The sequence below is a fragment of the Lissotriton vulgaris genome, chromosome 1_2, assembly GCF_964263255.1.
Source record: "Lissotriton vulgaris chromosome 1_2, aLisVul1.2, whole genome shotgun sequence".
Lineage (NCBI taxonomy): Eukaryota > Metazoa > Chordata > Amphibia > Caudata > Salamandridae > Lissotriton > Lissotriton vulgaris.
In genome coordinates, this window is record NC_141686.1 from 208,053,945 (window position 1) to 208,126,033 (window position 72,089).

Below are 72,089 nucleotides of genomic sequence, written 5' to 3' on the forward strand. Positions count from 1 at the left end.
TGTGCCTCATGGGAACAGTCCAGCCCGAAGGGCGGAACGTACCACACGCCCCCAGCATTTGTCACGCCCCCCACAGCACAAGCCCACAGCACAATGCAGACACGCCCACAAGGAACTACTTTGCTGGCACAGTTCTTTTACTTTTTAAATGTATATGGTGGGCGTCTGCATAGCCTATGTCCTTCTGCTGCAACTGCCCTTTCCAACGCTGTATTGGGTGTTGTGATTGGTGCTGTGGTTCCTGAGATTACCCGCCTCAAAGGTTTTTGGCTCTCTCTTTATTATATTAGTATGGATTATGTATTAAATATGTATACAATGTTTTTTGCTTTAAGATTAATTTTTTAATGGTATAGATTTTATTTTTATTGTATATAATTCATTTTTATATTTTAGTGTTTTTAGTTTTCGTGATTGTTTTTGAAAATGTACATTTTTTATTTATTTTCAAAGAATATGTATTAGGGTTATTCAGGATTTAATTTCCATTTTAATACATTTACAATTATTTTTTTAAATTATATTGTTTGGCTAAATTACAAAATAATAATGGATCATATAACTATGTTGTTTAGCTTGTTACATTTATTTTTACATTTTTATTTCTATTGTCTTGTGTTAGTTATTTTTGTACTAAATTTGTTATATCTTTTAATATTATTTTTGAAAAGAAGATTCCCCCGGGATAGTCCAGGCAGGAACCTCCATTTAGTCTTGGCCAATTAAGTGACAGTTTTTAAATTCCAGCATATGTCCTGGGGAGGTTGGAACTTTGTGATCAGAACATCAAAAGCTACCTTATCAGGAAAAAGCAATGCCAATCCTACTAGCCCACAGAAAGGATCTGAAAACGTGGCTGTTCGCAATATAATCTATGTTAGCAATGATGGAAAAAAACATGCAGTGAGTTTGCATCTCAGATCACAAATATGGAATAAGCATGTATCTGCTTTCATCTAGCATCAAGACGCCCTATAGGTAATCGAGCACTTTATAAAAAAAATAACAGGACAATAACATCATCATAGTTTTACTAAAATATATTCATGTTTAATTGTTTTACATTGTGCAGTAATTATCAATTTAATGTATTGAATATTTGTTTTTATACTTTTTTTATAATGACATGCATATTGTATTAATTATTTAATTACATATTAATGTTATATTTGTGTTTACACTTGTACAGTGTTTGTTAAATGTTTTTATTGTGCAATCTGCATATCTGCCAAGTTTCTAGTTTGCTTATGAGTAACATTTCAATTGTTGGAGTGTGCTTATATGTGAATTTCTTTTGCCTTATATCTGACACTTTGAGTGATGCTTTATCCCAAGTCAAAGTAGCTGTGTCTGTGTAACAATGTTACCTTCAAGAATCCCTGACCAACCCAGAAAGGGTGGAGTGAAAGTGATAGTAGTTAGGTTCATGCATGTTTCTAACAACAGAGACATAACATGGTGGGTGATGCATGTGTGCCAGGGTACCTTATAAAAATATATCAAAATAATTAGAACCAGACTGGCTACACTTTTATTTTGCCAGGGTACAGCTGTTTGTAGCAAGCACTGGGGACACCAGGTGCTGAGTTGTGCCATATGTTGCTGCAGTACAGAAAACATCAAAAGTCTGAGATAAAAGGAGTTAATATATAGTGTGACTAGGACAATACTGCCATCAGAGCTCAAAGTACCCGTTTCAACTTTTTGACTGGCTGCTCCGACGTGCCTGACATGCTGCGGGTTAGTGGCAGCACGGCAATAAGTGCATGTTGTTATCTCGGTGTGTGCTCACCATCACCAAAAACACACTTATCCCAGAATCTGTTTGCGGCAGGAAGCTTCACTCGTGAAGGGCATTATCATACAAGTCAGTGCATTCTTGTTTTTTGTCAATATCCACTTAAGAGTGTCTCTCATTTGCAAACAAACTGTTTGCATTAATAAGAAGACTTCGTTCTCACCACATACTGGAAAACATCCACTGCCATCCATACCTCAACCCCTCCCTGAGCTACTCATCCCCTCCATCACCTTACACCGCCAGCAAGTCTGTATCCTAGGTCCTGTGTGCTCGCAGTACAGATCCAACACCTTGGTGTGGGAGTCAAAAAATGTTTTCTATGAGTAAATCAACTGTGACCTTTGGAGTAGAGTGGTCCCATCACAAGCTTTTGCCCCATTGCCGCAGCATCTCCTGCACTTACAATAGATATGCCCTGTCCCTCCTGCTGAACTCAAGCATACTAGCCTGCGTCCTGGTTGCCGATGATACACAAGCTAATTGCCCATAGCCTGAGAACACTCAACCCCTGTTCTTGAAAGCCTTAACCCTTTCATGCCCAGATATTGCTGGTTCCTGTCCTTATCATGGATGCTCTCTTTAACTCACAATGACATGCAATAAATACATTGAAACTTACTATCCAGCAAGCTCAGGCTGGTCTCTACGTGAGGCAATGTCCTCCCCGATAGGGTCTGTGGTGGCCTCCTCGGTGCCCCATCCACATGTACTGTGGGAGTTATAGGGGGTTGGTTTACAATGTCTCTTCTCTTTCTTGGCAGCTTCCTGAGACATTTCACCAGGCTTACTTGACTTTCCTTCCCTCACAGATATTACTTGAATATCCTTCCTCCCTCGCTCCAGTCTGTCTGCAGGCACAAAAGGCTAGTGTTAAGTTCTTTGTGTGGGAGCAGGGCATGGACGAATTAAGTGCTAGTGGGGATGTTCACAGCTCCGCCGCATCATTTCTGTGATGGCTCATCCAGGCACACCTAGTCCCTCTATTTTGTGGCTGTGTGGGAGGAATACACAATGGCCATCTGCCACCTACATCCAGATGTGTGACCCAGAAACAGGCTGCAGGCACCAAATGAATAGGACAAGAAATTGGCAACATTCTAAAACATTGCATTTTCAGAATAGTGACTTAAAATCCGACTTTGCCACTAAAGATGGCTTTAAATTACTATCCCTCAGACACCAAATATGATATTTCTACCTGCTTTCAATCATGGTTAGCACTTATTAAATGCAATATATTATCCCACTCTTATCCTGAGGGGGAGGTAGGCCTTGCAGTAGTGAAAAACATATTTGTGAGGTTTTCACCACCAGGACATGTAAAACTTAAAAGTACATGTCCAACTTTTTTATTGGAATGCACCCTGCTCTAAAGGCTGTCTAAGGCCTACTATAGGGATGACATGCATGTATTAAGGAGGGTGTTTTAAACCTGGCAAAGGGGTTATTTTGCCAAGTCGAACTGGAAGTTTAAAAATGCATACAGGCTGCAATGGCAGATCAGGGACATGTTTTAAGTTACTACTTAAGATGGTAGTACAATAAGTACTGGAGGTCTACTTGTATTTACAACAAGGGGTGGTGAGGGACAGAGTCTCTGAATTAAGCAGAAAACTCTCACCCAGTCAAGAGATCAGGGCTAGATCCAACTCCGTTTTTTAGCTCACTGCACCATCCCAGTTTCAGAACCTGGCTGTATGCAAATTAGTCTGTTCCTGTCCCAGTGCATGATGGGAACAGGGCAAACCAAACTACAAAAGCCAATTCTTACACTGGGAAGGAAACAAGCTCCCGGGGACCGGTTTCTGGCATTACAGCCGTCTTCGGCCCGGTTTGCTTGAATCCTGATGGTGCAATGAGCAAGGGACTCATGTCTGAGTATACCCTTCCACGCTTAGGGTGGACAAAAATATTTACAACAAGGGGTGGTGAGGGACAGAGTCTCTGAATTAAGCAGAAAACTCTCACCAAGTCAAGAGATCAGGGCTAGATCCAACACCGTTTTTTAGCTCACTGCACCATCCCAGTTTCAGAACCTGGCTGTATGCAAATTAGTCTGTTACTGTCCCAGTGCATGATGGGAACAGGGCAAACCAAACTACAAAAGCCAATTCTTACACTGGGAAGGAAACAAGCTCCCGGGGACCGGTTTCTGGCATTACAGCCGTCTTCGGCCCGGTTTGCTTGAATCCTGATGGTGCAATGAGCAAGGGACTCATGTCTGAGTATACCCTTCCACGCTTAGGGTGGACAAAAATATTTACAACAAGGGGTGGTGAGGGACAGAGTCTCTGAATTAAGCAGAAAACTCTCACCCAGTCAAGAGATCAGGGCTAGATCCAACACCGTTTTTTAGCTCACTGCACCATCCCAGTTTCAGAACCTGGCTGTATGCAAATTAGTCTGTTCCTGTCCCAGTGCATGATGGGAACAGGGCAGACCAAACTACAAAAGCCAATTCTTACACTGGGAAGGAAACAAGCTCCCGGGGACCGGTTTCTGGCATTACAGCTGTCTTCGGCCCGGTTTGCTTGAATCCTGATGGTGCAATGAGCAAGGCACTCATGTCTGAGTATACCCTTCCACGCTTAGGGTGGACAAAAATATTTACAACAAGGGGTGGTGAGGGACAGAGTCTCTGAATTAAGCAGAAAACTCTCACCCAGTCAAGAGATCAGGGCTAGATCCAACACCGTTTTTTAGCTCACTACAGCCGTCTTCGGCCCGGTTTGCTTGAATCCTGATGGTGCAATGAGCAAGGGACTCATGTCTGAGTATACCCTTCCACGCTTAGGGTGTGACATTCACTTCACCAGCTCTGGGTATATCATATATAAAGGGCTTGCAGGTAAATTAAATATGCAAATCAGGTGTAAACCACTTTTACCATGTTTTAGGAATATGAGCACAATCACTTTAGCACTAGTTAGCAATGGTAAAGTTCATGGAGTCTTAGGGCCAACAAAAACAAATTCAGAAAAATAGGAGGAGTGAAGGCAAAAAGTTGAAAGGAAGACCACCCCAAGGCTGACAGGTATAACATTCATGGAATATCAAATTGGATTTGAAAGCAGCTTATCAACAGCTTGTTTCAGAACCCAAATCTTTTGGTTTGGCATCAGCAGCATTCACTTTTTAAAATAGCGAGGTCATAAATACTGAGGGGTCTTTCCTGTCACATTCCAGGAAGACATTCTTATATTTGCAAAATATGTGTGTCTTCAGAGTGAGGTACATGGAGCATCTTGGTCATGTTCTATTTGGTATCAGACCCAAATCTGGGTTAGTAGACCGTATCATCTAAGCTCCCCCCTCTGAGGATAAGGATCAGTTGTGATCTTTCGTGTATCTGTGACTATTATTCAAAATTTGTAAAAGAATTTGCTGATTTGACCAAATGTTTCAGACCATTAACAGACACATGATGTAATCAATTTAGATTAAAGGTATGGGGATTGGTAAGTGGGTCTTTGGGTTTCTGTTTCGGGTTCGGGATTCTGTAATTCTATGCCGGTGATTTGGTTGAAATTACAGAAACATTCTTACAAGAGAAGAGGTTTCCAAAATTATGTGAACCAGTCCGTGTGTTGCATGTTAGAGGGAATTCTGTTCTGGGTTAGGGGCAGCATGTTAGTATTTTGACCATTTTGCTCAATTAAATGTGAATTTATCACAAGGGATACTCCATTGCACCCCTTTGCTTCACAGGTATACCTTTCTCACAGCATTGATCAGGTCATTGTTTGGGGTTAATTCTTGCTTTTGTTACATTGCTATTTTATCTTATGCACCCTGAATCATAAATTATTTTATTTTTATCCAATTTTGCAATGCTTTCCCCTTGTTACACTTTCATTGTTAAAAGAACACTGTTTTATGTAGGGCAGTGTGCCCTTTGAGCAGAACACTGTTAGGTCACTTTGATGTCATCTTAGACCATTCTGAGCTGTACCAGGTTCACTGGTGGTTGAGTACTACCATGGACAGCTGCATGACTGCTTGATCATTACATAAGGCTGTCTCTGTATATAAACAGTGTTAGTTAATGAAGAATCTTCAGAATATAGATTGTATTTGGTACAGATGGAGCAATCCTTGGAAATCAGTAAAATCTGTGGCGGCTCGCTGTGTGAGTGCTGCGGGGCAGTGAGGCGGGAGAGGGGCGGAGTGAGGTGGTAGTGGAGTTGGACATACAATGGACAGAAGTAAGGTAATAATTAAATAATGTAGCTGCCGCGCACCGCATCGTCAACTCAGTGATGCAGTGCGCATAAGGTTAATTGTTTTATTTATTTATTGCTTACTATACTCCTGCCCGTCGTATGTTGGACTCCACTACATCCCCACCCTGCCCCTCCCCCGCCCTGTTTCACCACCCCACAATGAACCATCACTGTGTAAAATGTATAGTGACTAGTCAGGGAAATGTAAAATATTGTAGTGATGCACAGACCACTTTCTCTTGGTTTCTCCTGGATAAAAACTAAGAAATGGGCCACATTCAGCCAGGCGCAGAGAGGGAGACTCCAATGACCTGACCTGTGGCTAGGGATCGGCTAGAGAAACAAGACAGATGGGCAATAGCATAATTTAAAGGGCCTCAAAGAGCACTAGGCGCAAACTCACTGCAAAGAACATTAATTTAGTTAAATAGCACTAACAGCCCTTTACACCAGCAGAAAAGAATAATGAGAGAGGACCTGGATTGAAATTGCAAAACAGAGGTTTGCAAGATTATATTTTAAATTGAATCACTGATGCTCACAGTGGAGAAACTTAAACGGAAAACCAGTGAGCAACATCTCGCCTGTGTCCCTGGGAAGGAAACCCACGGATGACTTGAGAAATATGGTCTCTGCATGGTTTTTAACCAGCTTAGGCCATGGTAGGGTAGATCATCATACCTTAAGTTAGTGCCCAAGATATAGGCTTTATCATTGTTGGTTCCGAGAAGAGTGACATTTTACCGTTTCTATAGATGTCCAAGAACCTAACAAAGAATTCCAACTTGAATCTTTCCTACATTAAATAATACTGCACAAAAGCAAACATGGACCTAATTCATTATGAGGAATGATCTGAGTGTATGAAAATCTGAGTAAGATCTACAACAGGAAAGGCCACTAAAACCTCAAATTTACTGATTACGACTCACTTTTACCAGCACGATCTCCTGAAAGCATTGGAAACAAAGACATCTGTCCTATAATTTTGCTACCTCAACAGTTCAAGAGAATGGTTATTTTTTTACCTGATTTCTGTTTAAATGAAGCTGTCATGTCGATGAACTCTGTTGTAAGCAGATCTCCTCCGTTTCCTTCCACATATCTCTTTGGTTTCTTTACTGTTACTTATACTATAATACCTATATCATAGTGCTGTAATCCATACAATATTCTTTCAGCTCATTTTCCCCCTCAGGATTCCCCAATATTTATCTGTAAGACTTTTAAAGAGTATGCTTGTTGTTTTATTTACAAAAATGTTAGCATCCAAGTAACATAGCTCAGTGTTACTCTTGATACAACGGTAATTTTACTGTAATTTCTCAATGCCAAACCTTATCTACCTCTAATTTACCGCGTTGGGCCCTTGACACCATGTATTACCTTCAGGAGACTAGATAAACATGAACAGTCAAAAATGCATTTTTTATTTAGGCCAATGAAGAGAGTTGTTGAGTATTTTAAAGAGTTTTATTTTCTAGTCAAAAGTTAATTTTTTCTCTGACCTTTTATTCATTTGTAAAATATCAATCAGGTTACAGAATTTGGAAAACAGGAAAAATAGCATTAATAGCGAACATATCAAAGTCTGCATACAAGCATCACATTTAGCAAAGAAAATGTGGTGCAAAATATCAGTTAAAACTCTTAAAGAATTTCTAAGAAAATGAGTGAGTTTTGCAACGTTAATCAATAATTAATAGTTGGCAAAAATCTCCCATAAAGAGAAATAAATGCATAAGACAAATACATCTTTTCAGACCTAGTTAATTAGTCAAAGCATAAACTTAAAGTTTTAGCATCTAATTATACGTTCTGCCTGTCTGTGTTTAGGAGCAAGACAGACCACACTTCACATACCACAGAGGAATGTACGCTGCCTTGCCAAAAATATGGCATGCAAGTACTCTCTGAAAAAAATATGAGCAAGAAACCAACCCTCTCCTATGGAGCAATCTCCACCCGGGCTGCAGCAATCTCCTCCCGCAACGTTTCTCGTACCTAACCCATATGATGTCTGGTCTAATCTGCTCCCTCGCTCAAGAGCTTGCACGCCCCCCTAAAGCCTAAGAGCCAACTACGCCTCCTAAGAGGTCAATTATTTATACTGTAATTCTTGGCAGACTATAAAAAAAGTTTCATATTCAGAAAAGCTTGTACCTGATTGGTTATCCATGATGGCAAGAGGGTCTCACCATCCTGATCTCATTGGAAATTCCAAGCCATGCCGGTTTTAACAAAAGAAGCGTTAATGATTAATACATGTATATGGTTTAGCAACATTTACTAGGAAAAATGTTTCATTATATTTTCCTCCTTCCTGTCACATCGCAGACAGGAAGGATACTTTAACTAAAACAGGTACATTGGCACAATAACAAGAATGTACAGTTCACAGTGACCTTGACTCCGTGTGAGACAAGCTGGCACAATCTGCGCATGCTCTCTTCTCGTTAATGTAAGTCACAGCCTTGCTGGATTCACAGGAAGCCATTTTATCTTAGGCCTAAAACCAAAGCAAACACAACAAAGTATTAACTTTATGTAAATAAACCATTTATGTTTTTCCACTCCCATACTAACACCCTTCATACATGATTTCCTAACAAAGCTATTAGTTTAAAGCAGCTTTTCTTAACCCTTTTGATGCTGATGACGAGCTCAGCTCGTCATCACCCACGGGTGTCGTGTGCTGATGACGAGCTGAGCTCGTCATAGTGCCACTAAAATGGCATTTTCCAGCACTGGGGGGGAAAACGCCCAGCAGCCATGTGGTTAATATTTGTGCTCAACATGCAAAAATAAATATGTGCATCATGGCATAAACATGCACTAGTGTACATTTTCCAAGCGCACCCAGTTAATACATACTCATAGCAACATGTTTTAATGTTTTAGATAGCTTTTCATGCAAAAAAGCGTTTTGCCCCATATGTAGTGTTTGGTGCATTATTAATTAACACACATTATAAAAAGAGGTGTTATAAACTGAACATGTTAATCCAAATATGCAATAAAGTGAAAGTCTTTTAAGGACAGGGACAGGGGTGTAGATTACAGTCAAAAGAGCTAGGAAGAGAGGACACATTCTATGGTTATCCTCAAAGCTAAAAAGGGTACTTAAATCACAAGTTTTTCTCTACACTGCAAAAACACATATTAATATAGCAAAAGCATTTCAGACTGACCAGGACTCAATTCATGTCTTACATGCCATGTGTTTCAACTTGCACCAAAATGTGTGTGTAAATTTTAAATGCAGTCTGTTTGAAACACAAAAATAAAGCAATGCCTGACTCCAGATGAAATCTCCTCCATCACTCTCCCTCCTCACGAATTTCCACAAGATCTTTAGTTTCTCTTGGGTTGCGATTACTCATTTAGTATGTATGTCATTTTGCAGTTTGCCTATCGCATACTGTATATGTAATGCTATTTTGCATTTGACTATTTTCTTTGATATTTAATTGTTTTCAGTCTTTATTTTTGTATCAGAATTTGTTGTTTGCGAAAGGTCAGATAGCTAAACTTATAAATACACATAATTGAATAAAAACCAGATATAGAACTTAACACATTGTTTTGTACTCCTTGTTGCTGATGAAGCAGTGAGTTAGGAAGAGCACATGAGAGAGAACTCATTGCATTAGTCTAGCCTAGTAGTTGTGATGCCACCTAATGAGAATGTCAGAGTAAAAAAAATTGAGAATGGTTTTCAGCTTCTTCAGAAGGTTTTTAAGACAGCTGATTTGTAGGTGAGGACATAACTTGTGTAATTCTGTGTAGTGTAATCATAGAATATTGCTAAAGAATTCCTCAAGATTATGTTTGAAATATACAAGCGGAGTAATTCTGCATGTATCACTATTTCTAAATGGAGCAGAGGATGCCTGTTGTGGTAAGAAATAGCACTAAACAACACTTTACAAAGCAACTTTTAAAACGCACAACCTTTACAATGAAACTTTTACAACGCAACATGCATTACAACGCAACCATTACAACGCATGTCAATACAACGCATACCACTACAACGCATGTCATTACAACGCAGTCATTACAATGCATACCATTACAACGCATACCTACACTATCCAACACTTACCCTACTGTTGCACCCCCTGGAATTAGAATAGTAATTTTTTTACCCCTACACTATTCAATACTTACCCTACTGTTGCACCCACCGGAGTTAGAATAGTAATTTTTACCCTTACACTATCCAACACTTACCCTACTGTTGCACACCCCTGGAGTTAGTATAGTATTTTTACCCCTACACTATCCAATACTTACCATACATACAATGTAATGGTATGCGTTGTAATGGTATGCGTTGTAAATGTAGTATATGTTGTAGTGGAATGCGTTGTAAAGGTAGTTTCAAAGAATTTGTTGTAATGACATGCGTTGTAATGGAATGCGTTGTAATGGATGTTGCGGTGTAAAAAATGCGTTGTAAAGGTATGCGTTGTAAAAGTATGTGTTGTAACGACATACATCCGCACTAAATGTAACAGAACACGAAGAGGGGGAGAGAGTAGCTGCTTACCTTATTTGTTCCTGGGGTACAATGCTTCCTCAATTATTTACTAACATTTAGCACCATTTCTTAGCGTATAATGCACCCTCAAGTTCAAAAGAAATAGAGGATTAATTTTGCACTGAGATAGCATGAGGGAACAGCCCCCATAGGAATTATTTGGGACGCGTTCAAAAGTACTTTAAGAGGCCTTATTAAAAATAAAGTAGTTTATCGTGCCAGACAATATGCAGACGAAGTAACCTCTATTGAAAGAAATATTTTGAATGTACAAAGGGAATTAGACAATATTACCCCTACGGATAATTCAGCCATTGATACTAAACAAGCGGAATTGAATGAGTTGAAGCTTCTATTGTCTACAGTTCTGGAGAAGAGGGTCATTCAGAGATGGGAGGCAAGCAAACTCTCACATTTCCAATATGGGGAGGGGGCAGGAAAATTACTCGCCTGGAAAACAAAATCTGACCGGGTCCGTAACAATATCTGTTCTGTCACTACTCCTCAGGGCACTGTTTCTAGGGATGATGAAATTAGAGCAGTCTTCAGGGATTTTTTTGAGTCTATATACCAAGATGATCTTAAGCCCAAACAGAGTGACATAATTAATTGGCTTGAAGGTATATCTCTTCTGTCCCTAACTATTGAGCAGTCCCGCTCATTAGATAAAGAAATAACCATAATAGAGGTTGAGGAGGCCATTAAGAAATCCAAGAGCGGAAAGGCGGTAGGTACTGATGGTATGCCTTGCGAGATATATAAAAAACTTGTCTCGGAGGTCGCAGTGCTGGCCAATTTGTTTAACCAAATTCTTAGGGAAGGCGAATTACCACCAGAATCATGGAATAATGCCTCTATTACCCTCATCCTGAAACCTGGCAAATCCGCTTCTGAATGTGGCTCATACAGACCCATCTCTATATTAAATGCCGATTACAAAATTTTCACTTCTATATTAGCAAATCGGCTAGGTCAGGTGACCCCAGATATTATAGATCCAACACAAAAGGGGTTTATTAAAGGGAGACAGCTTGGCGATCTTACGTATGAATTGATTGGTACAATAGACATTGCTATAAAGGAGCAAGTCCCACTGGTCGTGCTTACCCTTGACGCTACCAAGGCCTTCGATAGAGTGAACTGGTTATACCTATCTGAGGCTTTGAAGAGGTTTAACGTGGGGGACAGATTTCGGAGGACCATAGAGCTCTTGTACCGTAACCCATCCGCCTCATTGTTAATTAATGGCGGTTTGACAGAACCCTTCAAGGTCATGAGAGGAACCAGACAGGGTTGCCCCCTGTCCCCTCTTCTTTTTGACGTTTACATAGAACCCTTTGCTCAAATGCTTAGGAATAACAGTCTTATTAACTCTTTTAGCTTTGGTGGTTGGGATAAGAAGGTGGCACTCTATGCTGATGACATCATGATTTTCTCCACAAGCTATGAAGAGGCATACCCTGAGGTAGTTGAACAGGCCCTTACATTTGGGAAAGTGTCCGGGTACGAAATCAATGCCCTCAAAACAGAATCAATGTCCTGGAATTGCAATAGAACGAATAATAATGGGACATCCAAAAGTTTAATTCGGTATCTGGGGATAAATATAGTTAATGATATCAACGCTATTGCCTCTTTAAACTTTAATAAAGTAGCTGCAGAGTGCCGGAAACTTATGAGAGGCTGGTCTCATCTCCCACTTTCCATTCTTGGTAAACTTAATTTGGTGAAGATGAGTATTTTACCGAAAGTTTCTTTTTTATTTAACACTATACCACTTTATTTCGATCCTAAGTTAATTTCTAAATTGCAGAGCTCGATCACTAGCTTCATTTGGAATAATAAAAGTGCCAGAATCTCGTGGAAAAAAATTAGGCGCCGTAGGGAGAAAGGGGGCTTGGTTGGCCCTGACCTTCAAATATACGCATGGGCATTCCAATTATCGCATATGCGTATGCTGTTTAAAATCCCCACATCTACAGGGAAGGGCCCGCTTTTTTCTACTTTACTGGATTGTGAAGGAGTTGATCATGCCAGTTTTTTGTTTAAGTTTGGAGATCCCAAATTCTTTAAAAAGATAAAACTGAAAGTACTAGAAGGGTCTATATCCACGTGGTATAAAATTAGGCAAGCGATAAAGATTGGCTATTATTCTGCAAAGGCTCCAATATGGAACTTACCTAACCCACCCATATGGACAACAGATGCTCTTAACAAATCACTATTAGAAGCTGATATCCAGTGTTGGGAAGACCTGTTTATGGACGGGTCTTTACTTCCATGGGATTATCTTAGTAATAAAGTTGGTCCTGGGTTGTCAAGATTTAAATATATTCAGATTTCCAGCTGGGCTCAGTCATATAAAGATCTGCCAACAAGACGTAACAAGCAACAGATAGGTGGTCTTAGCGATCTGGTTAATTGTTTGGTAGATAGTCCGGTGGCAAAAAAAGAAATCTCAAACTGGTATATTAAAATAATAGATGAAATGGATGTTAGTTTCCAGTTACCAACCACGCTCTGGGCAGAATTAATGCCAGGTTTTGATGTAGAAGAGCTCTGGACCGCCTCATGCTCATTGTTATGGAAGTTAGTTAAACCTTCGTGGCTTCGTAGAAACCACCTTTTTACCATACATAGGGCATATTATTCTCCATACAGGTTAACTAAATTTTCATTAACAGGCCCAGTTAAATGTCCGAGATGTGGGTTAATTGAAGCTACGGACACTCATATGTTTCTAGAATGCCCTGATCTAACAGAATTTTGGGAAGCCATTAAAAATAAGTTGTCAGTATCCTTGGGTGAACAGGTCAATATAGAATTGGTTCTTGTTATTTTTGGTGTGAGAAATAAAATCTGCAACTCAGCATCCAAATTGATATTTTACTCCATACTTGCTGCACGCAGGGAGATATGCAGGCATTGGAAAGACCCTCAACCTCCTACAGTGCATGAATGGCGAACATCACTCTTTCAAATTTCCAAACTTGACCTAGCTAGGGCAGGGAATCCAAATAGTAGAGCGTTTTGGGCAATGCTGGTTTAGTCGTGACTAATCCTGGGTTTTTTTTTTTTTTTTTGGTTTTTTTTCCCAGGTCCTATGATTAATGTGCGCACTGCCCATCCTGGTTAACAAGATTTATAATCTTGGCACCAATGGGGTCTCGATAAATCGGGCACTATCAACTGAGATACCATGCTAAGTTGGTCTAAGATTGGTCACTGTATATAGTGCTGAGTGGAATCGGCCTCACTTCGCTCTCTATAATTTCCCTTACCAGCTACAAGCTGAGTGGCACAATATACGACAGGTCGGCCTATTGCTCTGTGGTGGTTTTCTCTTATGTTTTGGTAGATTGGAGCTATGCACACAAATGAGGATAAAAAAAATAAATAAATAAATAAATAAAGGAGATAGCATTTAATGCAGCAGAATCTAACAGTGAGCGCAAGGGTAGAATTTCCCCCCAAATGACTCTTAATTATGCATAGTGAAGTAATCGGGTAATTATCTGTAATTCCATGTGAAAAAATAATATGGAATTACAAACAATACTCTGATTACTCTAGCATAATCGAAATTCTGCCCAGGGCTACTGCTTTATGAGGCAGAGAACATCAAAGCAAACACAAGGAGATGATGGACGAAGCGCTGAAACATTTCAGACCCTCATCCCCAGTCACAGATCTGGGGTGAATCCATCAACTTTCTTTAGCTCAATTCACCACCACAGTTCACACCCAGCCATATGCAAATCAGTCTTGACCCTGTGCCATATGGGAACAGTCCAGCCTGAATTGCCAAGCCATGTCCTCACTGGACCAAAAACAAGCATCCTGGGACCAGTTTTTGGGGTAACACCCCTCATCAGCCAGGTTAGCTTGAATCCCATGGCAAAGTATGCAAAGGACCTACGTCTGGGCATACCCTGCCAACTTAGGACGAGCAAAGCAAACACAAGGACATGACGGACGGAGTGCTGAAACTGTTCAGACATCACCCCTAGTCACAGAAGTGGTGTGAATCCATCTTCGCTCTTTAGCTCATTTCGACACCCCAGTGCAGACCCCGCCATTTGCAAATCAATCTTTACCCTGTGCCCAACCTGACAAGCCAAGTCCTCATTAAACTGAAAACAAGCATCCTGGAACTGGTTTTGGGGTAACACCCCACATCTGCCAGGCTAACTTGAATCCAGTGGCAAAGTGAGCATGGGACTCACTCCTGGGCATACCCTGCCAACCTAGGGTGAACAAAGAAAACACAAGATGATGGACGGTGTGCTGAAACTTTTCAGACTATCACCCCCAGTCAGAGACCAGGGTTGAATCCATCATCGTTGTTAAGCTCACTTTGCCACTCCATTTTAGGTCCAGCCATATGCAAATCAGGTTTGACCCTATGCTCACTAAGGTTATCAATTTTTTCACTTCTTCAGTCAAGACCTAAATCGTTAGATGGTTTATGAGTTCTCATTACAGATATGCCTTTTGGTCTATATGTATCTGGTTCATCTCTGTTTTAGACGGTTTTCTATCATCCATGATAGAACATCAACCAAAATCTGCTGAACGCCCCTGTAAACCTGGGCAGAGAACTATGCTCTGCCAACAAAGTTTTTGAAGTGTTCAGGTAAAACTCCGACTGCACAGCAGAGTGCAGTTAGCCGGCCCTTCCGGCCTCCCTGTTATAATTAAATTGGGGAGTGTGGAGGGCAGCGAAATTCCACTGAGTTTTTTCTGACTCTGTGGTCCACCAGGGCTTACATCCCTGATGGTGATGGGGTAGGCAAATATTGATGTATACATTAGTGTCATCTGCTTGGCATTGCACAAACAATCGACAACCAAAAGGAAAGAAAATACCCCAAGAACTATCAAAACAATTGCTGCTAAAATCCCAGGCTAAATGGTTTGGTAAACAATCTTGCAGGGTTTGGTTAGTAAAGACTTTGAAGGAATGTTTCTTTCATAAGTAGCTAAGAACTTTAAACATCTTTGATGCACTTTTGCAATCAAAAATTGCAGCACCATTCTAACTAACCACTTTTATTGTATTTTCATATATATGACTGAACAGGCCCAAGATACATCAATAAAAAATTCCTATCTATTTAACTGAAGATATGCAAAACTCACATCTCCCCTCCATCAATTGAGAGGTCAGAACTCTCTCTATAGACCCAGGAGCAATTGACTGAAATAGGCTTACACTTCAAGGTATATAAAAAAAAGACTTTATTCTCAGAAACACATTTAATAAGAGACAAAAAATCAAGACAGGATATTGTCTTCAATATTAAAAGACAACAAGGAAATTAAGGTATGTGGGCAAGTAGTGGAAGTAGAGAAAATTGAAGAAATGGATGTGAAAAGAAGTCAATGTGTCCTCCCTCCGTCATTGGTAAATGTCCATTTCTTACATAACGATAATCAGGTAGGTGTAAAATAGTGACATTTTCTGGATTTGTGTTTTAATCTGACCAATGTATTCATGGCATCCAAGGTTTATGAGTTTCAGAAAGGTAGGTCAGCCCCAAAAAAAGATTTTGAGACAGCGGAGTGGGATTTGAATGTTTTTGTTCCTTAGCTTCTTGGACCTTAGGCCACTAAAGTAGGTGTTGAAAAGAATGAAGTTGAGTTGGTCTGAGGACTTTATAGTTAAGCAAGCTGCATATGGTTTCCATCTCCATGTGCAGCCAGTGAAGATCCCTCAGTATTGGAGCTATGTGGTCAAGCCTTCTGGATCCATTAGTCTAGCAGCAGAGAGTAACAGAGTTTTAATATCATCAAGTGAGTTCTATAGAGCTAGAAAAAGTGTTCCAATACACTACAATACACTACTTTTGTAATTATAATGACATACACAGATGAGAGCAAACTGTTCTCCTCTGGCTGATTTCCCCCTGTGCTGCATGTGTGTATTTATGGAGACATTCTAATCAATACAAAAGGCAAGATGTCAGTTCCCAGGCATGCTATTTATTTACTCAATCCTATAACAGTTTCATTTTCTTTGGTTTTCTCAGGTAATAAAAAAGTATTTGGTGCACTTCACTTTCAATTTGAGGACGTTTTAGGCAGTTGTATTGAAAGATGATGCAAATTAAAATTGTGATTTTCATATATATATTTCAGTTGCGTAAACACAATATCAGATCAGATTGTGGGGTGGGAAACCAGGACCTCTTTACAGTGTCCTCCACTTTGTGCCCCCATTTTGACTATTAAATGCTGGTTTTCTGACTCTAACAGGGCCCTGGGCTCTGCTAACCAGACCCAGGGCCTGTGCTCTGATTAAAATGATATGGTATGTAAGTATCATTACAATTGGTAATGACTGCCTAGCTGTAAGTCCCTAGTATATAATAGGTCAAGTAGGTTTAGAGGCTCATTAGACTTAATGTACTTATGTGTACACTGTACACTACTGTGTTACATTAACAGTTCTGAGAAGGGAATGCACACCTTTTTACACTGTGTTTTGTTCCCCTTTATCCTAACATCCTCTTATGTGCGTGCAGCTTGGTGAAGGTGCCTTGCCCAATTGACACCTGGAGATTGACATCAATGAAGAATGGGGCGTGTCTGCACCGCAAAACTAAACACACTGCGAAGTGTGCCTCATTGGCGAAAAAATAATTTCATTTTAAACCGCTTTTAACTATTTCCTTGATCCTTGTACTCCTCTTCTTTAATTTACTCTTAGTTTAGTGTCCCCACTCGACATTGTACGCCTTTTTTCCAAGTTTCTACTGTTCATATTGTGCCCATTCGGACCTCTCATAAGAACATGACAGATGCGCTGTTCGTGAAAAGGCAGTGTTTAATAAATAAAACCAAATGCATTTCATGCTAAGAAATGCCCTTCATCAGGGTGCACTGTAAACAACAATGAAAACAACAACCAATCAGTATTGATCATAATATCACAACATGTTACATTACTCTTATTGCAGTATAATCTTTAATTTTACCCAAACTTCTGTTTTGTTACAGGCCCAACTTCGTAAGGCCCTAGAAAACTCCCCTTCTTGTTTCACTGTCCACCTCCCATCATTATCAACAAAATACCTATCAAAATTGTTTCTCTCCCGCTCTAAGTCTGACAACCGTTAATCTAGCATAGCAGTAGAGCTACATATGCTGCTGCCAGTCATCCTCCAAATCTTAATCTCTCCCCGTGTTTCACAAGTTTGCATTCAATTTCTATGGTAGAGTTTTCTAGGATCAAGGAAATAGTTAAAAGCGGTTTAAATGAAATGATTTTCTCGCCAATGAGGCACACTTCGCAGTGTGTTTGGTTTTGGGGCGCAGACACGCCCCATTCTTCAGTAATGCACTACTGTGTTGCCAGCTGTCATTTTAAAGGCATACCTGCTTTTCAGGTTTCCTTTGCAAAGTCAACTTTGTAATAAGGGTACTTCTGAAGTCTCAAACTAATGTTTACATATAAGTCACCCCGAAGGTCTCCCCTAGGTGTCCCAGGGGTAGGATGACTTTAAACAGGGATGTTTTATATGCCCTGGTGTATGCCCTGGTGAAGGTTTCCTTTGCCTTTTCCATAGGCTAACATGGGAATACATTGGAATACTTTAATGAAGTATAACTATTAGGAGGGGTGAGTCAAAAAGATACTTCAAGGTATCGACATGTAGCAACATGCAAGGCTCATCCAATCTGTCTTGATGAGGTGAGGGGTGGCATGCTCTGAGACAAAGGATTTCCTGTGGGAGGAGATCTGCAGCTGCAGAAGCAAAAGGCAGAATGTGGTGGTGTGGCCAAACTGCTTTTCAAAGGGAGAATGAGAGTTTAGGACAGTACAGGCTCACCCCCTCATCCGGCACCCTTAGCCCAACAGGAGACTCAGTAATTGTATCAGCGGGCGGGCTGGAAAAGAAGTGTTAGAGAAACCTAGCTACACCAGTGGGTTGGCTTATCCAGAAGTAACCCTCCAGGAAAGAATTTCTCCATGTTGTGCTTTCTGGAACAGTTGGGTGCACTCTGTATCCTATTAGTCAGGGGTGCCCTCTTTCTTGATGCCCAGGTATAGTGAATAATTAGGGTAGAGAAGCTTGACAACTCAGATTTACTGGCTAAATCAATAAGGAGAAGATGGACTGCCCTGCTGGAACATTACATTATACCCCACCCCACAGATTGCACTGTGAAGGACTGCACCTGCTGCACAATCCAAAACTACAGCTCTAAGGACTTTGCCTCTCAAGTATTAATGAATGAACTCCCTGCAAGCTACAGGTTAACAGAGCCCACCTACATCATCTACACCAAGAAGTCCCTAGCGTGGAGTGTGTCCAGTGGACTTTTAAGGATTTAGCCAGGTGCATTCGAGGAATTGTAGCCCCTAAATATTGAGGACCATCTCGCTTCTAGACCCTTAGACAGGTGTTTTGGACTTTAGGAAAAAGTACCAAAAGGTGACCGCCCCAAAGTCGAGAGTCAAGTCGGGGGCATCGAACCGCAACCAGGCCTGGATTTCAGGTTCATCCCACTGAAAGCCCTGGAGCTCAAGACTTCCAGGAGCTGACCGAGCGCTCGCACTGGAACAAGGCAACAAACCTATGTGAATCCAACCTGCTGAAGAGGCCCTGTCAATGTCGAGAGAAAATCCTGCGAAAAAGTTTCAAAGCGTCAAGGTAAAGTTTTGACCGAGGCTTCCGGCTTAGTTTATTTGACAAGGGCTCCTTATCAGACAGCCTAAAACTTTGACATTGTCCAGGTCAAGAATGATTAGATGTCCCAAATTGGCTCTATTTTTTTTATACACTTGAAAGTAAATATTCTTTAAAATTTCATATAATCATGTCCTACATTGGATTTTTGTTGTTTTGTTGCCCATGTGTTAATAAGAATATGACCTATTCTTATAAATTGAAGTTGGATTTTTATATGTATTACTTATTTAATGTATAGGTATTTTTACATGTTTCACACACTTGTCTCTTAAGTTAAGCCTGCCTGCTCTTTGCAAACAACCAAGGGTTAAGCAAGAGAATCATTTATTGAGAACTTCACTGAAACTTTTATTGTGTCTGTGGCTTTATTACTAGTGGTACGACCCTACTTATCACTACTAATAAACCACTTTCCAAAACAGGTAGATCAGAGAGATCCTGTACGTTTTTCTCTGAACTACCTGTACAGGGGTTGTGTATATTGAATTCACTGGGAGACACAAAACACTGCCATTTGGATCAGGCATCTGTGTGAGCCGTTGATATTTGATATTTGAGTGACATCTGTTTATTGATTAATCTGCCAAAAAATTACTGAGGTGCAGCTGGAATAAGGGCTCTGAGCTGGTTTGACATGAACATGTGCGCACACACATTTGTGCACATGTGCAGGTTGTGCATGTGAGACTCCTGTAAAATGCAGCCTGATACTTTCACAAAGGTACCATGTCCATGGAAGTTTTAAGTTGTAAATATTATCTGTCAAAATAACCCTTTTTGACAGACCCAACCCTTCATTAGGAATAATAATAGGTGAATCCTAAGTAGGCCTACATAAAGGCAGGGTAAGGGTATAGGACAATTAAAAGTAGGGCATATAAATGGTAATGTTCTCCTTGTCCTTATAGAGAATAAAGCTAAACGCTATTTTGTAGCTAGGCTAGCCATTGACCTAGAGAAACACTAGGCTACATTGTTACATGTTATAAATGCAAATAAATGTTGGTTTGGTAGCAGCTAGAGAATTAATTTGAGGTCTCATTTATAATAGTTAATCAAAATGCAATGTAATAGTAAAATACAATTTTGGCTCATCATTAAGCTAAATGTGTTACTCTAATCATCACCTTGAAGGCTGTTCTGTAAATATTCAACTGTCACCTAACAGCTGGATTGCTCTTCCTTGAAGCTAGGTGTGAATTGGCTCCTAGGACAGAGACAAAGGGCCAAGGGTGTAGAGAGGTGTTGTCCTTCCCTTGGTAGGATGACCTGGGGCAGAGCTCAGTAACTTAACTGACTTCAAAGGGCCAACCCAGTCACAGGCAGGTGTAGCTAACATCTGGGCCTGCCCCCTGTTTAGTCCCTCCAGTCCTGCTGACTGAAACTCCAGTGGGAGAAGAGCTGCTTCCAGAACTGGTTTAGAGTGACCACAGAGGCTGGGCTGCTCATTTCCAATGGCACACATGAAGGTTCTGCCATGCGCGATTTAGGAATTGGGGGCATTGTGAGATTACTTGCAGTAGTTCACACTAGAAATGCTGCAAATGTGGGAAGATAACCCTATTGTTTAGGGAGTGAACAGGAGTCTCCCCCAACCACAAGATTAAGCCATACAAAAATGTGGTATCCAAAGTACCCGCAGGCAACAAGACCCTAGACCTGAAAGTCAAAAGCAGCAGAGTAATGCACAGCTGGAAAAATAAACCTACCTGATGCACTGCAAAGGTTAACTATGGACTGTGTTGCCATTTGACCCCAGGACTAGATGGGTCTCTCCAGTGTTGGGGCCCCTTATGTCCCCTAGGGACATGCTGAGGGAAGATCTGGACTCTGGACTACTGCACCCAATGCTCTGTAAGACAGCCAAGAGGCTGAGAGAGTGGCCTGGAGGGTTCTCTGCTGATTGGTGAGGGGCTCCACAGGATGCTCCCACCACCAGGAAAGGAGCATCACGAGCCAGGAGGAGGAGAATGCTGGGACAGGGAGACAGATAAATCCAGATCCCTGCAGAGTGCATTCTTTTCGAGGCCTGTATGTCTTTTGGAAATTACTCTGGTGGGAAGCCTTTGCCATAAGGAGCAAATCAAGTCAAAGATCATGAAAGTAAGGCCAACAGAACCCAAATAATGCCTCTTTAAAGTGTTTAACTCTGACCTCAGAACAGAGAACCAAGCATGTGGGGCTCCAGCATATTTTTAAGAATTAGCCCTAGGGTGGTCCAGGGCAGGGTTGGTGTGACCTGAATTTTATTTTTAATCTTTCCTTTTGAGGTGAGGACATGCATGGGGCATCCTTCCAAATTGTATGATGCCCCCAGGAGACCCCATTGTTCAAGGGGCTGATGCATTCATGGTGAGCCCCATGATGCCTCAGGGCTGAGAGCAATAAATAACGCAGTAGCCAAGTGGTTGCCGACCCTCCATTATCAGTGTCTGTGCGAGGCGGTCCTGTCAGCCTGCTTCCTCCTGCCCCAAGCTCCTTGAGGGCAGGGGAATCAAGATTGTGCCTACTGTGTGTGGGTGCCAGAAATATGGGTTGCTCGCCTCTGCCAGGAGCAAGAAAATGCTGCAATGCTGCCAGGTCCCAGGCCTGGTGTGAAAGGTGCTTGGATAGCTGATAGGTGTTACTGAGGCTTTAGGGATCCCTGTGTTCCCCTCAACAATTTGGGAAGCTGTAGATGCTCAAGGAGGAAGCCGTAAAGAAAAGAGGCAAGGGGCGGTGGCCTTACCTTAAGAATCCCCCTTAGGAAACATTTGTGACTCTGAGAAGGAGTACCCCATATTGCTCCGCCTGGGCTCAGTCTCCTGTCATCTTTCCTCTATGGTGCCCGAAGTAGCAGAAGAGGCACCACCGATGATGTGTGGGACTGCAAGATGGCGGTGACCCATAAGATGTTTTTAAGTGAAGTTGCCCTAAATTCCAGAGAGCAGTGCATTCAGGAATCCCAGCCAAATTGCTCTCACATTCAAGAACTCTGTGAGCTGGGCTTATGCTCTCTTGCTACGAAGTGCAGAGATCCCTTTTGGTTGGTCCTAGGGCTGCATTATATCACATATCATTATTGAATGCAAATTAACTAAAGCAAATGAACTAAACAACCTCAGATATATATGTGGCGACCACCAGTAACTGAGGGGCATATTAACAAGGGCTTTAAAAGCCAAAGAAGCTGAGATAAAAATATCGCCCAATCAACAACAGTGTGCTATAATGCAAAATCGCATATTAGCACCCTTTTTCACTATGCTTCCCTTTGCATCTCTAATGAGATGCAAAGTGGGCGTTCCAGTGCAAAATAATAGGAGAAATGTCGCTAAGCGACATTTCTCCTATTATCAAGCTTCATGCTAACCCTGTTAGACACAAAAAAAGCAGCGCTAACCTCGGTTAACACTGCTTTTTTACGTCTGCTAATTTTCAGACTTAGCCATGTAATCCAATGGGAGGTGGATTACATGGCTAAGTCCACCATGGGCTATTAACAAGGATATCCCTATCCTTGTAGTTTTATCGTGCGTTACCAGCGATAACCTCCCAAAATGCCGCCATCGCTGGATTTCTTTATCATCTAGGCGGTTAGTGTCGTTAATAACACGATAACCAGGCGGTATTATCCAGCGATAGCAGGCGTTAAAAAAATTAATGCTAAGCGCCCTTAGCGTTATTTTTCCCTGTTCCTTGTTAATATGCCTGTGGTTCCTTGGAGGGGATAAGGAGCTGCAGGTTCACTCTACCTAGATTTAAGAATGGGACCTTTGGAAAAAAAATCAGCATCCATTACCTCACGCACACATTCACATTTTTCATCCGGGTTTAATGCACAACAAGATTGTCCTATTAAATATGTCAGACACAAGCATGTATAATGAATAATTTTCATATCAGCGTTTTTGTCTATGTCGCCTTAAATTATTAGCACAATTCGTCCCTTGGCATTTTTGAATGCCTCCTTCACCTCGGTGTTCCTCAGGCTGTAGATCATGGGATTTAACATTGGAATGATTATTGTGTAAAACACTGAGGTCACTCGGTCCTGGTGCATTGCATAACTGGAGGTGGGTCGTAGGTACATGGAGAGAAGAGTTCCAAAGAATAGAGTAACGCTGACAAAGTGAGCAGAGCACGTTGAAAAGGCTTTCTTTCTTCCCTCTGAGGAACGAATTTTTAAAATGGCACATATTATATGTGTATATGAAGTCAATATAATAGGAAGTGTTGCTAGACATAGGCCTCCTGAAACAAAAACCAGTACAGCTTCATTTAGCGAAGTGTCTGAGCAAGAAAGCTTGAGTAGAGGGGGTACATCACAGTAGTAGTGCATAATTCTATTTGATCTACAGAAAGAAAGTCTGAATGTGAAACAAGCATTTAAGATAGCATTGAGGACTGCAATTGTGTGTGCTCCCAAGACAAGACAAGTGCATGTTTGGTTGGTCATAATGGCTGTGTAAAGCAATGGATTACATATAGCAGCATATCGGTCATACGCCATAATCGCCAGGAGAAAAACCTGCGAGCTCCCCATCCAAAAGTATAGCAAGAGCTGTGTGATGCAGCCTGGAACAGAAATGGTCTTCTTTTCTGATAGGAAGTTTGCCAACATATTGGGTGTTATATTTGTGGAATAACAAATGTCGACAAAGGACAAATTACTGAGGAAAAAATACATAGGGATGTGAAGACGAGGTGAGGTCCTTATTAGTGCAGAGATGCCTGTATTTCCGACCATAGTGATGATATAGGTTAGAAGAAAGAAAATGAAGAGTGGAATCTGTAGCTGTTGGTTTTCAGTGAGACCAAGAAGAATAAACTCTGTTATAGATGTGTTGTTTTCCTCCATTTGTGCACACAATTAAGGTTTTTGGTTGTAATGCCAAATATATTTCTAAATGATGTCTCAAAGAAGACTGATCAATCAAAGCTTTCAATTTCCTTCATGTCATAGGAACAATCTGTCTTCCATACACATCAGTGCAACTGTTCTCTACTTCATTTGACTGGAACTCAAGTCAATCATCAGCTTCACATTCATGTTACTATACCTATGCTGTACATATGATTACAAAAAGATGTTTTGTAAAATTATGTTAACAAATGTTAAAATAAAGAGATACATATATCTAACCAATATCAGAAAAGTGCATATATCCTAACACTACAATATATTAAATTCTTTGTGTCATATATATATGAAACAATATGTTTTGTATGTACAACCATTTTAATACAATTCTACATTTCAAAGATTAGAGTGTATAACTATTAAACCAATAACGTAAATACATTTATCAAATTATATGAACATTTACAAATGTTCAAGAAGAAAGGAAAGCAAGATAAATATTAATCAAAGAGAAACATAATTTAGAAATTTTCAAAATGGCAGTAGAGGAACTTATATGTACGAATTGACATTCTAAAAAAAGTCAGGAAAGTAAATTCAAAGAAACATTATGAGATAAATGAAACATGATGCAATATGGTAGAATCCACATTTAACATGAAGATGATGTATATAACAACAAAAGGAGATTAAGAGATACATGCAGATTCAGTGGGATCCATACAATCACTGACATTAATTTTGTTGAAAACCTATACTGCTCCATGTATATATATTTGGGTTCCAGAAATTACAGGCTTAGAAGATGGCACAATGTATCTTAATACCTCTGGCTGAGTGTCTAATTCCTTTCCCTGACCGAATATTAGATATAGATTTTCTTTATTTACCTAAAAAGTGAATTATAAAATTATAAATGATACCATGTTAGTAAAACATACAACTGATATTCCGAGCACTCATACAGTAAAAATACATCAATGTCCAAACAAGGTAAATAGCAGTAGGTCTAATCCATGTATGAGGCCAAATGTATACAATTCCAAAAGCTCTTCACATCCAGTGAAATTTCTATACAATTCATAACAATGTTTTTTTAATATCAATGGTTTCATGAAAGTTTCCAACATCAATGGTCTTATATATTCATCATAAGGAAATCACCCTAGGCTCTTCCTATTTGAGTGCTCAGACTATCCTTTGTATATTGAGTTCCCTTTTATTGTGGGGCCTAATTGGGTTGTATGGTAACCAACCCTAGTCCGTTGAAACCGTTGGTAATATGTTTGCTATCTACTTTCCCTAGATTCATTACGGGCAGAAGAGTTCAATCAGAAGGGTCATATCTGTCCAAACGCCGATATTCCGAACAATTGAAAATTACTTTTCTTGGGAAACTTTTGGATTTGGATTATCATGTCCTATACTTTGGAATTTTTTGAAAGACTGACTTTGAGGATGCTATAAATTACTCAAGTCTGCCCGAATTGTGTGGGTACAATTGATACCTAGTCACTTTGAATAAGAATGTACTTACGTCTCGTCTCGTCTAACATTTGGAAGAAATGTCTAGTTATATGACAACAGGATACCGACATAACTTGAAGGAAATAAGAACGACCTGAAGAAATTCTGTTGTACAGAACGAAACGCGTCAGCTGGCTGTGGTACATAAACTTAAGGAAAATAAAAGCAGTTCAATATACACCAAGATTCAACACTTCAATAAGGACTCTAAGTGATATGATTTGATTGGACCTATTGTGCAAGTGGTGCTGTGCCAAACTTTGGAATATTCTCCACTACTCTCTACTACTTACTCTCTACTACTCCACTACTCTCTAATACTCACTCTCTATTACTCATTCTCTACTACTCTACTACTCTCTACTACTCTCTCTCTACTACTCACACTTTACTCCTCACTCTCTACGACTCTCCACTACTCACTCTCTACCACTCTCTCTACTACTCTCTACTACTCACTCTCTACTACTCTCTACTACTCACTCTCTACTACTCTCTCTCTACTACTCACTCTACTACTCACTCTCTACTACTATCTACTATTCTCTCTCTCTGCTACTCACTCTCTACTACTCTCTACTACTCACTCTCTACTACTCACTCTCTAGTAATCTCTACTACTCACTCTGTACTACTCTCTACTACTCACTCTCTACTGCTCTCTAATACTCACTCTACTACTTACTCTCTACTACTCTCTACTACTCACTCTCCACTCTCTATTACTCACTCTCTACTCTCCAACTCTTACCTCTCCCTACTTCTCTCTCTACTAGTCTCTATCTCTCTTACTCTACCTCTCTACCTCTACCTCTCTACCTCTACACCTCTACCTCTCTTCTCTCTCTACATGCAAACATATACACATATATATATATGCATATATATATGCATATGCATTTATATATATGTATCTGTATATATATACATACATATATACACATATATAATCTGCATATCAACATAAATACAAATATAAATGCATGCATACATATACATATATGCATACATCCGTTCCAACTCCTACTCTCGGCAAAAGTGCAGAGTCCTCGACGTAGGTACAGACCACAAACACTGCGATAAGTTTTAGTTCAAGGGTGGTTTATTGCTCTTCTGTCCCCAGCATGACGCGTTTCGGCTGCAACACGGCAGCCTTGATCACATGACTAGAAAGAACCAATAAGTGTGCTTATATACTGTGAATGCTCCCAATCAGACTTAAATGCAACATAAACATGGAAAAAATACTTTGTACACGGAGCAGTTATTTACAATCCCATCGACAATGTACAATGATCCAAGTGCAAAAGGCAAGTTCATTACATGATAAAATATCTATCAGTGTAAACACATCATAAGGCAAATTAATATATTTACAAACTATTTACAAATAAATATATCATTTTGTACTGATGCCTATGGAAATAAAGTGCATTGCCCATCATGTTCATGATTTACTACAATTCATGTACTTGAGTATTACAAAGTTGCAAAAAGTCTCACATATAGGGAACGTGCAATATATGCTATTATAAAGTGCATTTTTAGTGATAATGTGCAAAATTGTGCTTGTTAAAACCGAGTGCTATACTCTAATATTTTTATGGGAGTGCATTGGTGGTGGCACGCTAATTTAATCTCTATTAATGAAGAGTTGCATGCCACCCACTAACAGAAGTAAATGTGTGTAATAGTTACATTGACGTCAAAAAACCATTTATAGACAACGTATGTAGTAAGGCCCAACGGAAACATCATGGCATAGTGCACAAATATCTGACAAGAAAAGCTACATCATGGGGTACACCCTGGGTCCCAACAGGTATCTTAAGTTAGCATTATGGCATAGTGCCCTTTTCATTTGTTCAACCGGCAACTTAATCCCAACGGATACTCGTGTATAATTGCAGAAACAGGGTGGCTAATAAACCTTACTATACTGTTACCTCTAGAGGAAACAATAAAGATCCTCCCCTGTATTCAAACCGTTTGGGATTCTGGTATCGAGTAATATGATGTATTTACTCTCAAGTTGCCTTAATGCTTTCTCCCTGTTTCCCCCTCTGATATTTTTCGGCACCGCATCAATGATGAAATATCTCAATTCATTTAAGTTCTTATTGTGGACCAATTCAAAATGCCGGGCTACCGGATAGTTGCCATCTGAATTGACCACAGCCCGTAGGTGTTGTAGAATGCGGTTAAAAGCCTGCAGTTTGGTGCTCCCAACGTACCTGAGTCCACAGGTACACTGGAGCACATATACTGCAAAGTCCGTGCGGCAGGTGAAATGATCCCTGATCTTAATGGGAGTGGGATCAAAAGCAGAGCAATACTCACTGGTGTTTACACCAAATTTGCAGGCCCTGCAAGATATACATTTAAAAAAACCGCATTTGTTGGAGATACGATAAGGTTTAATTACTACCTCCGGACTGGATTTAACCAACATATCCCTCATAGAGGGAGCTCTTCTAAACACCACCCCTGGTTCAGCTGGTATGAGGGGGGCCAGAGTGATATCAGTCTTCAAAAGGGGCCAATGCTTCTTCAGTATTCCTCTCACTTTTTTGTGATCATCATTGAAGGTGGTTATGAGGCTGATGGTGTTAGTCTGGGTCTCAACCTCACTCTCAAATGGACTAGGGGTAACAACCCCAGTAATGGATGCTAGATAGTTATCCCTGTCCAGATGGTTGGCTCTATCTTTCGCATCTAATAAGAGAGCCACATCATATCCTCGGGCACAGAATCTTTCCAGTGCCTCACTCTGGCATCTTTCCAAATCTGATGGGGTGCTGCAGATTCTCCTCATCCTAAGAAACTCCCCATAAGGGATGCTTCTGATCAAATGGTTAGGGTGGGAGCTACTCGCATGCAGTATGGCGTTGCCCGCTGTAGCTTTTCTATGCAAGCGAGTGTTTATTCTCCCATTCTCAATATAAATCTCTACATCAAGAAACTGGATGACTTGTGTACTAATCTGTGAGGTGAAACCTAGATTAAGGTTGTTTACATTAATCAAATTGACGAATTCATTAGCTGACTCCAACGACCCTCTCCAAATTACACAAATGTCGTCAATGAAACGCCAGAAATGTACCAAGCAATTCGGGAAATGATCGGCGAGTACTTTTGTGAGGACATGCTCCTCCCACCACCCCACATGCAAGCATGCGTAGGTGGGAGAGAAGCATGCCCCCATAGCCACCCCTCTCAACTGCTGGTATACCTCACGATTGTACAGAAAGTAATTATTGTTCAGACATAATTCTAGCATGCTCATTAACATATTGCTATGTTGACTGTAAGATATGCTCCGTTTGTTCAAATAATATCTTACTGCATTTAAACCATCATTGTGAGAGATGCTAGTGTATAATGAATTAATGTCCAAAGCAATCAAAATAAAGTCATTTTCCCACTTGATGCTATTAATTTTAGAAAGGAAATGGCCAGTGTCTTTTATGTAGGATGGTAGATTTTCCACATACTCGTGCAGGAATTGATCGACATATCTTGAAATAGACTCCAATAAACTCCCTTGGGCGGAGATGATAGGTCGCCCAGGGACCGGTGATGTTTGCTTATGTATTTTGGGAATTAAATAAAAGAAAGGAGTGACAGGGAAATCATTTTTCAAAAAGGCGTGCTCTTGTTTGCTCAGTAACCCAAGGCACTTCCACTGATTCAATTCTTTGTGGATTTTCTCTTTCAAGCTCTTGATGTCACCAAAGCTGCCTTTTCTATAGCAGGTGGTATCATTTAGATGTTTCTCCGCTTCTGCCATGTACAAATCCCTTGGCCAGATGACAGTGTTGCCACCCTTATCGGATTTGCATGTTATTTACATGAAAGTTTTAAAAACACTAATAAAAGCAAAGCTAAAAAGCTACCTTATTACAAACAGAATGGCTTTAACTTAAACGAGGGCGAGATCTATTGCATTTTCAATGCTTGTTTACTTTGGTTCCATCAAGAAGGCATTCAGATGTGTCACACATTTGCCATAAATTCTGAATGTTAGCACTCTAGTTGCTCATTAGATCACTGTAGTAAAGCTACTGCTCACCAGGGAAGTCGGCTGCTGGTGTTCAACGTGCATGTTTCAGTCTGCATGTCAGAACGTGTTTAATGAAATAGAAGAGGATTTGAGAAGTAACTCAAAATGTGCCCTAATTTTTCTTTCTGCAGCACTAATCATACTTTCTATGGCAAAATATAGCCCCTCATTTTGTTCCTTTTTAAATTAAATGTTTTAATAGGTACCAATTTATTCCAATCAAGATGGCTGCAGGTGTGCCATACCTTTGTAATAAGTAGGACTGTTAGCGCTCTAGTTGTTCTTTAGAACACTCTGGGACATTCTGTCATTGGGCTATGCTAGGGCTACATCTGGGTGATATTTGGGCTACATTTAGGCTCTTTTGTCTCTGGTGGCCATCTTGGGAGACTGCATGTCAGACTTTTTTAATGAAATAGAAGAGGATTTGAGAAGTCACTCAAAATGTGCCCTAATTTTTCTTTCTGCAGCACTAATAATACTTTCTATGGCACAATATACCCCCTTATTTTGTTCCTTTTTAAATTAAATGTTTTAGGAGTTACCACTTGATTCCGTCCACGATGGCTTCAGGTGTGCTATACCTTTGTAATAATAAGGACTGTTAGCACTCTAGTTGTTCTTTAAAATTCTCTAGGAGGCTGCAGTAGAACACAAAGGAATAAACTGACAGTCTCTGTCCTTGTTGGATGTACATGTTTTACTGAGAATGTCAGACTTCATTTTCACATGACTGAGAAAGATGATGTGAATTTATAGAATATATGCTTTCAGTTTAGCTTATAGATCCCCTTCCAAACCACTGTGGGAAAATCATGAGATATTAGTTTTCTTTCAAACATGATTCATGATATCACAGCAGAAGGCTTTTTCATATGGTAAAATCACCTTAGAACACACCACAATTCCTAAAATGAGTATGGTACCATCAACAAATGATTTATAAAGTAACTAAAGTCCTAAAACCCTCTATTAACTACAATGCTTTTTATGAGGTGCTATCATGTATATTGGTCCCAAGATCGCTGCCAACATTTCTTGGATGAAGTGCTGAGAGCCAATTAGATCAGATGTGTGGTTAGGCTCCGCCCAGATATATATTTTTTTTAACCTAAATTAATCCACTGTAGCACATATCTTGAGACATAGCAAAGGCACATCGGGCTACCAGTCCCTACAATTTTGCCAATATTTGTGGAAATCCATCCATCCGTTCTATAGGAAAAAAATCCTAACTATAACTACCTACTGGCGACTGCCAGTAGGTAATATATATGTGTGTATATATATATATATATATATATATATATATATATATATATATATATATATATATATGAGTCCAACCGCCCTATGGAAATTAACATGGGGGAAACACGTTTTGGGACCCCCTTTTATCTCGGCCCCCGCTTGACAAATCCCCCCAAACTTTCAGGGAAGGAGCAGAATGCAGCGAGGCAAATGTAAGGAAAATTACAGGCAGATTTCTCAACCGGCGCCAAAGTTATTCTCAATAGAATGTTGCAGATTTCCTATAGGAAAAAAATCCTAACTATAACTACCTACTGGCGACTGCCAGTAGGTAATATATATGTATATATATATATATATATATAGATATATATATATATATATATATATATCTATATATATATATATGTATATACATATATATTATATACATATATATTACCTACTGGCAGTCGCCAGTAGGTAGTTATAGTTAGGATTTTTTTCCTATAGGAAATCTGCAACATTCTATTGAGAATAACTTTGGCGCCGGTTGAGGAATCTGCCTGTAATTTTCCTTACATTTGCCTCGCTGCATTCTGCTCCTTCCCCGAAAGTTTGGGGGGGATTTGTCAAGCGGGGGCCGAGATAAAAGGGGGTCCCAAAACGTGTTTCCCCCATGTTAATTTCCATAGGGCGGTTGGACTCACTTTTAGCCAGAACGGCTGAATGGATTTCCACAAATCTTGGCAAAATTGTATATAATGTAATATAAAATATATATATATATATTACCTACTGGCGATCGCCAGTAGGTATATATAGTTAGGATTTTTTTGAATAGGGATTTCTGAAAATTCTATGTTAAATAACTTTGGCGTTGATGGACAGAATTGGCTGAAATTTTCAGGAAAATGGCACATTTTGTTTATGAACGTCCCCTGAAAGTTTGGGGGGGTTTCTTCAAGTGGGCTGAGAAAAAAGGGGGGTCCCAAAACATGTTTTTAACATTGAGTTTTCCATAGGGCGGTTGGACTCACTTTTAGCTCAAATGGCTGAATGGATTCTATGAAACTTGGCAAAATTGTAGAGACTGTTTGCCCGATGTGCATTTGCTAGGTCTCAAGATATGTGCTCCAGTGGATTTTGAGATATTAACGTTCCAAAAAATATATATATCTGTGACAGCGTCCCGGTTAGCGCCCCGGTTCGCGTACCAGACGCGTAACGGAACTTCACGAGGAGAAGCGGATTGGCTCTCCGGTGACTCTCAACATTCTAAACAGTCCGGAGCGGCCGCCATCTTGCCTCTCGGTAGGATCGAGAGACAAGAGGTGGAAATAAACGAAGGGGGAAATGAAAGAAAGGGGCAAGGTAGACCCCTCCTGACCCCCTAGGATTGATGTGGGGGCTATTAAAGGGCCCCGCGGGGCAAAGAAATAAATACATTTTTTTTTCGATTTTTCGCGGTGGAAGCGCTACCCGGTATGCGAACCGGGTAGCTCACCGGTAGCGTAACGGGAGTCCGCCATCTTGTGTTTCGGATGATGTCATGAATGATGTAATATGTGACATCATCAGCAGTGGATTGCGGGTGCGCGATATATAGTTAGTGCAACTAACTATATATGCGAATTTCAATGGTTTTGTGTGAGTAAAATAAGGTTTTGTAAATGCTAATTCCTAACTATATATGGTCTATAACCTATGTTTTTTCAGTGAATATATATATATATTACCTACTGGCTGTCACCAGTAGGTATATATAGTTAGGACCTAGTTGCCATAGGAAATTTCGAACATTCTATTGGGAATAACTTTGGCGTAGATTGAGGGATCTGCCTGTAATTTTCCTCAAATTTGCCTCATTGCGCTCCGCTCCTTCCCTGAAAGTTTCGGGGGAATTGGTCAAGCGGGTGCCGAGAAAAAAGGGGCGTCCCATGTTAATTTCCTTAGGGACATTCGGACAAGGCTACAGCTCGAACAGCTGAACTGAATTATACCAGATTTGGCAAAATGGTTGAACTGGTATGCAGTAGTGCCTTTTCTATATTTGGTGAAAATCCCTCCATTAGTTGTTGAGAAAATGAATTTGAGCAAATTATATATCTATATGCTCTCAAATTTCTATTGGGAATAACTTTGGCGCCGATTGAGGAATCTGTGTGTAATTTTCCAGAATTTTGGCCAGCTCCGCTCCACTCCTTCCCTGAAAGTTTCTGGGGGATTTGTCAAGCAGGGGCAGAAAGGGGGTCCCAAAACGTGTTTTCCCCTTGTTAATTTCCATAGGGAGCGGCTGAATGGAATTACACCAAACATGGCAAAATGGTAGGGCCTGGTATGCAGATGTGCCTTTGCTATGTTTGGTGAAAATCCCTCCAGTAGTTCCTAAGAATATTGAATTTGAAATTTTTCAAATGGCATTTTCTATGGGACCTTTAGACACGGCTACAGCCCAAACGGCTAAACGGAATTACACCAAACTTGGCAAAATGATAGGGACAGTTATGCAGTAGTGCCTTTTCTATATTTGGTGAAAATCCCTCCTATAGTTGTTGTGAAAATTGAATTTGATCAAATTATATATCTATATCCTTTTGGGACACCCTGAGAAGGGCTAGGGGGTCAGGGGGTCTCAACCCTTCCCCCTTTTCGCATTTTCCACTCTTGTTTTGTTCTCTCTTGTGCCTCACTTCTCCTAAGAAACAAGATGGCTGCACAGGTGGTCCCAGAAGGATAATACCATATCCGCTAATAGTATTAGCATTTACAAAACCTTTGAAATGTATTGAAAAGAAATATAGGTTTCACGCCTGATATAGTTAGAAATTAGCATTTAAAAAACCTTGCAAATTCACTGAAAAAAACATAGGTTTCAAGCCTTATATAGTTAGGAATTAGCATTTAAAAAACCTTGCAAATTCACTTAAAAAACCATAGGTTTCAGGACTTATATAGTTAGGAATTAGCATTTAAAAAACCTTGCAAATTCACTTAAAAAAATAGGTTTCAGGCCCTATATAGTTAGGAATTAGAATTTTAAAAACCTTGCAAATTCACTTAAAAAACCATAGGTTTCTGGCCTTATATAGTTAGGAATTAGCATTTAAAAAACCATTAAAATTGGTCCTATATAGTTAGTTGTACTAACTATATTTCGCGCACCCGCAATCCACTGCTGATGATGTCGCATATTACATCATTGATGACATGGTCAGTGACATCACTGATGACATCACTGATGACATCTCAAATGACATCACTGATGAAATCACTGATGACATCTCATTTGACATCACTGATCACATCACTGATGATATCATTCATGTGATAATACGATGCACCTCCTCACACTCTAATATTACCTTTGATACACCCATTGTTAAATAAAGGCTACCATTCTTGAAACCATTGACGCACCAATACCAGTTACTACATACGCACTCTTTGTTTTCCTAGGTCTACACACACATTCACTCATTCACCCATAAAATCACTCATAGAGTCACTCATCAACACAACACTATCATATGCACTCATACACCTATACAGACACTCACACACTGCCACTCATCCATGGAGTTACTCACACACCTAGTCAGTCATGCAAAAAATGAATCACACTCCCATTTCCTCAACTATACAGTTATACACACAACACCTTACTTATTCAAACATATACTAACACATACTTACTCTCTTATACAATCACTGATACAAGTACACAATGATCCATATAGCCACTTGGACATTCCCTGGCTCTCGTGTATATTCATTTATATATGCCAACTCTCACATGCACTGTGTTTTACATATGTACTTACTTGCACTTGTAGCACTGAGATATCCATTCACTCACCAACACACCCATGCACACAGTCAACCGCCCATATAGCTGTTTCCACATGCACTCTTGAACTCATACACCTAGTGAATCAACTGCTCACACATCTATGCCCAGAGTCACACACCTCCCAGCCACCCACACACAGTCTCCCATTCAAGTACTTGGGCAACCAATCAAATACCCATATAGCCACTCACATAGCTACTTATCAACACATGCAGCAGCATATACAACAATAGACATACTGATGCACACATTCAGACAGTTTAGTCACTAACCAATGCATTTAGTAAGACACATTTTATCACTCACTCATACAGTCAGTCGCGCACCTATTAAATCCTTCATCCAGACACTTATACATCCACTCATTCTTCAATATGTAAAACATATTTAAACTTTACAGAAACACACAGTTACTGGATGATGTCATCAGTGATGTCAAATGAGATGTCATCAGGGATGTCATCAGTGATGTCATCAGTGATGTCAATGACCATGTCATGAATGATGTAATATGTGACATCATCAGCAGTGAATTGCGGGTGCACGAAATATAGTTAGTACAACTAACTATATAGGAGCAATTTCAATGGATTTTTAAATGCTAATTCCAAACTATATAAGGCCTGAAACCTATGGTTTTTTAAGTGATTATATATATATATATATATATATATTCACTGAAAAAGCCATAGGTTATAGACCATATATAGTTAGGGATTAGCATTTACAAAACCTTATTTTACTCACACAAAACCATTGAAATTCGCATATATAGTTAGTTGCACTAACTATATATTGCGCACCCGCAATCCACTGCTGATGATGTCACATATTACATCATTCATGACATTTTCAGTGACATCACTGATGACATCACTGATGACAACTCAAATGACTTCACTGACAACATCACTGAAGACATCATTCATGCGATAATACGATGAACCTCTTCAGACTCTAATATAACCTTAAACAGACACTCACAGATTGTCACTCATCCATGGAGTTACTCATACACCTAGTCAGTCATGCAAAGAATCAATCACACCTCCATTTCCTCAACTATACAGTTATACACACCTTACTTATTCAAACATATTCTAACACATATTTACTCTCTTATACAATCACTGATACAAGTTTTCAATGATGCATTCAGCCACTCACACATTCACTGGCTCTTATACACAGTAATTTATGTATGTCAACTCACACATGTATTGTGTTTTACATATGTACTTACTTTGACATGTAGCACTGAGATATCCAATCACTCATCAATACACTCAAGCACACAGTCAACCACCCATACAGCTGTTTCCACATGCAGTTTTGAACCCATACATCTAGTGAATCAACTGTTCACATATCTATGCACAGAGTCACACACCTCCCAGCCACCCACACTCACACTCACTCTCCCATACAAATACTTGGGAAACCAATCAACAACCCATATAGTTAATCAAATGGAAAGGGAAGACCACTCGGTCCCCCCGAACGTATGGATGGGTGCCCTGATCCCCCCGGGAAACCATTTTGGGCGGGGGCGTGGTTCGGCTGGTATGCCCAAAGCGGCGTAGCCGGAGCACGCCCTTCCCGCCCAGAAGGGGTTGTCCTAGACACCCGCCCGGAAGTCCGCGCACGGATGGGCGTACCCGAGGAGGGCCCCCGCCCTCCCGCAGACGGATAAATAGAGCGGAAATCCAATGAAGCGTCCTCTTGTTCCAGTGCTCGGAAGGCTGCACCACTCGTTGCTCATGAGCCCTCGACGGAACAAGCAGCAATTTTGAGAACTTGTAATCTTTGTTGTTTCTCTTTCAGTGTCAGGCATATGGAAGATCTAGGACCTTGTGGATCAAGTCGGACGGAGTAACCGAAGGCATGTCTGGCAAGAAAGCGGGAAAGAGCTCCGAGATGGAGAAGATGCTGCGCACCTTGGTGAACCGAGTAGCGGTGATGGACCGAAAACTGGGTAAAGTGGATTCGATTGGTCGGGGCTTAGCAGAGGTTAAGAAGCAGATAGCAGCCCAGAACAAGCTCTCGGGCAGCCTAAGAAAGTGATAGGACCGGCCTTGCCGGAGGTCGCCCCAGAGGGCAAGGGGAAGCGTAATAAGAGGAGGGCGGGTTCCAGGGAGGGCCCAGTCCCGGAGGTGCCCCCAGCAAGCCCAGTCGCTCCGGTGGACAGCCCGGTACCAGGTCCGGACGTGGGTTTACCAATCCCCGTAGTGATAACGCCAGTTGAGGATGATCAGATGCCCCCAGAACTGGCCCTTCAGTTAGCGGCAGTGTTACCCTGGCTAAAGAAGAAAGCAGGAGGGGCAGTGGCTGCGGGGGATCCGGCCGAGGAAGCCAGAATAATAATTGAGCAGTTACAGCGGTCAAGGGAAGCCGGGACAGCGAATGTTCCTTATAGTCTCCCACAGGTATCACCGGGAGTCACGACAGATGGCCGAGCAAAGACAGCGGACACGGCGGTTGAACCCGGTAAGAACCCATTGCCAATGATTGGGGAGAGTTCGGTGCCTACGAGGCGGGAAAGGTTGTCTCAGCACATCCCGGCGGCCACGAAGGAAATGATATGGGGGGGACAAATATATTAATATGTTTTCACTGTTGACCGACCATCGTGAGATAGAGTGCGCAAAGACCCAGAAAGATTTATGGCACCCCAGCGTATGGCGGGCCAAGATGGCGGAATTTAGGGTCGATGAGACCATTGCGAACTGGGTGAAGGCCTTTTCTATATTTACAGCAGTAAGTGTTGCCCGAATTATCATGTTACCAGAACAGGATCATGGATTTTTATACAATGTACGGGGGGAATGAATGGAAGGGTTATGATGTTCACTTTCGAAAATCAAAAGAGTTTGATGAGACTTTAACGTGGGATTGTCTCGACACGGTGTCATGGCACAAACAGCTCTTGCCTGGATCGGCGGGTACGTCATCGCCAGGCAGGAGCGGGTCTGGGACAGTCCAACAAAGACCGGCGCAGCCCTTTTGTGCAAGCGCCGGGGTGAATCACAGCCCAAGACCGGCGGGAATGGGGGCAAGCGTGGGGTTTGTTGGGGTTTCAACAGAGGTAACTGTAACAGGCCCAAGGGAACATGTAGGTTCCGGCATGCTTGTGCGGGCTGTGGGAACTCCTCACACCCAGAAATTAGCTGTAGGTCCAAGAGCGGTAGTTCGGGAGGAAAGGGGGGATCCAAGCAGGATTGATGTGATGCCTTGGCTTTGACTCCCTGGCTGAACAAATACCCTGATCATGTATTCGCCGGGATTTTGAGGAATGGCTTCCTGTATGGCTTCAACATCCCGGCGGGGAATTTTCGGGGGTGCCCCTTTTGTAAGAATCAGCTATCTGTTCAGCATAACCCGGCAGTGGCCGCCAAGAAAATTACCAAAGAGGTCAGCTTGGGACGGGTAGCAGGGCCTTTTCCATGCCCGTCAGTGGCGGATTTCGTGTGTTCACCTCTAGGAGTGGTTCCGAAGAAAGACCCAGGGGAGTATAGACTCATTCACAATCTGTCGGCCCCGAGGGGGACCTCGGTGAATGACGCTATTGACCCTGAAGTATGTTTAGTTCGATACGCATCGTTCGACGATGCCGTCGAGCTACTGAATCGCCTGGGCCCCGGTGCTTTGATGGTGAAATCAGACATCGAATCAGCATTCAGGTTGCTCCCGGTACACCCTCGGGACCATCGCTTGCTAGGATTCACGTTCCAAGGGAAGTATTACATGGATAAATGCATGCCCATGGGCTGCTCAATTTCTTGTGCTTATTTTGAAATGTTCAGCTGTTTTTTGGAATGGGCGTTCACCGAGGCCACTGGGCATAGACAGGTGATGCACTATTTAGACGACTTCCTGTTCTTGGGGCGGGCAGGCACTACGAAATGTGCACAGACACTGCAGGACTTCTGCACTCTCATGCAGGAGTTTGGGGTCCCATTGGCACCGGGTAAGACAGTGGGGCCATCTATTTCACTGGAGTTTCTGGGAATTGAGCTCGATTCCGTGGAGGGATGCTTCCGTCTGCCAATGGAGAAGGTTGCCAAGTTCAGGGCTTCCTTAATAGAATGCCTGGGTAAAGAGAAGGTGACCCTGCACCAGTTACAACAAACAGTGGGCCAGCTTAACTTTGCCTTAAGAGTAATACTGATGGCTCGCCCCTTCTCACGTTCCATTGCACAAGCTATGGTCGGCCTCAAGGAGGGACACCACCGCACGAGACTGTCGGCAGAGGTTCGCTAGAATATGCGCATTTGGTTGGCATTCATGGCGGACTTCAGCAGTCGGGTGGCGTGGAACAAACCCCCAGCATCATCTGACGAACTGGGTTTATGGACCAACTCAGCTGGGAACGTGGGATTTGGCGCAATCTTTGGTAACCGATGGTCGGCGCAAGTATGGCCGACGTGGTGGCACTCCAGTGGCCTAACAGGTAACATTGGGTTCTTGGAGCTATTTCCCATTTGGGTGGCTCTGTTGGCATGGCCAGAAGATTTTAGGGACCGCTCAGTAGTGTTTTGGTCTGACAATATGACGGTGGTCGAGTGCATTAATCACCAGGCAGCACGCTGCAAGTGGATCTTGAGACTGTTGAAAGAAATTGTATTGCGATGCATGAGATTGAATGTACAGTTCACGGCAAAACATGTGCCGGGTGTACTAAATAATGCAGCTGATGCACTCTCTCGTTCACACATGCAGGCTTTCAGGGGCTATCTACCTACAGCGGATCTAGTGGTGGCACCATTCCCCGAAGCACTATGGCTGATCGGTGCCCCGGATTACAGGACCTCGTGGCAGCCAGCTTAGCGCCCAGGACGAGGAAAGCCTATGAGGGAGCGTTTCGTTCATACTGCGCCTTTTTAGGGCCGGTAGGGAGACATAGCAGGGGGCAGGAGGAATCCTTCCTGGGGTTCTTAGTGGCGCTTCATAAAGAAGGCCGATCAGCCGCAACTGCCAACAGACATAGGGCGGCCATATCATTCATGGCACAGCTCCATGGCATACGGGACCCGACGGATTCCTTCCTAGTCAGAAAGGCACTCCGCGGTTGGCAACGCCTGGAGGGTCGCAGACAAGATACAAGGAACCCGATTGGTTTAGAGAGATTGTCTTTGCTACTAGCAAAACTTGATGAGACATGCTCCTCCCCTTCCAAGGTAGTTCTGTTCTGAGCGGCTTTCGCATTGGCATTCCATGGGGCCATGCGGGTAAGTGAACTCGTGGCGAGGAACAAGAAGGCTGTGGAGGGAGGCCTATGCAGGGATCACGTCCAAATACGGGGTGATTCTATGTTAATCTCGATAGCCAGGTCCAAGACAGACCAGGAAGCTTTGGGGAGTAGTGATGTTGTGCAGCGCGCCCGAGGGAGCCCCAGTTGTCCCATAAGGTATTTAGAGGACTACCTGGCACAGAGGTTGGCGACATGGGGAGGGAGCCTGCTTAGACACAAGGACGGCACCCCGTTGACGAAATTTCAGTTTCAGAGGGTGCTGGCACTTACAATTGCTGCGGCGGGCTTGAACCCATGCGATTTTGGGACCCACTCATTCAGAATAGGGGCTGCTACTGAGGCTACGGCCCGGGGTCTGGGTGCGGAAGAAGTTAAACAGCTGGGCCGTTGGTCCTCGAACTGTTTCAAGAGGTATGTGCGACTGCACATGTTGTAAAATACTGATGAAATGCACTCACGCTTGTTGTCTTTTGTTTGAATTACAGTTTTGCAAGTCTGTGACGCGGGGCGGAATTGGGGATCGACCCAACACCAGAGGACCAGCGGTCAAGGATCACCGTCTGGAGATCAAGTGGTATGGGTCGTGGGCCACTCATACGTGAGGCGTGCTGGGGACGTATTCATGGCAGGTGACGCGACTCACGCATCTGGGGAATACGGGTTCAGAGTGACCTTCCATGGGAAGGGAGGCCTCTGTTTTGACCAATTTCAAGCGTTTGTTGAGGGACTCTTAGGGTGGCAAAGGTCACCGCCATCTGTAATCATAGTGCACTTGGGGGGCAATGACTTGGTAAGACTGGGAAGACGGGTGTTAGTGGAACACAAATTGTCGGCAGTCAGCTGAGCAAGAGGCTCCCGGGGTGCACAATTGCCTGGTTCCACATGATCACCAGGAGAGTTTGGCGGGGGGGTTTCTCTGTAACGGCGTTGAACCACTCGGTAAAGAGGGTCAACAATAAAATTGGGAAATTGTTTTGCTCCGCGCATTTGCAAAGCATTCCCCATGGGTGTATTCGGGGTGATCACTTTTACTTGAATGATGGGGTTCACCTGTCCAGGGCGGGGAATGATTTACTCATAGGAGACTTCATAGCATGGCTAGTGGGATTGAGGAGGCATGACCTTTAGGAGGTTTGGGGGGGCCGGATAGTCGGTCAACTATCCGGCCTGTGGCGGTAAGGTCATGATCGGTGAGCAGTGATTTCAAGGTCCCTAGGGGGGACGCCACCCAGTACGGATGGGAGCGCCCGGGGGGAGGCGGCCATTGGCCCCTCCCACAGGGAGGCGGCACCCACTACGGATGGGTCGCCTAGGGGGAGACGGCCATAGGCCCCTCCCAGGGGGAGACGGCTATATGCCCCTCCTACGAATTTCCCGGGGTCCGGATATCCGCTCCGGCGGAAGAGAGTGTGGGGAAGGGGGGGAGTCCACGCTGTCCTTCTTACAGATACCTCACACGGGAACTCGATGACCTTTAAGATGGCGTTGAGTGAAAGGCGGCCCCCACGACAAGGGAAGTTACAGTTGGCAACGAGGGTAAAGTCCTCTGCGCATGCGCCACTCACACCGTGAGGGTGGGAATTTGGTAGTAGGGATCTGACACCGGTTAAGACCTTGCCGTTGGCCCTTAATGCTAGGATGTACAATTTTATTTTAGAATGTTATGCATTTTCAGGATGCTAGACTCGGCTAGGAAACCTTTGTATTAGAGATCTGTTAAGGTTAGCCAAAGAACATGTCTTCATCAAAATGTAATGAAAGTAAAATTGTACATAATTTATGAAACGTTTTAATTTAAAGTTTTACATTTTGTTTCATATTTTAATAAATACGGCCGGGGGGGTAACTCCCCCCCGCCTTCCAAAAACTCAAACTTGTGTTTGTCTCCTCCCATGGGGAATTGGTGTTGGGAGGGGGTGGCGGGCATCCCGGCCATTAAGCTACTGATCAACCCATGCAGCAGTTTACAGAACAGCAGATATAATGATGCACAAATGAAGACAGTTTAGTCACTAACCCATGCTCTCAGTGAGACACATTTAATCACTCTCTCATACAGTCAGTCATGCACCTACTAAATCTTTTATCCAGGCACTTATACATCCACTCATTCTTCAATATGTAAGACATATTTTAACTTTACAGAAACATACAGTCACTGGATGATGTCATCAGTGATGTCATCATTGATGTCACTGACCATGTCATGAATGATGTAATATGTGACATCATCAGCAGTGGATTGCGGGTGCGCGATATATAGTTAGTGCAACTAACTATATATGCGAATTTCAATGGTTTTGTGTGAGTAAAATAAGGTTTTGTAAATGCTAATCCTTAACTATATATGGTCTATACCCTATGGTTTTTTCAGTGAATTTCAATGGTTTTTTAATAGCAAATGTTTTTTATATTTTTATTTTTATTTTTTTTTTTGTTTCGCTGCCGGTCCGCGAACCGGGCAGCTTCACGTTAGCTCATTTTGTTCCGCGATCCGGTCCGCGAACCGGTAAACGTTCCGTTAGCGCAACTACCGCGTTAGAAAGCAACATCGTGACGCTTTGCGTAAGCGCGACGTATCACGTTACCGCGTAATGCGTCTTATGACGCGCCGCGTTAGCGCACCCGGAAGCGCTCCGGAACGCGAACCGAGGCGCGAAGCGCAGCGCCCCGGAAGCGATCTGGGGCGCGGAGCGCTTAACGTAAGCATAACAGGTCATGTGACTTGTTTATAAAACTTTTCATTGGTTCATTTTACTTTTGGTTTCCCAAATGATGAAAGCCCCACCTTTTTTTCTCACTCTGACATTCATTTTTATGAGAGAAAGACCTTTTTTCAATACCATAGAAATGGCTTTAATGATTCCTGCAGCTGGTGGATCCCCACCACCACCACAACCTCCTAGGAAGAGAGGACCACCTCCTCAGGTCATCCTACAACAAGAGGAGGAAGAAGAGGAAGACGAGGAAGAGGAGCAAGGGACAGGGAGGTTTTTACCTGAAGAGCCTAGGAGGTCCCATGTTAAAGAGAGTTATATTTGGCAATTTTTTTCAATACCCCCGGAACAAAAAAAGGTAAATGCCCGGTATGTTACCTGCCTGATTTGTAAAGATGAACTGTCCAGAGGAACAGACAAGAAATACAGTTATGGTAATTATACCATGCATCGCCATATGGAAAGGTGGCACCCTATAAATTACAGTGCTGCACAACTAAGTGATCTGGTGGATAACCCCCGACCTGTGACCAGTACATCAACCAATGAAGAGGCAGTGACGGGACCAGACGCGAGGGAGATGGTCCCAAATATTCAAATGAAATTTGGCAGTGTGAAGCATGTATGCATTTTTTGTGGACAACTCATTTGCTTCAGAGAGAGCACCATAAACTTAATTAATAAAGCAATTGACAATCACAAATGTGCAAAACGCCCCAAGAAATAAATTATCTTTTTTTTTGTTGCTCCTGTTGAGCCCTTCATAATGAATCATTTTTGTTTCTCCCCCCATCAAAAAAAAACAAAAAATATCTAAAACCGTTAAAAAAAAAAAGAAATGTTCAGAAAAATAATCAAAAAAATATAAAACAACAAAAATAATTAAAAAAAAGTTCTTTTCAGAACTACCTCGCCTTTATAAGAAATTGCTAGAATGTTTAGCACCCTGACAAACTTTATTTCTTTTGGTTCGCTTCCCGGTTCGCGCGCCGGTACGCGAACCGGGAGCGAACTCAAAAACAATTTTTTTTGAAAAAAAGAAGAGTAAGTAAACTGAGAGTAATGTTAAAAGAAAGACAGTTAGAGGGAGTAACACAGAGATACTGTTTAAAGAGGGACTGAGAACAGGAGTGGAAAGAGTAGAGTAAAAAAAATAAAAGAAAAAGGAATGAGGGAAGTAGCAAAGGCAGGAAACTGACGGTTAAAGAAAGGAAGCAGTGGAAATAATAAAAGTTAAATGTAAAAGAGATGTAACAGAATGAGTACTAAACACTTACCTTATAATTATCGTTAACTTAGTCACGTGTTATTTTTATACTTTCAATCTGTGAATGAGAGAACAAAAATTTTAAAATTGATAGAAAGTAGTAAAAGATGAGTGAGCATGAGACAAGATGAGTACATATTAAAAATCACAATTCAGAGTACAGAATTATTTATACATATTAAATGGTTTATTTTTGCTGTTCTCAGAATATATCAAATTTCACTGAAAACAGTGAGTTGAAGGTATTCATCATATAACAGCGGGAAAAAAACCACAATCAAAATGATTGTGTTTAAAAAACTCATATAATATAATCAATCAGAAATCAGAACAAAAGTAACTTACTTTCCATGACGTCAAAGGATGTCCTATGAACAGCTTATACTCTGTTGTGCTGTTATTATTTTCTGCCCGCCACTTTCTGAAAGATAAGCTCTATCGTTTTAAGAAAAATGAGACATACAAAGCAATTTAAAACAGCACACTAAATTACAACAACACCTAGAACCATTATAATCCAGTTACCTACCCTAAATTCTCACTTCTGAGAACAAGTCAAAAGGCAACATTGCTTCATAGTCAAATTCTAATCATTGCCGAAAGACCAGCCTTTTTTAAATTTCGAATAAGCTGTGTAATATCTTGAAGTTGTTAAAGGACCATCATGTCATATAATAGCTGCAGTTACAAATGGTCTTCCTGAAATTGACGACTGTGCAGCCAAAACATTTTTAATTAGACTTGACAACTTATTTACATCCGGTTTATATAGTTGGAATTGTAAAATGACATTTCACTGATAAGTTTCTATAAATAATGTAGACAGCATTACAGACTTACATCACCTCTACTCCTTCTTCTGATCTGCTGCTTGAATTAGCTTATTAAAAAAAACAATTTTCGCTCTGTGCTACACTTATCCACAAGGCTATATAGTGTAGGAGCCATTAAAACCTCTTGAAATTCCTCAGAACAAATCCTGAGATTCCTTTCCTAAAATTTTGGTTGTAAGAACACCAGGTAAGAATTTTGAAGGTGAAAAGGCAATCTTTTTTTGAAAGTTGAAATATAATCATTGCAGAATGACCAGCCATTTCCAGACTTCAAATAAGTTGTGTAATGTCCTGATGTTGTTGAAGGACCCTCATGATATATAATTGCTGCAGTTAGAAAAGTCCTTCCTGATATTGACAACTGAGAAGCCACAATTTTTTTTATTAAAGTTGTCAATTTTGTTCCATCAGGCCTACATCGTTGGAACATTAAAATGACATACTGGCCATATCTTCGTATAAATAATGTGGACAGCATTGCAGACTTACATTGGCTACACTCCATGTTTTGATCAGCTGCTTTTACTAGCTTATTAAGGGATACTGATTTAGTGTCGGGCAAAGTTAAATATATAAATCTTTCTGAGTCTACACTAGTAATACTTGATAACGTACAATTCTCGCAGTCATGCTGCCATTGATAAGAAAGGCCAAACAGATGATCTATATCTACACCTTCATCTTGCAATACATTAAGCATATACATTAAAAACTCCTGACAATCTTGCTGAATATTTTGAGAGAATTGTGTTTGACCTGAACATTCGTCTAACAGATTTCGAATTTCAGACACACTTTCTACTCTTGTTCTATCAGCACTACATTTCTCTAACACAGAATTCAACAAACAGCAAAAACTTTGATCTGAATTGATTACAATCTGTTCTTTTAAAGTTTCTAGAGAAAAGAGAACATTAACCACTACATTAGCATAGCAGTTCACACCAGAACTATTTTCAAATTAAAAACCAACAACATCTTCAACAGAATTCATTTTCTTTCTGCTTACAATTTTGGGTTCATCGACTTTTGGTCTGTTTTCTACAACCTCCCTACTATTAGTGACATTTATTCGTTTCCGGCCTACCACACGTTTCTCAAACAAAGGATATTGAGGCAAATGTGGCGCATACTCTCTTCTTAAAATATTGTATTCCATAACACAATCTTGATCCGCACAAATGTTTGTGACATCACACTCAATCAAGTACACACCAAATAAAGTTCTGATTCGTGACATTGCTACATAAGCCATACCCTCCCTGAACACAGAACTGCCAATATTCACCAAAACACTGTCTACACTTAAACCTTGTGATTTATGGATTGTCACCGCATATGCCAAGCAAACAGGAAATTGCGTACGGCAAACATATAAGTCTTTTACAAGCAGAAACCTAGCTGTGCAACGACCAATTAGCTGTACTTACTCAATGCCATCAAATTTAATTTTTAAAAATTCAATTCCATCCCTATTTTTATATTTCTCAAAATCAGCAACATTATTCATTGATCCATTTACCAGACCTCTTTCAACATGTAAATTTCTTCTCAAAATGATACGGCAATTTAAGCACACATTCAGAGTCTTTTCAAAACCAGCAGTTTTAGATATAGTCTTCTCTAATGAATCCAATTTAGATTTCAAATTCTCAGACAAAACAATTGTTGCACCCATATGCTCTATTGTGTCAATAGCTTCTAGTTTCACAATCTCTTGGTTCTCTAAATTTAACATTTTGTTGTTGAAGATGGAACATTCTGCAAGAGTTGGCATCAAACATATTCCAGATTTCTTCTCAGTAATTTTATAAAAAATATTCTTTGGCAGAACGTCTTCTTCTGGAAACAAATTTGACAGTAATCGTGCATGTAAAGCTTCTTTCCCATGCTCAGTCACTTTCCCGATTCTAACATCTTGTAGAATATTCTTGTAATCTTCATTCTTTGCCTGACGCATATTTTCACAAAGCTCAGCATAAATGAAGTTCAACCATATGTTAACGTTGCCAATGCTCCCTAGGTACTTCCTGGTATCTTCATGCGTAAGCAGTTTAAACACTGGTTGTCCTTTCACTGGTGTCAGCTGCAGAAGATCACCGAAAACAATGATGTGTTTGCCACCAAATAACACATCATACTCTGTTTTAAGAACTTCCTCCATTCTCAAATGCACAAAGGCAAGCATGACATTGGAAACCATGCTTACTTCGTCAATGATAAGAAGTTTCATCTTCTTCAGGACTCTAGATACTTCACAACAAGCATCTCCCCATAACTTGTGGTATTGTAATTTGTTATCATGCTCCACTGGCAGCATCAGTAGATGATGCAAAGTAATACCTTTAATATTATGTGCTGCCAGTCCAGTTGGAGCGTTGATAACACAAGACAGCGATGACTCAGTCCTTTTCTGCAAATAACATGAAATTGCTTTAATGAGGACACTTTTTCCAGTTCCTGCTTCTCCACTCACTTACAATCGGATAGGCTTCAACGACGTACATGAGCACTGTTTCTTCTCATGACTTAATCCATGATCAATTTGGTTGGTAACTTCATCATATATTTTCCTCTGCTCAACGGTAAGTTGTCTTTCTAAATCCACATCCTCCTGAGCATGTGTCATGGCTCTTTCCACTTCAATCATGGCAGTGGCAGCGTCATTTTCAATAACTGGTCCTCCTAGTGGATCCTGACTCAATGAAACAGAACTCTGACTGTCCTAAGAACTGTCTCTAGCAATCTCGGCTGCTATTGTTGCTTCCTGCTCGATTTCTGCATTGAACATTTCTAGATATCTTGGGAAAGCAGGACATTCTATGGACTCCTTGGCTGCATTGAAAGAGTCTTCATAACAGAGGAAATCTCCAAGCAGTTCCTCTTCTGCACGCCAAGGCTTGAAAAGTTGCAAAAGAGCTAAATAGAAAAACTCTTTTCTTTCTGGCCACCGCCAGAGCCAACCTTCACGAAGGGATTAAAGAGGTAGCCGATTGGATGAAGAACAGCCGCCTGAAACTGAACTCGGACAAGACGAAAGTCCTCATCCTGGGATCCTCACCCTCCGTCTGGGACGACTCCTGGTGGCTCCCCGCCCTAGGCAGCGCACCCAAACCAACAGACCACGCACGCAACCTGGGCTTCATCCTGGACTCCTCCCTCTCCATGACGAGACCTGGGCTTCATCCTGGACTCCTCCCTCTCCATGACGAGACAAGTCAATGCCGTCTCCTCGTCATTCTTCAATATCCTGCGCATGCTACGTAAGATCTTCCGGTGGATCCCCACAGAGACCAGGAAGACGGTCACCCAGGCCCTCGTCACCAGCCGTCTGGACTACGGCAACACCCTCTATGCCGGAACCACCGCCAAACTCCAGAAGAGACTCCAGCGGATCCAGAACGCCTCAACACGACTCATCCTGGACATCCCCCGTCGCAGCCACATCTCCGGACACCTGGGAGATCTGCATTGGCTCCCGGTCAACAAGAGAATCACCTTCCGTCTCCTCACCCACGCACACAAAGCCCTACACAGCCAAGGACCAGGATACCTCAACAGCCGCCTCAACTTCTACGCTCCAAAACGCCAGCTTCGTTCGACCAGCCACGCCCTCACCGCTGACCCCCGCATCCGCAGAGCCACCACAGGGGGACGATCCTTCTCCTACCTCGCCACCAAGACATGGAACTCCCTCCCCACCCACCTCCGCCTGACCCAGGACCACCTCGCCTTCAGGAAGCAACTCAAGACCTGGCTGTTCGAGCAGTAGCAGATTCCCCCCCCCTCCAGCGCCTTGAGACCCTCTGGGTGTGTAGTGCGCTATATAAATACGATGATTGATTGATTGATTGATTGGAGATTCGCAATCCAATTTTCGATGATTTACCTAATAGACATTTTTTTTGCTTGACCGGACATCCCTCACTTCCAATTACAGCATACACTCCTTTATCAATATCTTCTGTGATGTTCCTCTTGAAAATGTAATTTTTGTAGAACCTCATACAGACAAACATTCTCCAAGTGACTGCTTCTCTTTGGATAATATTTATCCAACATGTTGGTCTTCAAAATATCTATACTGCTCTGCTCCTTCCCCGCCAAATACTCAATTTGCCGTACAGGTTTGAGAACTCGATTACGCATTGCAGCAAGACCAAGACTTGCCCAAATGATACTGCTAGATTTGGCATAGAGACTTGCTGAAGATAACCGGTCAGTACATTCATAAGCTCCGATTTCTCGATGTGACAACATCTTCAGACTGAAACTGTACAACTTCTTACTGAGGCTCTTTTCATGGGAAATGTCCTCCCACATATCCTTGAGTTCTGTCTTTTCTTTTTTTGTGATGTAAGACGTCACATACCGAGCCACAGCCATACAGTTGTCAGCCACAAACTGTATATCCATGTTAGCATTCCACATGGACAAAATCACTGGGTTGTAGTCATTGATGTTCTTGGACTCTTCGTTTCTCTACAAATTGTATGTATTTTTGGGTGATTTCCTTGTCACATTATGTCGCAGTGAATACATCAAATTGTTCACTCTTCCTTTAGATATCACCAATCGTGGAAATCCAAAACAACATTTTGTGTAGTACTTGTTCTTGTTTCTGAATTTACGACGACAGTACTTTCCACAACAATGGCTTTGAAATCGTAAAACTTGTTCTCTTAGACTTTTGTCTTCCTTTGTCTTTGGAACAGCACATGTAGAATACTGTTCTATGAAATTCATAACTAAGTCATCCGGATCTGTTCCAAATTTGGGTGCATCTTTCATCCATAGCAGCATATGTATATGAGGAGCACCTCGTGCTTGATACTCCTTTCTTCAGAAGAAATCCAACACCTCTCCAAGAGGTGGATTTTTCTTGTTCGTGATGAAAGACATCATAGCTTCAAATCTATGATTGAAGTACCTGCATACATTCACTGGATCCAAAGAGCACAGTTCTCCCGGTGTCTTGAATTCAATATTTTCAATGTTTCTATTTGCCTCTCGTAGAAATTCAAGTAAGTCTTCCCAGCCATACTTGGCACAGCTGAGAGTGAGGAACCATGTGGGAGTTCCTAAGTTCCTCAGCATACATTTTAAGTCACCATGACGACGGTACCAATACTCATTAGTACCACGCTGACATGCCATCAGATTAATCAGGTGAGAATCCAAAATACTGTCTTGCAAATTGACTTTATCCATAAAGTCCCTTGCTGAGATATTTCGCAGTTGTAAAGCACTTTTCAGGATGTGGTTCACTGCATAAGACAGTCCAGACAGATCACTTTCAAACAGTAGATGAAACAAATAGGGAATGCATTGACGAAACCTAGGATCTTCTGCATACAATCGTAAAGTCCGGTATTCAGAAGCAGGAATTTGATCAGGTCGCTCATCATATCGTCCTCCTCGACCTGTGGGAAATAACTGTGGAAAACACCGAGCTTCCAAACTTTCCTCCCAAACACTAATAGGACTCCCTTTGGCTTGTTTCATTTGAAACAACTCAATAGCATTCCCCATGACTTCCTTGGAATGCAAAGGATGAACACTATAATGTTCATATATTTCTTCATTTTTAGAGGCTTCTACTTTCTCAATTTGTCCAGCACACAATTCGCTGTCTTCTTCTTCACTTACTTCCTCTTCTGCAACACATACATTCTTGTAGTACTCATTGTTTTTTATCAAATACAATGTTGCCTTTTTGACTTTCCTAACATCCACTAAATCTTGCCAGATTTTCTTACTCTTTGTCGGAACACCATTAACTAGGATAACCAGAGGTTCCTCTTCCACTTTCTCTACTCCAATTGTATTAATGTTTTTCTTCAAATCTAAATGCAAATAAACAACTCTTCCCTTTAATCCTCTCTGTAAATCTGATGGAGGCAATTTCCCTGTCTTTGGCTCCATTCGTACAATAGCCTGAAAGGGATGCACACTTTGAATCAAAATAGATTCATAAGTATTTAAATCCTTCAATTCAGAAGGAATGTCAACCAATTCCAGATTATTATGAACCGCTCTAGCAGGCATCCGGTTTTGGTTTAATTTGTTAAAACAATAAGTACACATACGTTGGTCCGATCCCAAATCAAAACAATTTCCTACCATCAAATATGTAGTAAAATCATTCCATTCACTATTGTTTTCCATTTCACTTTTTGCATATAAATCCACTAACTTAATCTGATTCCTATAATAAGTCCGTCGACAACACACACACGTGAAATTAGGCCTCTCACTTGATTTCACCTGAAAGATGGAAATGTCCTTATGAATCTTATCTATATTAGAAATCTGTACACTCTCTTCCACATTACCTTCTTCTACTGGGTCAATTTCAACATTGTTCTCTTTACTAGCAAAGTAACAGAACTCAATTTCTTCACAAATATTCCTCACATGTAGTTCTGAACCATGCAAAAGAGCACTGCTTAATTGTTTAAGCATAATTGCTGGACTCTTAGCATAATACAACATTCTCACTAATTTCCTCATTTTATTATGATGCACTGCTAGCATCCTGAAATGATGAAAAACACTCTGGCATACTCTTCTGGAAAGACAAGCCAGGGAATGCCCATGCAAACCTGTTACTTCTCTCACTCTGCAAGGATCTAATTCTTGCAACAACTTCATTTTCTGTTTTAAACTTTTCTTATTAAATGTACGTACAAAATCACAAAACAAATTGATGGAATCCTGTCGCACACTACAAATGCTACTACATTTCCAGGTGTAGACTGGTCCCTTAGGACGTCTTCCTAAAATCTAGTCACCTAACACCTCTTTTGCATCTGCAGACACAAGTTTTTTTTTTTCAACCGGACAACCATCTTTTACCTCATATGCTCGACCACTGGTGTCAACTGCATGCACCAAATTATTGTCTTGAAAGTAACTCTCCTCATTAAAAAATGCCTCACAACTTGAACTATGCATCCATTCTCCTGAGAATACTTCACAAAAATTTGTACGATTAACTACTCTCTTCCATCTACTATTTGATTTGAAATCAGAAATTACCTTGTTTAGTTTCCTAATTCGGATCTATGACAGAATTTCGACAGACAGAATTTCGACCTACACAAATATCGGCGTAATTATATCGATAGCAAAAATATCGACGCCCTATGTACAACATGGTAAGTACCAAAATATCGAAAAAATAATATCGATGTTAAAAATATCGTTGTCAAATATATCGATTTTTTTGGATTTAAAATAACATAAAAAATACTGTAAATAATACTTATTAATTACTTAAACATATTTAAATATATGTAATAATGGTAAAAAAAATATTAATACATATTTAATTAAAAAATAATATTTAAAGATAATATATAATATATACTTAACAATAATTACTATTCCCACTCCAGTGGGTGCAACAGTAGGGAAAACTGACTCCTAAAAATACCCCTTTACCCAAAAACCTATAACTGACCCCGAACCCTAAAAATCCCCCTTTACCCAAAAACTGAAAACTGACCCTGAACCCAAAAAATACCCCTTTACCCAAAAACTGAAAACTGACCCTGAACCCAAAAAATACCCCTTTACCCAAAAACTGAAAACTGACCCTGAACCCTAAAAATACCCCTTTACCCAAAAACTGAAAACTGACCCTGAACCCTAAAAATACCCCTTTACCCAAAACTGAAAACTGACCCTGAACCCTAAAGATACCCCTTTACCTAAAAACTAAAAACTGACCCTGAACCCTAAAAATACCCCTTTACCCAAAAACTGAAAACTGACGAACCCTAAAAATACCCCTTTACCCAAAAACTGAAAACTGACCCTGAATCCTAAAAATACCCCTTTACCCAAAAACTGAAAACTGACCCTGAACCCTAAAAATACCCCTTTACCCAAGAACTGAAAACTGACCCTGAACCCTAAAAATACTCCTTTTGCCCAAAATTAATTAATATTACAAATTAAATACTTCCCACCCTATTCCCCTGTAAACCCACAACACGCTCCAGTAGTAAAACATATAATTAAGTTAAAAATATACATAAATTATCAATTAATTAATCAATTAATCAATCAAAATAAATAATTGCCAATTAATATTTAATTGCAAAATAAATTAATCATTAAAAAATAATTATTTAATTACAAATACATTACTTCCCACCCTATTCCCCTATAAACCCACAACCCGCTCCAGTAGTAAAACATATAATTTACTTAAAAATATACATAAATGATCAATTAATTAATCAATTAATTAATTAAAATAATTCATTGCCAATTAAAATGTAATTGCAAAATAAATTAATCATTAAAAAATAATTAATTAATTACAAAAAAATTACTTCCCACCCTATTCCCCTAAAAACCCACAACCCGCTACAGTAGTAAAACTTATAATTTACTTAAAAACATATTATTTACATTTATATATTTTTAATTTATAAAAACATATTAAACACATATTATAACAATTAATTTAAATACTTAACTAAAATTTCTAACACATATTAGTAAATCGAAATTACTTACATCGATATATATGCTATCGATATAAGTAATTTCGATATTACTTACCTTAGGGTCGATATTCTGGCCATCGATATTCTGGACATCGATATTCTGTCCCATCGATATTAGCAACTCGATATAAGTGTAAGTCGAAATTAAAAACTCGATATTTTGACTGTTTACCTCCTAATTCTATTGATTAGCAAAATAAATAACTTTCGCTTAATTTCGAAAGCCTGATCAATAATTTTCTCTACATTTTTCTTTTTCTTATAAAATGTTACTTACTGTTGGCCTTTCTTAAAATTTTTTAACAAATTGACAATTATCCTGTTGCGGAACATTCGCCTACGAATGTCCCTGAATTGAATATCCCTTCTAATGCCATGCACAGACTTATCTCCTGCTCTAGCAGAAACTTTTTTTACAAGCCTTTCCTTTTCCTTTAAATTGTCTCTCTTCTTATGCACTAAAACATGTTCAATACTTGTTTTTTTTGGTCTGAAAATTGTTTTTAAAAATGATTTTATTTTCTTACCCGGAGCTTTTTTGGCAACTTGATACAATTTCATATTACAGGACTGTTCCAAATCTTTACAAAGATGGAGTGTAAGTCGCTTTGCTTCTTTTAGTTTTCGATGCCTTGAGGGCATTTTTAAAGTTTTCTAAAGATCTTCAGTTAAATCTGTGGAAAAATATTTTAAAAATTGATATTAACCACTATTACCAAACAGTAAACCAATAACAGAAGGCAAACAATTAACACACTAGATGTTAATTCCATCTACAGTAATTTAACAACATAGACAAAGGGGGCACATTTACAAGGCACTTGCACCATAGGGGAAATAAGTTAAAATTCCAAGAAAACATAGGGTCGTATTTACAAGGCCCTTGCACCAGAAAGAAGTGACTTGAAATGGCCAAGCACACATGAGGATTTATTTACAAGACACTTGCATCAGGGGGAAGTGACTTACAATTACCAAGCACACATGAGGGCGTATTTACAAGGCCTTTGCACCACCATAAGGTGTGGCCTATGCAGAAGTATGCTGGATTGTCTGTCAGCCATGGTAAAACCAAGAAATAACTAGGAGCAAAAAGGCAGGTCTGGCAGTCACAAAAGTTTGTTTAAGGTGAGGCCTACTCAGCGTTGCAGATGAAATTTTGGCTTATTGAAGAGTACAAAAGACATAATACATGTGCAGGCCAACAGATGAAGTGGGTCATGTCCAGTGCACACTTCAACAAAGACCAGACCTCCTCTGTCTCCCTGGACAGGCCTAAACCTCATCAGCAGAATGTGATTAGTAATATTAGGAAACAGAGGTGATGTAATTGAAAAACGTGCACCCTTGCACCAGGGGGAAATGACTTAAAATTACCAAGCAGACATGAGGGCATATTTACCACACCCATGCACCAGTAGGAAGTGAGTTAAAATTGCCAAGCACTCATGAGGGCGTATTTAAAAGGCCCTTGCACCAGCAGAAAGTGACTTAAAATTGCCAAGCAGACATGACGGCGTATTTACCACACCCATGCACCAGGGAGAAGTGACTTAAAATTTCCAAGCAGACATGAGGGCGTATTTACCACACCCATGCACCAGGGGGAAGTGAGTTAAAATTGCCAAGCACACATGAAGACGTATTTACAAGGCCCTTGCACCAGAAAGAAGTGACTTGAAATGGCCAAGCACACATGAGGGTGTATTTACAAGACCCTTGCATCAGGGGGAAGTGACTGAAAATTACCAAGCACACATGAGGGCGTATTTACAAGGCCCTTGCACCACCATAAGGTGTGGCCTATGCAGAAGTACGCTGGATTGTCTGTCTGCCATGGTAAAACCAAGAAATATCTAGGAGCAAAAAGGCAGGTCTGGCAGTCACAAAAGTTTGTTTGAGGTGAGGCCTACTCAGCGTTGCAGATTACATTTTGGCTTATTGAAGAGTACAGAAGACATAATACATGTGCAGGCCAACAAATGAAGTGAGTCATGTCCACTGCACACTTCAACAAAGACCAGACCTCCTCTGTCTCCCTGGACAGGCCTAAACCTCATCAGCACAATGTGATTAGTAATGTTAGGAAACACAGGTGATGTAATTGAAAAACATGCAAATATTTTTGCTCATTTCACAATCACATCATCTGTGTTTCCTCAGCTTAGGTATCTCATTGAGCAGATATAGTCTAGCGTATCCAAGAGTACGCAGAAGGTGAGGACTGTATGCAGCAGTACAATGTACATAATTCTCCTCCAATGACAATTACAGAAGCCTTAGCATATCCATTCCCCCTAAACAGTCCTAAATGTATATCATAATTATCATAGTGACTATGAAACTCTACCAGTACATATTGTGAAACCTAAATGACTTCAAGAAACAACTTTTTAAACCATCAAACAAGCAAATTATTCTCCCATATTCATGTTGAGAAATAAAATATTTATTTAAAAAAGCAAACCCCTTGTTGTCCTTCTCATAAATGTGAAAAGTATTTTTTTTTTTTAAAAAACGATTTTCTGGTCATAATTTTAAAACACAGCACAGCTCCTATGTACAAGCACACCCTAGCTGGCTTCCTTATTTTCTCCAATAACCATACTAATTTCCTTCTAAATTAAAGGAATCTTTTCTCACCTTAGCGCGATTTTTAAACACATCATGTAAGAAAATTAGTCTCCCAGATTCCTGGGAGAAGTACCTTAAAATTGTCTAGCACACATAGAGGCGTATTTACAAGGCACATGCACCAGGGGAAAATGAATTAAATTTGCAAAGCACTCATGAGGGTGTATTTACAAGAACCTTGCACCACCTTTAAAGTCACTTTTAAAATGGGGAAAATGACGTGAATGTTTCTCATAAGCCTTGTAAATATGCCCCCATGTTGACTACGTAACTCTTGCAAAACATATTGTGAAACCTAAATGACTTCAAGAAACGAGTTTTTAAACCAAGAGACAAGCAAATAATTCTCCCATATTCATGTTGGAAAGTGAAATATTTATTTAAAAAAACACACCCCATGTTATCGTTCTCATAAATGTAAAAAGCATGTCTTTTTCTTAAAAAACGATTTTCTGGTCATAATTTGAAAACACAGCACACCTCCTATGTACAAGCACACCCTGTCAGTAATAATACTTCACATTATCTATAATTATAATTTGTCAAAAAAGCAAAATCGTTTTTGAAAAAAATAATGAAAACACTTGACACAAAACAACATTTTAAATGTACAGCTAACCCTTATTTTCTCAATATACTATACTACTCTCTATCTAAATTAAATGATTGTTTTCTTACCTTAGCAAATGCTTTTTGAATTTCAAAACAGTCTCAGAAACACACCAACTTTTCTTTAGCAGAACAAAAGGTATGCACTCCAGAGGCTGGAACCAACAAAGGCACTGAAATGCTGATATTCATCACACATATCTCTCATGTCACCCAATCAAAACTCTTCCCTCACTTTTTTCAAATCAACACCCTTCCCCCCTCTGCCCTTTCTGGCCATTTTCCATAACAACTACCTCCTGCCAGACCTCTCATATTTACAAGTTCACACAACAATGTTTCAAATGAACTCTGAACTCTCAGTACACCTGCTAATCCACTGCAATGTTTCTTAAAATCATGTTCTCTTAACCATTTAAATTACATGTTTCAAAGAACACATCCATGCACCCTAACTTTCTGTTTTCAGCAATGGAAATCCACCAATCACTGCTACTGAATCATTAGCACACAAACTCCACATTTTTTTTTCTTTACAAACTCCTACTGTTTCAACTGCCATTTCATTCCCACACATCATCTGACTGCAGCAGAACCTCCTCTTGCCATGTTTTCTGTCTGGATTGTTGGACATAGTTACATTCACTGAGCTCACAAGTATGCTGAAAACAGATATTTACACAACCTCAATTTACAAAATGTGGAAATCAAATGGATTGGCCAAAGAGGCTTGAGATGTCACCAATTGATACCATTGGTGAAAACCTTTTTACATTTGCCAAACCCTGACCTCATAATACTGCACTGTGGAGGAAATGATTTGGGCACTTTGACTGGGGTAGGTCTGGAAATGCTCTTAAAGGACACCTTTGAGCAATTAATGGCACTTTTCCCTCAAACTGCCTTGGTATATTCCAATGTATGCCAAAGACAGAAATGGAGGTGGTCCAATCAAATTTCTCCACAAATTGGGAAAGCGAGGAAGCATGTAAATAAGTCTGTTTCAGCTTATATGAGAGACCGTGGAATGGGTGCCATCTACAACAATACCTTGCGTTATTACATGCAAGATATCTACAGAGGCGATGGTGTGCACTTCTCAGATGAGGGCAACAGAGTTTTCATACAAAATTTAAGACTGTGTATTGGTACCTACTTATAAGTACCTAGAACTTACACAGAACCCAAAAGCTCTTTTCAGAGCTACCTTAACTATAATTACTCTTTTTAAAATTCGAATGTACCTTTTTTCACAAATTTTCACTTATGTTCGCTTCCCGGTTCGCTACCTGGTTCGCGTACCGGCAGCTAACCGCGTGAAAAATTCAAAACATTTTTTTTTTCCGACATATATGAGCCTCCTCAGCCACCCTCAGAAAACATAGGGGGTGAGGATACATCTCCCGTGCCCCCTTATACTGATTTCCCCACATTGTTTTTCCGCCATCTTGTGATTAAATTCGACTGAAACACAAAATGGCGAACTCCCGTTACGCTACCGGTAAGCTACCCGGTTTGCGTACCAGGACGCGCCTCTACGGCGAAAAATCACAATTTTTTAATTTTTTTATTTTTTGCCCAGCTGGGCACTTTAATATCCCCCTCATCAATCCTAGGGGGTCAGGAGGGGTCTACCTTGACCCCTTTCATTAAATTCCCCCTTCGTTTTTCTCCACCTCTTGTCTCTCGATCCTACCAACAAGATGGCGGCCGTCCCGGACTGTTTAGAATGTTGACAGACAACGGAGAGCCAATCAGCTTCGCTTTGCGAAGTTCCGTTACGCGAAAAGTTTGCGAACCGGAGCGCTATCCGGGACGCTGTCACAGATATATCTGTTTTTTAAAACGTTAATTTCTCAAAATCCACTGGAGCACATATATTGAGACCCAGCAAAGGCACATCGGGCTAAAAGTCCCTACAATTTTGCCAAGTTTCGTGCAAATCCATTCAGCCGTTCGAGCTAAAAGTGAGGCCAAACGCCCAATGGAAAACTCAATGTTAAAAACACGTTTTGGGACCCCGCTTTTTTCTCGGCCCCCCCTTGACGAAACCCCCCCCAAATTTTCAGGGGCTGCTCAGAAACAAAATGTGCCATTTTCCTGAAAATTTCAGCCGATTCCGTCCACAAACATAGAATTTTCAAAGTTCCATAGAGAAAAAATCCTAACTATATCTACCTACTGGCGACCGCCAGTAGGTAACATATATATATATATATATATATATATATATATATATATATATATATATATATATATATATATATATATATCTTACCTACTGGCGGTCGCCAGTAGGTAGTTATAGTTAGGATTTTTTCAATGTTAAATCTCAAAATTCTATTTGGAATAACTTTGGCGCAGGTTGACGAATCTGACTGAAAATTTCCTCAAAATGGCCTCGCGGCGTTTGGGGGGATTCGTCAAGCAGGGGCAGAGGTAAAAGGGGGGTCCCAAAATGCATTTTCCCCATGTTAATTTCCATAGGGAGGTCGATTTCACTTTTAGCCCGAACGGCTGAATGGATTTCCACCAAATTTGGCAAAATTGTAGGGACTGGTAGCTCGATGTGCCTTTGCTATGTCTCAAGATATGTGCTCCAGTGGATTTTGAGAAATTTAGGTTAAAAAAATATATATATCTATAGCAGCGCTCCGGTACGCGCCCCGGGGAGCGCTCCGGGTGCGCCACGCGAGGTGCGCTTGGAAAGCTGATTGGCTCTCGGGTGTCTGTAAACATTCGAAACAGTCCGGAGCGGCCGCCATCTTGTGTCTCGGCCAAATCGAGACACAAGAGGTGGCTAAAACAAAGGGGGAAATGACCATAAGGCGTCAGGGATAGACCCCCTTTGACCACCTCGGTTTGATGTGGGGGCTATAAAAGGGCCCCGCGGGGCAGTTAAAATATTTTTTTCGTTTTGCGATGGGGGGGCGCCCGGTAAGCGCACCGGGGAGCGGCCCGGGTAGCGTACAGAAGAACACATTCATTTGTGGTAGGCACGGGGAGACAAAGAGATTTGCCTGGAATCACAGGATGTTAAGCTGATTTTGAGATTTGAACATAGTTCCCCAGCTCTAAAGTTCGCAATTCTTGAACTTGTGACGGGAGCTGTGTCTAAAAGTGCATGTCGGTTTTGGCCATCAATGAGAGAGACCTGTGTATTTTTAAAATGGGTGGTGAAAAAATATGAGTATGTTGCTGGAGATGTGGGCCGCCGTGCCACCAATGTACTTACCGGGGGCGGGTAAACACCCATTATTCCTTATCTTTCTTTCCGCATACCATCACTCTGCTTACTTTCATTACGAAAGTACCATGACTCCGCAGTGCCATTATATACATTTTATATGCTTCTACAACGCATACATGTACAACGAAATTCGTTGTAAATGCATGAATGGTAAAAGCATGTTTATTTTAATGTTTGGATAAGGTAAGTATGGGTATAGGGGTATATGTTTTGGGGTACTGAGGTATATGTTTTGGGGTGTTTGGGTATTTTAAGGGTTCAGATATAGTTTTGGGTTATGGGGTACAGGCGTAGATTTTGGGTTTAGGGATAGGTATGGGTTTTGGGGTACAGGGGTATTTTTAGGGTTCAGGGCCACGTTTGGGTTTTGGGGTATAGGGGTATTTTTAGGGTTTAGGGGTAGGTTTGTGATTTGGGGTACAGCTTCCGGTCCGCTCTCCCTGTTGGCCCGCCCACCGCCCACTGGAGGGCTTCTTAAACTCCTCTCACTCCCTGTATTCTTGGGACATCATCTCTGTACGAGGCGCATTGTTGGAGGCGCTTACCTTACCCTGACCTGCACCAGGACCTCGCCGCACCCGCTCCGCGGGTGCCGCATCGCCGCTTTCCAGTGGGGCAGAATCTTTGGAGTTTGTTGGGAGTAGAAGGGAGCAGGACTTGTGGCTAAGGGCTCCAGCAGGGCTGCGAGCTTTGCAGGGACTTCATTACCCAGGAGTCCCTGCGTGACCGTGTGACAGCTTCCGGTGCGCTCTCCCTGTTGGCCCGCCCCCCGCCCTCAGCAATTCTCACCTATATATTGGAACGTCCCTCCCGCAGCGCGGGACGCAGCTCAGGGCGAAGACCGGGCTAAGAGCGGGCCGTTTGAGGCCGTTAGAGGCTGGGAGAGACTGGACTGGGCCACTCTCTTTGGCCCTAACCCTCGCTAATATCTGCACTGCCAGTTTGAATATCTGACCAGCCACCATGTCAACCCGTGAGTACAAAGATAGGGCAGCTAAGTCCAAACTGAAAAATGGTACACTAGATGACTTTATTACCAGGACCCACACAGCCATTGACACGGAGATTGCCAAAATGCAGCACAGAGTGTCCATTGAATTAGACGCTGCTAGAAGATTATCCCAGGAGTTAGCAGCGGCCAAAAAATCTTCCCTGGGGTCTATAGCTTTCGCTAAAACACCTGACCGTCCAATTGGCCCTGCTCCTACCCTGATCTTAACCGAGGCAGATATTCACCAGCCACTAGTACCCACTACATCTATACCAAAGGGGGCGTCGCCACTAGTATCCACTAATTCTTTAAAAACTTCAATGGTCGGGGCAGATGGGGAAGAGAAGGAGGGTGAGGGCGACCCTTTGGGAACGGCTCCAACACCCAAATCTATGGAATTGGGCGGGGAGAATTCCTGTACCCTACAACAAGGGCCACACAATAAAAGGAAGCGTAATAACATAACAGCATACGCAAGGAAAAAAGCCAAGATTGCGAAGGCACAGCTATCCACCAAGGCACCATCTTTGCTACCAGTAGATCCATCCCCAGTGAGTAACACACAGCCACCTGAACTAAGACCAGAACCCAGCCCTGAATCACTGGCAGTAACTTATGAAAATAATAATCTCATAATAGAGAGTGAAACTAGTGGGGTTCCACTTTGCATCATAAAAGGGAAAGATGTAGAATTTTTGACTGTTGTGTGGGAAACACTCAAAAAACTGTTAATTCCCCTTGAAGTGAAACTCTCACATATAGGATCTAAGCTCTTGGAGATGGAAAAAAGTGTTTCGAACCAAGACATAAAACCAACCTATACACAAGATAAGGATCTTATGGCCAGTCTAGAGAAGCTGGTAAAAAGCATGCTAACTCCCCTGATGGAAAAAACCCAAATTATTAACCTAAAACTAGATCAACTAGAGTTCTTAACATCTCAAAATACGGCTCTACTGGAGAGTCTTCTAGATAATAGTAAACAACCTGCTGCTACTGGGGGTAATAACATTACTATAGTAAAAAAGAGCGCTAAGAAAAGCCAGCCACAATCTCAGCAACCGATAACTGTAGTATCTGTAGATCCTAACGGTATTACCCCTAGTATAGTGCCAGCTACTTTGTCTAAAACTACTGTGGGATCTCAGCTAAAGAACTCTTTGGCGGTAGCAACACCAGTAAATACAGCTGCCCCAGCCCTGCTAAATGCCGAGGGGAAAGAAACCCCAGTTAGCAAACCCTTAGCCCCTAGTAAAACACCCCTGCCTGGTAAACAAATCTATGTAAATATTCCCCCCGAGGCTGCTCCCTATATGGCAATTTTGACAGGTGTTCCATTAATCGCAGCGAATAAATATGAGAAAATGGAGGACCTTCTAAATAAAACAAAATTTTGGCTAAATAACAACAGGCCCCTTTCCCAAGACACTGCTACAAAAATCTTAAGTGTACGGAGGGTCCCCTGGGTTGGGCCAAGCAAGAAAGACCTGGAGGGAGATTGTATCCTAATTAATTTTAGAGACATCTGGGTTAAGGATATGATCTGCAGCAAAGCAAGGTTCGGTAGGATAGGGGACATCCAGTGTGTGGGACTTGAATATGTTTACCCAAATTTTTATCACACCATCTCAAACCCCAACCACCGCGGGCAAAGATCACACGGCAGTAATCATTCGGGTTGGGCACATAACTTGACCATGAACCAAGGCACACAAAATTATTGTGGCTCTTGGCATGAGATAAATGGCCCCTTTATGGGACCACCGAGTATGGGTCCTTTTACACAAGTCCTGTATAACCCACGAAGACCTAGGTATCAGGGTGAGGAACACCCAGGATGGATCTCAAATAATAATATCCCATTGAGAAACCGCTTTGATCCATTAATGGGTATGGACGGTGTAGATTGACCATCATCTAGGTCTGAGGGAAATGCGCCTTCCGCGCTAGACTTGGGAAAGAGTAAAAACACAGGGATAGCCCGCAATAATAACCAAGTTGCGGTGACTGGCGATTGTGATACTGTGAGTATCGGCCCCTCATGTGCAGAGAATGATGATGTTACCTGTGGAGGAGATACCATCTTGGGTCGTGAGAATCACACACTACCGTCTGGACAAGACCTTTCAAATACAAGAGACATCCTGGGAAGTACTCATGGGAAACCGGGGCTGTCTCTAATATCTTGGAACATTGATGGACTTGCAGGCAGATTGGAGGATTATGCGTGGTTGGATTATGTAGGAGCCCAGGGGATCCTGTGTCTACAGGAGACTTGGACTAGGACTGCCTATGACATTGAGGGCTTTCAATCATTCAATGTTTTGGCCGTTCCATCGACATCTGGGAGGGCAAAGGGTGGCATAATGACAGCGTTGTCCATAAAACTACAGAAGTTGACAACTTCGAAACTGGTGGACACAAATTGGTATCAATTGTTGTTATTGGAGCATCTTTTTCCAGAACCTGTGTTGTTAGTCAACTGGTATCACAATATCTTAAATGGTCGTGATACATCTATAACCCAAAGTCTGGAGGACGCAATGGGCAAAGTACGAAGCGAGCATCCTTTATCGTCTATCATTTGGGTTGGCGATTTTAACTGTTCGTTGTGCAGTTTTGGAGATTCTAATGTGTGTGGACTGGAGGACTTAAACACACAGCCCTTGATCCACTTCAAACACACACCCCAGGGGGATGCTTTGAACAATATTATTATCTTGAATGACTTGTGTGTGGTGGAACCTTGGTCAGCCCCCAACATACCGCAAATACCAACGTTCCAGGGTACAAGGGGAGAGATGAGTACCATCGATTTTGTCCTGGTATCCAGTAGCTTTCTTAAATATGTTGAAAAGTTCGAGGTGGTGGCTAATCCCGCAAGTGACCATAACCCCCTAATGTTGTCATTGTGCCTCCCAGTACAAGAATCACCAAAGACCTGGGACCAGTCAATTAAGTACAGCAAGAATCAGGGAGTTCGTTTAAAATGGGGGAAGGTAAATACGACAAAATTGGAGGAAGATATTTTTGTTAGCTGTAAAACGGAAATGGAATCATGTCTACTCCCAGCACCTGACCCCCATAAGGTTATTGAGAGTTTTGAGAAATTGTGTGGGCATGTAGCAAAGCACCTTAGGAAACCCAAAGGAAAGGGCGGCCAAAAGGCATTTAGATGGTTTGACTCTGTTTGTTCTGCCACACACCAATTCCTAAAACTAGCCTTGCGCCAAAAACCAAGAAACAGGGAACTTGTAAGAACTAGCAGAAAGGCTTACAAGGAGGCTATTGTAAAAAGAAAGCAGGACCTAAAAAACATTGCTTGGGAAGACCTTGAAAAGGCTGCAGAACTAAAAGACAGTAGACTCTTTTGGGAGGTCCTAAACCGCCCCCTTTTTAAGAATGACAATAAAGAAACTATAGTTATGCAGGTCACCGCTGAACAATGGGTACTACATTTTACTAAGATTTTTAATCCTAACTCTATTCCAATAATGGAAAGGGGCGACCACTCGGTCCCCCCGAACGTATGGCAGAGTGCCTCGATCCCCCCGGGAAGCCATTTTTGGGCGGGAGGCGCGTCTCGGCTGGTATGCCCGAAGCGGCGTAGCCGGGGCGCGCTTTTTTCCCGCCCTTGAGTGGGCTGGCCTAGACACGGACGCCGCCGGCCACGCCCTCGGGGCAGGCAGGGGCGGGTTTACGCCCGCCCTGAAGATGGATAAAAAGAGACGCAAGACCAGAAGACATCCTCTTGTTCCTGTGCTCTGAAGCTGCACCTCCCCGCTGCACGTGAGCTCGAGACGGAACGAAGAGCCAATTTTGAGCGTTTCAATCGTTCTTGTTTGTTTTTCAGTTACTTTGTTGGAGAATGCCGAAGAAGGTTGGAAAGCGCATGAATACCGACCAGATGCTGCGTGTTATCATGAAAGAGATGTCCGAGCTAAAGAAGCGGGTGGACAAGAATGAGGAAAGGGGCCCAAAACGTCCTTTGGCGGGAGCAGCCCCGGGAGGGAAAAACAAGAGGCCCAGGAGGGGAGCAACGGGAGAGGAGATCCCCGGTCCCAGTGCTCCGCTCGAGGCTCCAACTCCCGTGCAAGAGGAGGGGAATCCAATCACCCCCGTGTCCGAGGATGATATGCCGCCCGAGTTGGCAGCACAATTGGCAGCGTGGTTGGGTAAAGGTAACGAGGGCGCCACGGCTGTCGAAGCGCAGGAGCTGATTAAGCAATTGCGTGAGAAACGGGAAGCAGCCAAGGTGCCCGTGCCGGCTGCAGTGGGGGACAAGACACCAGGGACGGTTGCGACCACAGAGGCAGCGTCAGGTGCAGGTAAGCGGCCATTGCCGATCGCGAGGGATGAGTCAACACCCTCTCGGAGAGAAAAGTTGGGGCAACATGTTCCTTTGGCAATTAAGGAGAAGATTTGGGCGGGGGAGTATGTGAACATTTTTTCGTTACTTGTTGATCATTATGAGGTGGAGCATGTAAAGAGTCAGAAGGACCTCATGCATCCGAGTGTTTGGCGCGCAAAGATGGCCGCCTTTAAAGTGAATGAGAATATCGCCAATTGGGGCAATGCCTGGGGAATCTTTACATCAATCCTGGGGGAACGTAGGCCTGAGTTGCTTTCCGAGTTCCCAATCTACCAATCACGAATCATGGGGTACTCGACATCGCACCAGGGTAATCATTGGTTTTGTTACGATAATATGTTCAGAAAGGAAAAGGAGCATAATAAAAGTTTAACCTGGGATTATTATGATGCCTTGACCTGGGATAAAATGAAGGAGTCAGGGATGTTAAAAATGCCGTTGGTAGGAAGTAATGTGGGTGAATCCTCCCGACAATATGCGGGGACGCCCTTTCGATCAGGTTCGGGGGCCGACGATCACTCGAAACCTACCGGCAATACCGGAAGGAAGGGTTTCTGTTTTAATTACAACAGAGGAAAATGTACGAGACCGCAGGGATCGTGTAAATTCAAACATGAATGTAGTAGTTGTGGGTCGTCCCATCCTGAGACCTCGTGCAGAGCCAGAACGGGTGATAACGGGGGGAGAGGAGGTGCCAAACAGGTCTAATATAGTCCGAGGGGCGCCTTTACCCACTCCCATTGATACCCTGGCAATGATCCCTTGGCTCAGTGATTACCCGGATCGTACTTCTGCTGGGGTGCTGCGAAACGGTTTTTCGTATGGTTTCCGCATCCCGGTAGGGGACTTTCAGGGTGTGGATAAGTGTAAAAACCAACTTTCCGTCTTGCAGCATACAACCGTAGTACGGGATAAGATCCGAAAAGAGGTGACTCGAGGTCGGGTCGCTGGCCCGTTTAGTCTACCCCCAGTCCAGAATTTTGTTTGTTCTCCATTAGGGGTAGTCCCCAAGAAAGACCCTGGAGAGTTCCGACTAATTCATAATTTATCAGCTCCACGAGGTCGTTCCGTAAATGAGGCAATCGATCCAGAAGTGTGTTCGGTGCGGTACGCATCTTTCGATGAGGCCGTAGCCATTTTGAATCGCCTGGGGCCCGGGGCGCTGATGGCGAAATCAGATATCGAGTCAGCGTTCCGATTGCTCCCGGTACACCCAGACGACCAGCGTCTCCTAGGTTTCATGTTTCAGGGTTGTTATTACATGGATAGGTGTATGCCAATGGGGTGTTCTATATCCTGTGCTTATTTCGAGAAATTCAGTAGTTTTCTACAATGGGTTTTCACAAAGAAAACGGGTTTCCAAGATGTAATGCACTACCTTGATGATTTCTTATTTCTTGGGGCAGCCAGGGGTCTTGAATGTGGCCGGGCCTTGGCCGAATTTTGTGTGTTGATGAAACAGTTAGGTGTGCCATTGGCGCCGGGTAAAACAGTGGGTCCTACGACTTGCCTCGAGTTTCTGGGGATCGAGTTGGACTCCATTGAGGGGTGTTTCCGTTTGCCAGCCGAGAAAGTGTTGAAGTTCAGGGCTGCGCTGCAACTGTGTATAAATGCATCAAAAGTTACGCTGCAACAATTACAGCAAGTGGTGGGACAGTTGAATTTTGCCCTGAGGGTAATACCAATGGCCCGCCCCTTTTCCCGTTCAATTGCCCAAGCGATGGTCGGCCTTAAAGAAGGCCATCATCGCACGAGACTATCGGCCGAGATCCGCCAGGACATGCGTATTTGGTTAACATTCTTGGCGGATTTCAATGGTAGAATCGTCTGGAATAAACCACCCGTGTCTTCTGAGGAGCTGGGGCTATGGACAGATTCTGCGGGAAGCATAGGTTTTGGCGCCATTTTCGGCACGAAATGGTCGGCTCAAAGATGGCCGACTTGGTGGCATGAGAGGGGTCTGACGAGTAATATTGCTTTCCTCGAACTGTTTCCCATCTTGGTGGCCTTGAGAACATGGCCCGACGGGTTCAAAAATCACTCGGTCATATTTTGGTCGGACAATATGACCGTGGTCGAGTGCATCAATAGTCAGGCAGCACGTTGTAAACTGATCTTAAGACTGCTTAAAGAAATTGTGTTACTATGTATGCAATTGAACGTGCTATTCAGAGCAAAACATGTGCCAGGGGTGATGAATCAGGCAGCTGACGCACTGTCTCGTTTTCAAATGCAGGCTTTTTCGGGTTTCCTTCCCTCAGCGGACCCGGAGCCGGCACCCTTTACCGAAGCTCTCTGGTCTCTCGGTGCCCCGAACTTCGTCACCTCGTGGGAGAGAGTCTAGCACCAAGGACGAGGAAGGCATATGAAGGGGCGTTTCGGGCCTATTTAGCCTTTTTGGGGAGTGATAGAGAGCAACTTTGGGGTCATGAGGAATGGGTGGTGAATTTCCTGATGTCCTTACGTAGGGCTGGGAAATCGGTGGCTACGGCCCAGAGGCATCGTGCTGCCATTTCCTTTATTGCCAGAGCACACGCTATCCAGGACCCAACAGCGTCTTTCGTTGTACAGAAAGCGCTGCGTGGGTGGCAACGCCTTGAGGGTCGCAGAGTAGATGAAAGGCGCCCGATAGGTTTGGATAGATTGTCCCAGTTGTTGGCTACACTTCCTGCCACATGTTCATCTCAGTTTGAGGCAGTGCTGTTCCGAGCCGCGTTTACGCTAGCATTTCACGGAGCAATGCGAGTAAGCGAACTAGTTGCAAGGAACAAACTGGATGTGGCGGGGGGTTTGTGCCGGGAACATGTTCAGATCAGGGGAGAAACGATGACGGTCTCCTTTGTAAAGTCTAAGACTGACCAAGATGGGATGGGTGACTGCGTCGTCGTACGCAGGATTCCTGGGTCCTCCATATGTCCGGTAAAGTGTTTAGAGGATTACCTAGCACGAAGGGTGGCATCATGGGGGGGGACTTTGTTAAGACACGCGGACGCCACCCCACTGACGAAATTTCAGTTTCAGCGGGTGCTTGCGATGTCAGTTGCCGCTGCGGGCTTGAACCCGGGCGAATTTGGGACCCATTCCTTTCGGATAGGGGCTGCTACGGAAGCTACAGCCAGGGGTCTTGATGTTGAGCAAGTGAAACGAATGGGGCGTTGGTCCTCCAATTGTTATAAAAGATATGTGCGGTTGCACATGTTGTGAAGCTGTAATTATGTACTTTGTACTCACGCTTCTTGTTTTTGTTTGGTTTCAGTTACGCAAGCCTACGAGGCGGGGCCGACTATGCAGTCGACCCTACACCGGGCCAGCGGTCAGACATCACCGGCTGTGAAAAAGGAGGTGTGGGTCGTGGGCCACTCATACGTGAGGCGTGCCGCGGACGTATTCAAAGCAGGTGACATGATTCACGTAGCTGGGGAATACGGGTACAGGATGTCCTTCTACGGAAGGGGCGGTCTCTGTATCGACCAGTTTCAAACATTCTTTGAGGGTTTGTTAGGGCGGACAAGGTCACCGCCGTCTATAGTAATAGTGCATGTTGGGGGCAATGATTTGGTCACCGTCGGTAGACGACTACTCCTGGAGGCAATGCTTTCCACTGTAAGTTGGTTGGCGAGGAGAGTTCCGGGGTGCACAATTGCATGGTCCCATTTGATTCCACGAAAGGTGTGGCGGGGGGCTATCTCTATACCTGCTTTGAATCACTCTGTTAGAAAGCTTAACAATAAAGTGAGTAGGTTGTTCCGTTCCAGGACATTGCATTCTATTTCTCATAGCTGTATTAATGATGACAGGATGTATTCGGGGGATGGTGTGCATTTGTCTTGGGTGGGGAATGAGTTGTTCTTAGGGGACCTCTTAGCATGGTTGAAATCTTTGAAACATGACCTTTAGGTAGGAGTTTTTTGGGGGGTCCGGATAGCCGGTCAACTATCCGGCCTGTGGCGGTAAGGTCATGATCGGTGAGCACTAATTGGAAGATCCCTATGAGTGGGCGTCACCCAACACGGATGGGAGCGCTCGGGGGAGGTGGCCTTTGGCCCCTCAACGGGGAGGCGGTCCCTTCTAAGGATGGGTCGCCGGAAGAAGAGGAAAGGCGGTCAAGGCCCCTTCCTGTGTAGGAGGGGTTACAGCCCCCTCCTGGGGAATTTCCCGGGGCCAGTGACATCTGCGACGGCAGATGCGGTAAGTTGTGTGGGGTTGGGGGGAGGTCTACGATACCTTCTAGATACCTCACACGAGTCTTCGAACGACCTTTAACTGGCGTCGAGTTGATAAGTGCCCCCGTCAAGACAAGGGAAATTGTAGTAGTTGCACGTGAGTACGCCTCAGTGCTGTCGCCCCTCCCAAGTGGGCGGGGTATGTCTGGTTAGGGATCTTGACACCGGTTACGACCTTGCCGTTGGCCCTTAAACGTTAGGATGTACAATTTCAATATTTCAAGTAAATGTTTTGTAGGATGTTAGATCGGCTAGGAGAACCTCTGTATTAGAGAATCTGTTAAGGTTAGCCAAACATCGCAGTGTGGTATGAAATTGTACATTAATGTTTAAATGTTTTAATTTTTTGTTTTAATAAATACGGCCGGGAGGGTCACTCCCTCCCACTTCCAAAAACTTCAAGAACTGTTTCCGGTTTCCCTCATTTGGGGATTGTGTTGAGAGGGGGTGGCGGGTATCTCAGCCATATGGAAAGGGGCGACCACCCGGTCCCCCCGAACGTATGGCAGAGTGCCTCGATCCCCCCGGGAAGCCATTTTTGGGCGGGAGGCGCGTCTCGGCTGGTATGCCCGAAGCGGCGTAGCCGGGGCGCGCTTTTTTCCCGCCCTTGAGTGGGCTGGCCTAGACACGGACGCCGCCGGCCACGCCCTCGGGGCAGGCAGGGGCGGGTTTACGCCCGCCCTGAAGATGGATAAAAAGAGACGCAAGACCAGAAGACATCCTCTTGTTCCTGTGCTCTGAAGCTGCACCTCCCCGCTGCACGTGAGCTCGAGACGGAACGAAGAGCCAATTTTGACCCACCCACCAGCCCCTGAGGACAGCTAGTTGTTTTAATAAAGTTGATCATTTAATCTATTTCGTTTTCAGGTTGTTTTGGTGTTATGTTGATATTTGATGTGTAATAAAGATTGGTATAATGTTACAAGTTGATGATTAAAGAATGTCGGATTTAAGGTCCATTTAGACACAGGTTTTCGGTCATAGTGGCCAATGTAGTTTCGTTTAGTTAGCACTTGTCGTATTTATGTCAGTCGGTAGGCGGTAAGGTCATGATCGGTGAGCACTAATTGGAAGATCCCTATGAGTGGGCGTCACCCAACACGGATGGGAGCGCTCGGGGGAGGTGGCCTTTGGCCCCTCAACGGGGAGGCGGTCCCTTCTAAGGATGGGTCGCCGGAAGAAGAGGCGGTCAAGGCCCCTTCCTGTGTAGGAGGGGTTACAGCCCCCTCCTGGGGAATTTCCCGGGGCCAGTGACATCTGCGACGGCAGATGCGGTAAGTTGTGTGGGGTTGGGGGGAGGTCTACGATACCTTCTAGATACCTCACACGAGTCTACGAACGACCTTTAACTGGCGTCGAGTTGATAAGTGCCCCCGTCAAGACAAGGGAAATTGTAGTAGTTGCACGTGAGTACGCCTCAGTGCTGTCGCCCCTCCCAAGTGGGCGGGGTATGTCTGGTTAGGGATCTTGACACCGGTTACGACCTTGCCGTTGGCCCTTAAACGTTAGGATGTACAATTTCAATATTTCAAGTAAATGTTTTGTAGGATGTTAGATCGGCTAGGAGAACCTCTGTATTAGAGAATCTGTTAAGGTTAGCCAAACATCGCAGTGTGGTATGAAATTGTACATTAATGTTTAAATGTTTTAATTTTTTGTTTTAATAAATACGGCCGGGAGGGTCACTCCCTCCCACTTCCAAAAACTTCAAGAACTGTTTCCGGTTTCCCTCATTTGGGGATTGTGTTGAGAGGGGGTGGCGGGTATCTCAGCCATACGGCAAGTTTGGATAGTACAGTGGAACTGGCGTCATCTCCCTCGGCTTTGACCCTCAGCTCTTCACTTACACTGATAGAGATTGAGGAAGCTATAGGGAAGGGTTTATCACTAAAAGCTCCAGGCCCAGATACTGTCCCCTTGGACCTTTTTAAACATAATGTTAAATTGTGGGCTCCCCTATTATTGAATGTATTTAAGGCTGTTGTGGTCGGGCGCATCCCTGGTTCCTGGAAGGAGGCAATTGTAGTGCCGATCTTCAAGAAGGGTGATAGGTGCGACCCATGTTGCTATCGTCCTATATCCCTAATAGATGCCTCATGCAAAATCTTGGGCAGGGTTATCCTAGCCAGATTAGAAAGCTGGGCAGACTCAACAGGTCTCATAGTTGATTCCCAATATGGATTTAGGCGAGGAAAGGGGACTGTCGAGCAGTGCCTGAATTTGGCACTAATTATAGGCAAGTACATGAAGGCAAAAAAGTCCGCAATACATCTCGCCTTCATGGACCTGTCAAGTGCATTCAACACTGTTTGTAGACATAAGTTGTGGCAGATGATGGATGACATGGGCTTCGAGGAACCATTGGTCACATTGCTTCGGAGGCTACATGCAACAACAACTGTATCAGTTAGATTTGGCCCTGGAGGCGAAATGACAGAATCGATTCCATCAACTGAGGGTGTGCGTCAAGGATGCATCCTGGCGCCTTTCCTTTTTTTGGTATACACAAACGGGTTAGAAAAGTACTTATTTGACCAGGTTTGCGACTTTCCAAAAATGAATGGCAAAAGTATTCCCATGCTTTCCTATGCAGACGATACCGTCTTAATGACCTTAACTGGGAATAGCATGCAAG

The 72,089-nt window shown here is 42.3% G+C and overlaps 1 protein-coding gene across 1 annotated transcript; it reads right to left on the reverse strand.

Annotated features, from left to right (window-relative positions):
- Positions 1–15,992: 15,992 nt before the first annotated feature.
- On the reverse strand, positions 15,993–24,109 carry LOC147734981 (olfactory receptor 5AP2-like). Its single transcript, XM_086952547.1, has 2 exons — positions 23,225–24,109; positions 15,993–16,052 (listed from the first exon to the last, which is right to left on the reverse strand). The coding sequence occupies exons 1-2, from the start codon at positions 24,107–24,109 to the stop codon at positions 15,993–15,995; spliced, it is 945 nt and encodes a 314-aa protein (XP_086808673.1).
- Positions 24,110–72,089: the final 47,980 nt, after the last annotated feature.

What these genes read in the sequence shown, in the direction of transcription:
- LOC147734981 (XM_086952547.1), bottom strand. Translation starts at nt 24,109, where the DNA reads ATGGAGGAAAACAACACATCTATAACAGAGTTTATTCTTCTTGGTCTC. An exon ending in ACAGCCTGAGGAACACCGAG is followed by an intron (nt 16,053 to 23,224) that starts GTGAAGGAGGCA and finishes TACATTGGTCAG; the next exon opens with ATTAAAACACAAATCCAGAA.